Genomic DNA, 62144 nt, shown 5'->3' on the forward strand with positions numbered 1-62144 from the left:
ACAGTGGGCAGACTATACAGTGGGCAGACTATACAGTGGGCAGCCTATACAGTGGGCAGACTATACAGTGGGCAGAACCTACAGTGGGCAGCCTATACAGTGGGCAGACTATACAGTGGGCAGCCAGTGGGCAGCCTATACAGTGGGCAGACTATACAGTGGGCAGCCTATACAGTGGGCAGACTCTACAGTGGGGAGCCTATACAGTGGGCAGCCTATACAGTGGGCAGACTATACAGTGGGCAGCCTATACAGTGGGCAGCCTATACAGTGGGCAGCCTATACAGTGGGCAGACTATACAGTGGGCAGACCCTACAGTGGGCAGAATATACAGTGGGCAGACTATACAGTGGGCAGCCTATACAGTGGGCAGACTATACAGTGGGCAGATTATACAGTGGGCAGCCTATACAGTGGGCAGACTATACAGTGGGGAGCCTATACAGTGGGCAGACTCTACAGTGGGCAGACTCTACAGTGGGCAGCAAAATGTTCTCTCCGTCAACAAGAGGGGTGTCATGAACAGTGCTTCTGCCCATAGAAATAGATGTGCCGTGCGGGGGGGGGGTCCAGGGGTAGAGGGTGACTGGGATCCAGGGGGAAGTGGACTCTGTTGAACACAGCTGCGACATGTCAAGTGCTCCCAAGAGAAAAAATAGAGGGCAAGAAATAGAGGTCAAGAAATAGAGGGTAAGAAAGGAGGGGGCATCAATTGGACAAACCCTCTGAACAACCCCCCTGGGCTTTTATGTTCAAACCTTACAAGTAAATAGGGACGGTGTGTGTGTGTGTGTGTGTGTGTGTGTGTGTGTGTGTGTGTGTGTGTGTGTGTGTGTGTGTGTGTGTGTGTGTGTGTGTGTGTGTGTGTGTGTGTGTGTGTGTGTGTGTTGCGTAATTTTCATAGCTAGAAAGTTCCATGCACTTTAGGCACTCCAAGTTGAGAATTTGCCCAATTTCCATCCATTCCAGCCTGCAGCTCTATTTGCCTATATTGTGACAGAATCACATGGGAGTCACAGCAGGGCCTGTTCCAGGCATGAGACATCAGCGGTCGCTTAGGGGCCCCAGCCACTAGAGGGCCCTAGACCACAATTATGATTTAATATTTTATTAGGAACTCAGTCGGAGTCTCAACGTACTATTCAGTTAGAATAGTAGAATACTTAAGGTGCAATTTCAACATGTGGTATGTATGGGTAAATGTGGTAGTGCATCAGCAGTTTTTCCTCTTGTTATGTCAGTCACTGACAGTCACTCAATTAGTCATGTCAGGTAAAATGTCTTAGATTGGTAGTTAGTCTAGTCAGCTATCTAAACTTGTAGTAATCATGGCCGAACACTGACTGTGCATTCAGGGCATGTTGCCCTGGGGCCCTGACCTCCAGGTGGACCCCATTTGATTGTGTTAGTCATTCTTACGCAGATATCATATTAACATGGCATAAGTCATGACAAAAGGTCTAAAATTGCAGGAAATTAGCTTTAAAACTTCAAACATTTCTCTCCACCCCATGGCAAAATGGCTAGAATTGCAGGAAAATAGCTGTAAAACAGCAAAACATTTATCTCTGCCCTGTGGCAAAATGTTTTGAATTTCAGAAAGCTTGCTTTAAAAATGCAAATGTCCTCTACGCCCCATGGCAAAATGTGTAGAATTACAGGAAATTAACTTGAAAATGTATCTCCGGTATCAAGAGGGGGGTCATTAAAATGTTTTGCCATGAAGTGGGAGGCCCCACCGACCAAATCTCACTCACAGTGTGTAGAGTACTATACTAATATTCTGTCTGTATTCCTCATCATGTCCGTTCTGTCTCCATTCTCACTGTCTAATGGTCTGAATGAAATATTCTACCTTTTAACAGATGTGGGATGTTGTGGCATGCAGTTTCACCGTTAAGGAGTCAACAGACAACCAATCGTGGTCATGAGAAGGCCTGTAATAACTACACATAAGAAAAAGCACTATTTTTCCGGATGACTCGTCTTCACCCTGTTATCATCCCCTCTAAGTGTACCTCCACACCAACGTTTCACATGCTGACTGACAGAGCAGAGGAGGTATTTGTAATGTTATTCTGACTGCGTAATGTTTTCTGTCCTCTCAAACCCCCCCCCCCATTAACAGGATACTCAGGATGAAGTGGGACTGGAAAAGTGGTCTGCAGTGACGGTTCTCTCTCTCTCCCTCTATCTCTCTCTCGCTCTCTCCCTCACCGCTATTTGACATTGCTGAAGGATTTGAAGAGTGGTAACAGGCACAGGAGGTTGGTGGCACCTAAATTGAGGAGGACAGACGGGCTCGTGGTAATGGCTGGAGCAGAATATGTAGAATGGTATCAAATACATCAAACACATGGTTTACAGGTATTTGATGCCTTTCCATTCGCTCCGTTCCAACCATTATTATGAGCCGTCCTCCCCTCACCAGCCTCCACTGTTAACAGGGCCGAACAGGTAGTCTGACTGTGTCTGACTGATATAAACAGTAAGTGATGCAGACAGCAAGAGGTAGAGATTTGGACACACATTTTGAAGTTACTATACATCTGCGAAATAAAAAAGATTCTAGAGTGTTTCCAATAGCACAGTCTCCATCATTGGGAAATGGAAAAAAAATATGGAACTTCACAGACTCTGCCTAGAGCTGGCCGTCTGACCAAACTGAGCAACCGGGCAGGAAGGAACTTGGTCAGGGAGGTAACCAAGAACCCAATGACCACTCTGACAGAACTACAGAGTTCCTTGGCTGAGATGGGAGAACCTGCCAGATGTCTTTACAGCACTTTACCAATCTGGGCTTTATGGGAGAGTGGCCAGACGGAAGCCACTCCGGAGAAAAGAGGCACTTGACAGCACACCTGGAGTTTGCAAAAAGGTATGTGAAAGACAGAGCATAATGCAAAAGATTCTGTGGTCTAATGAGACAAAATGTTTACTCTTTGGCCTGAACGCAAAGCTCTATGTCTGGAGAAAACCAGGCACAGCTCATCACCTGTCTAATACCATCCCTACCGTGAAGCATGGTGGTGGCAGCATCATGCTATGGGGATGCTTTTCAGAGGCCGGGACTGGGAGACTGGTAAGGATAGAGGGAACAATGAATGGAGCCAAATATAGGCAAATCCTTGATGAGAACCTGCTTCAGAGTACAAACGACCTTGGACTGGGGTTGAATATTTACATTGTAACAGGACAATGACCCCAAGCATACAGCCTAAAGCAACGCTGGAATGGCTTCAGAACAAGAATGTGACAGTCCTTGAGTGGCCCAGCTAAAGTCCAGACTTGAATCCCATAACAAATCTGTGGAAGGATTTGGAGATTGCTGTTCACTGCCACTTCCCATCTAATTTAACAGAGCTTGAAAAAATCTACAAGAAAGAGTGGGAGAGAATCTCCAAATCTAGATGTGCAAAGCTGATACAGACATAACCAAAACGACTCAAAGCTGTAATTGCTGCCAAAGGTGCATCTACAAAGTATTGATTCAGGTGTGTGAATACTTGTGTATTTAATTTTCAATAACATGTTTTCACTTTTTCATTATGGGGTATTGTGTGTAAATGGGTGAGAAAAATGTATTCAATTGAAAAAAAGTCGATTTATTCGATTTTGAATTCAGGCTGTAATGCAACAAAATGTGGAATACGTCAAGGTGTATGAATACTTTGTGATGGCGCTGTTATTGCAGAACATGACCAAAAAGGACTTACACTGCCGCCTAGTGGACAAAGATGATAACTGATGGACAAAATTGACAAATCTTGAGATAAAAAGCTTTATTCAGGTCCCATTTATTTTTTATTTTTAAATGTTTCATTCTGTAATCACATATTTATTTGCAATCCAGGATCAGATCAATCTGGCTGTTTTTGAGGCGATTTCTCTGAAAATAATGGGATAGGATTATTTTGCTCCAGATACAACAATATCAAGATCACAGAACACTGGTTTTCAGTGCTTTGAACAGGTCTACACATTTCCATCTAATGGAGGTGTTGTGTTACTATTTCTAAACTATCAAAGGGAAACAGAGATGAGTGAAATACATGAATAAAAGTACCTAAATAATAGTTTTAAAAAAATACTATTTAGCCTACATATCAGTAACTACATGCATTAATTTGACATTTTTCAATATAACAACTGACCAGCTACCTATACTGTGGTAAATGTAACATAATGAACCTTTGGTTTTCAGAAAATGTAACACCTCGTTACCTTAGTAGTTTCCTAGTAAGTTTCCACCCTGAGTTTCTAAATCCATCCTGAATCCACCTGTCCAGTGGGATCAAAATAATGCAGATTTTCACCATCAAAACTCCTTTGAAAAATGAAAAAACTAAATGTAATCCTCAAGGTCAGATTGGATTACCAAACCAAATCCCTATCGGGAGGATCAGAATCGAATTTTTCAGTTTTGAAAAAACTAATTCTAACATTTAATCCTATCTGATCAACTTTAGAAAAACTGGGCCCTAGGGTATGACAGTGTGCCCAGCCTATAACTTGTACTCATCTAACAGTGGTTCCCAACCCTGGTCCTCCAGTACCCCCAACAGTCCAACCCTGGTCCTCCAGTACCCCCAACAGTACAAGCCTGGTCCTCCAGTACCCCCAACAGTCCAACCCTGGTCCTCCAGTACCCCCAACAGTCCAACCCTGGTCCTCCAGTACCCCCAACAGTCCAACCCTGGTCCTCCAGTACCCCCAACAGTCCAACCCTGGTCCTCCAGTACCCCCAACAGTACAACCCTGGTCCTCCAGTTCCCCCAACAGTCCAACCCTGGTCCTCCAGTACCCCCAACAGTACAAGCCTGGTCCTCCAGTACCCCCAACAGTACAAGCCTGGTCCTCCAGTACCCCCAACAGTCCAACCCTGGTCCTCCAGTACCCCCAACAGTCCAACCCTGGTCCTCCAGTACCCCCAACAGTCCAACCCTGGTCCTCCAGTACCCCCAACAGTCCAACCCTGGTCCTCCAGTACCCCCAACAGTCCAACCCTGGTCCTCCAGTACCCCCAACAGTACAAGCCTGGTCCTCCAGTACCCCCAACAGTCCAACCCTGGTCCTCCAGTACCCCCAACAGTCCAACCCTGGTCCTCCAGTACCCCCAACAGTCCAACCCTGGTCCTCCAGTACCCCCAACAGTCCAACCCTGGTCCTCCAGTACCCCCAACAGTACACATTTTTATTGTATCCCTGAACAAGCACACCTGATTCAACTTGTCAACTAATCATCAAGCCCTCAATGATCTGAATGAGGTGTGTTTGTCCAGGACTACAACAACAGTGTGAACTGTTGGGGGTACTGGAGGGGCTGGAGTTGGGCTGTTTGGGGTACTGGAGGACTGGAGTTGGGCTGTTGGGGGTACTGGAGGACTGGAATTGGGCTGTTGGGGGTACTGGAGGACTGGAGTTGGGCTGTTGGGAGTACTGGAGGACTGGAGTTGGACTGTTGGGGGTACTGGAGGACTGGAGTTGGGCTGTTGGGGGTACTAGAGGACTGGAGTTGGGCTGTTGGGGGTACTGGAGGACTGGAGTTGGACTGTTGGGGGTACTGGAGGACTGGAGTTGGGAAACACTGCAGTAAAAGAGCAATGAGATGTCATGGTTATTCTCAAACTGAGTCCATAGTTGTCAACAAGAAACAACCAGTAGCTTGACTAATTGACATATTCCTTCAGCATTGAATGTAGGATGTGCTGTGCTGTCCAGTGCTTGTATTGAGGCACTATGTTAATCTTTTCAGTGGAGTTATTCTTCAGATACTAATATATAAGCAAACACACAGCCAAAGTGGGAACATAACTAGACAGATACAAACCCTCAGCTAGCCTGAACAGACAGCAGACATACAGACCTGGGTTGAGTGAGTCAGATACACAAGCTATGTACTCATTGTAATATGTCATGTGCTCTGACTCCATCAAGTGGTGAAGATGAAACTTTAAACTTCCATAAACGCTATTGGTGATAATCATGGCGAGTATGGACAATTCATTTAAAAAATGTATCTTTCTTCAGATTAGATTTGGATATTCATATTGACTACAGGTCTAACTGTGCAATTCAAAAAGTCATGTAAGTAACGTAACCTTCAAAATGGTGGGAACTTTTATCCACGCATTTTGTGGACCATTCAAGAGTTTGCCGGCATCTAATGTATGCATACTATTGTTAAATACTGTATTGAAACTGAGAGGACTCTGTCATATGGCCATCGACCACCTCAAAGCAGGGATTGGATGTGTCCCAACTCATCCTGCCCCACGGTAGATGAACAGAGGCACCCTGGAACCTGTCAATAGCTGTGTGTGTCTGAATGACTGACATTCCTCTTGTTCTTATGGAACAGCCAGGATGCAGTAGCCTGGTCCCAGATCTGTTGTCTCCTTCTATAGCCTGGTCCCAGATCTGTTGTCTCCTCCTATAGCCTGGTCCCAGATCTGTTGTCTCCTTCTATAGCCTGTTCCCAGATCTGTTGTCTTCTTCTATAACCTGGTCCCAGATCTGTTGTCTCCTCCTACCGGTCCCGACGGCCCCCCTGGTCCCAGATCTGTTGTCTCCTTCTATAACCTGGTCCCAGATCTGTTGTCTCCTTCTATAACCTGGTCCCAGATCTGTTGCCCCCTCCGGTCCCGCGTCCCTCCTATAGCCTGGTCCCAGATCTGTTATCTCCTCCTATAGCCTGGTCCCAGATCTGTTGTCTCCTCCTATAGCCTGGTCCCAGATCTGTTGTCTCCTCCTATAGCCTGGTCCCAGATCTGTTGTCTCCTCCTATAGCCTGGTCCCAGATCTGTTGTCTCCTCCTATAGCCTGGTCCCAGATCTGATTGTGTTTTTGCCAACTCCACTATCATTATCACGCATGACAGTTCCATATGGAGTTGTCCAGTGAGCAGAATCAGACTGGCACCCAGGCTAAGGATGCAGTTGGCAGTCAACGAATCATCACCATGCGTCCAATGGGCAGAGCCCCTCACCATGTGTGGAGCACAGAGGCTGCAGAGTGTAGGCCCCTCTATTGTCTTGAGCAGCCATATACAGTCGACCAGGAACGGCGAGAATGTATCCTTGAACATTGATATTTGTCTATCTCAGCTCTCGCTGAGTCTACATTGTCTCAGTTTGTGCATATGTCTTCTGAATTTATCACAGTATATTTCTATGGCTCTTATGACTAAATGTCTGTGAAATCTACCCCCAGTGTTGTGTTCAGTCTGAGGGGAAAGGTAGAGTATGCAATGGAGTGATTAGATGAAAGGGCACATAATGGCAATGGTGGAGATGTCCTGGAGAGGCATAAACAGGTGGGGAGTGTCAGAGTGCCTCTCTGCAATTCAACAGGCATAACTAATTCATCTTTATCGTTCTGGGCAGACTACACACCCCCCCCTTTTGAAGAAACCCTGTTGCTACTTCATATCGACATTGACTCATCTGCATAATCTCCCTACGGTTATTCAAAATCCTGATTTTCATCCATTACATAATTGCCTCTCTTAACCTCGTCATAATGCAGCTTAATATACAGTGGGGTTTGAAGTGATTGACACCCTTTATAAAGATGAGCAATAATGACTGTATAAAATAAATACATTGAAATACTGAGCTATATTGTATGTTAAAAAAAAATGGGAAATTGCTTAGAGAATATGATTTTGTATAACAAGTATTATTATTTTTTATTTGTTTTACAGGTAGGGGTCAAAATTGACACCCTTAAATATTCTTATAGATAAAGTAGTTAAAAGTGTAATGTTTGGTCCCATATTCATAGCAAGTGTAACAGTGTAGGTTCCGTCCCTCTCTTCGCCCCAACCCAGGCTCGAACCAGGGACCCTCTGCACACATCAACAACTGACACCCCACGAAGCATCGTTACCCATCGCGCCACAAAAGCCACGGCCCTTGCAGAGCAAGGGGAACAACCACTTCAGGTCTCAGAGCGAGTGACGTCACTGATTGAAGCGCTATTAGCGCGCACCGCCGCTAACTAACTAGCCATTTCACATCGGTTACACCAGCAATGACTACATTAAGCTTGTGACTCTACATACTTGTTGGATGCATTTGCAGTTAGTTTTGGTTGTGTTTGAGATTATTTTGGGACCAATAAAAATGAATGGTAAATAATGTATTGTGACATTTTTGAGTCACTTTTATTATAAATAAGATTAGAATATATTTCTAAACACTTTTACATGAATGTGGATGTGTAACCGATGTGAAATGGCTAGTTAGTTAGCGGCGGTGCGCGCTAATAGCGCTTCAATCAGTGACGTCACTCGCTCTGAGACCTGAAGTGGTTGTTCCCCTTGCTCTGCAAGGGCCGTGGCTTTTGTGGCGCGATGGGTAACGATGCTTCGTGGGGTGTCAGTTGTTGATGTGTGCAAGGGTCCCTGGTTCGAGCCCGGGTTGGGGCGAAGAGAGGGACGGAACCTACACTGTTACATATGCTACCATGATTACAGATAATTGTGAATGAATCGTGAATAATGATGAGTGAGAAAGTTACAGAGGGCTAAAGATTCCACCCTCGAGTCATGCTAACATCTCACCAATAACAGGGGACGTTAGACTGTCTTGGGGGTATGACCTTTATCCCTCTGTAACATTCTCACTCTGTAACATTCTCACTCATCATTATTCACGGTTCATTCAGGATCATCTGAAATGACACCATATATTATTTAATAACCACTCATTTTTACTGGCCACAAAATAATATCAAACAAAAACAAAAAACAAACTGCGAATGCACCCAACAAGTTTGTAGAGTCACAAGCTTGATGTAGTCATTGCGTGCTAGGAATATGGGGACTAAATACTAAACTTTTGACTACTTTATTTATAAGAATCTTTAGGAGTGTCAATAATGTTGACCCCTACCTTTTTGAGAAAAACAATGATTACTTGTTAAACAAAATCTATTTCTCTGAGCAATTATTACTATAAAATAATATAATTTCCCCAGTATTTGAATGATTTATTTTATAGTCATTATCTTTATCAAGGGTGTCAATAATTTCAGACGCCACAGTTTTTTTTCTATCAGTGTGGAATCAGCAGTGTTACTCTGGGAAGTGGTGCTGCTGCCCCTCCTACTACGTGGCATGAATATTTAATGTTGTGTCAGGATGTATGGAGGAGGATGAGATGGGCAGATCAATAGCCACCTCCCTTCCCCCTGCCCACACCCTTCTGAAACACGCAAGCAGTATCAGACGCAGCTCTCGACTCGCCAATAGAGAGACACCGGCACGTGCAGCTTCTGGAACCAGCACACCCTGCTCTTAAGGTAAGACATACTCTCCATTACATCTGTACATATATTAAATGTATATCATATTACATATGCTACATCTATTAGCTTATGTGGAAAGTTAGCCCATGAGCCTAATATCAGTGATATGATATCAGTGAATGCCGTCGTTCACCCCCAGTGGGGTGGTCTTCAGGGAAACCGACGTCGTTAACAGATTGGTTGAGCGCACAATCTGTGTCAGTATGCCATATTATCTATTACGGTCCATATGCTACTCATTTACTTGGACAATAAAGCCGGTTACTTGTAGTACCACAGCAGGCTGGCTATTAGACAGCATTACCCAAAAAGACTGAAGACATTTCAGGAGGGGATATTACTAATAGAATGGAATATAACGAGACACTTTCTCTCCCTGGGTGGTGATTGATTACCTCTAACATGATACCTCTAGGAGGAGAAAGGAAGGGCTAGATTCACAGCGAGTGGTAGAAGGGGCAAATAGAGAGAATGAAGGAGGGGTAGAAGGGGGATAGACAGAATGAAGGAGGGGTAGAAGGGGGAGATAGACAGAATGAAGGAGGGGTAGAAGGGGGAGATAGACAGAATGAAGGATGGGTAGAAGGGGGAGATAGACAGAATGAAGGATGGTAGAAGGGGGGATAGAGAGAATGAAGGATGGTAGAAGGGGGTATAGACAGAATGAAGGATGGTAGAAGGGGTATAGACAGAATGAAGAAGGGGTAGAAGGGGGAGATAGACAGAATGAAGGATGGTAGAAGGGGTATAGACAGAATGAAGGATGGTAGAAGGGGTATAGACAGAATGAAGGATGGTAGAAGGGGGATAGAGAGAATGAAGAAGGGGTAGATAGAGAGAATGAAGGAGGGGTAGAAGGGGGATAGACAGAATGAAGGAGGGGTAGAAGGGGGATAGACAGAATGAAGAAGGGGTAGAAGGGGGAGATAGACAGAATGAAGGATGGTAGAAGGGGGAGATAGAGAGAGAAGGATGGTAGAAGTGGGGATGGACAGAATGAAGGATGGTAGAAGGGGAAGATAGAGAGAGAAGTATGGTAAAGGGGAGAACAAAGACCACGCCCAACAGTACATAGAGGATCTGAGGAGCAGACATGAGGGATCACTCAGCCAGGTAGAGAGACCAACACCCGTATCACTCAGCCAGGCAGAGAGACCGACACCCTTATCACTCAGCCAGGCAGAGAGACCAACACCCTTATCACTCAGCCAGGTAGAGAGACCAACACCCGTATCACTCAGCCAGGCAGAGAGACCGACACCCTTATCACTCAGCCAGGCAGAGAGACCGACACCCTTATCACTCAGCCAGGCAGAGAGACCGACACCCTTATCACTCAGCCAGGCAGAGAGACCGACACCCTTATCACTCAGCCAGGCAGAGAGACCGACACCCTTATCACTCAGCCAGGCAGAGAGACCAACACCCTTATCACTCAGCCAGGCAGAGAGACCAACACCCTTATCACTCAGCCAGGCAGAGAGACCAACACCCTTATCACTCAGCCAGGCAGAGAGTCCAACACCCTTATCACTCAGCCAGGCAGAGAGACCAACACCCTTATCACTCAGCCAGGCAGAGAGACCAACACCCTTATCACTCAGCCAGGCAGAGAGACCAACACCCTTATCACTCAGCCAGGCAGAGAGACCAACACCCTTATCACTCAGCCAGGCAGAGAGACCAACACCCTTATCACTCAGCCAGGCAGAGAGACCAACACCCTTATCACTCAGCCAGGCAGAGAGACCAACACCCAACCATGAACCTCTTAGAACCTGCTGCCCTTCACAACCCACCTACATACACATACAGACAGACAGCAGCAGCAGCAATCCCTACCACTCTGAGGACATGAGTCATGTTCCATTCTAAGGTGTGTCCATACTCGTAGCCATTTTGATAGTAACATATTGATACTAACTACTGTCTTATTTACAGCTCTCTTTCTCCACTTACAGCCATCATGTCTGACAAACCCAACATGAGGGAAATCTCCAGCTTTGATAAGACTAAGCTGAAGAAGACAGAGACCAGAGTGAAGAACCCATTGCCAACCAAAGAAAGTGAGTGAATCTTGTTAATCTAGCTGTGTGATGAATGTACCTGAGCCAGGACTCAGCCCTGTGAGACGTGCCATTGGCTGCTAGACAGATCACTCTTCATACTGGCATCTCTCCCTAGCAAAATGACCAGGCAACAACAGAAACATTGGACATTATCTCCCATCCATGTAAGGGCAACTGTGTGTGTGTTCAGGGGGAGGGTATTCTATATAATAGGTTGATTGACAACGGAAATATGTAACAGATTAACCAAAATCGTTAACCACAGATTCCTTGTAAAAGACACTTTGTACTGTACCCTGTCCCAAACAGGGGAGATGTTCTAATTTACATACATTTTACAATGGTGACAGTGGTGATGAGTCAACATTTGTGATTCAACTCAAGAGCTGCAATCTGTGAAAGTGACCTTCTGAGTCTGGGTGTCTCAGCCATCTCACTCAACCATTTTGCCTTAAGGGAGGATGAGAGAAGTTCATTGTATCATTCAATAATGGAAATGTAATGTTTATTATTCATGAATATCAGAGATGGCTGTCTTCATTGCAAAGGGTTCAACATTTGCTTTGTTTCTCTGTTGTAGCAATCGATCAAGAGAGGAAGCGAGAGTCATCGCATTGACCAGAGGAAGAGAAGAGTTTCAGACAAGCTACTTTAATTTGATTATCTGACCTGTCTGCCAAGAACCACCACTATAACAAGACCTAGACTTATCACACTGGTGCTCAACAAAATTGAAAAATACTAGGATGGGCTGTTAGACTCAGAGCCAGAGGAGCAGGAGTTTTTCAAACACTTATGGCTCAATTTGTTTTTTATGTCTCTCTGGCTACATTTACACAGGCAGCCCAATTCAAATCTTATTTTCACCAATCAGATCAGCTCTGAAAAATACGTGTTGCTGCCAGTGTAAACACCATCTTAGTCTGAGTAATAAAAATGACATTGAAAAAAAAATGTTCGTTTTTCTTACATTATCATGTTAACAGGATGTGTCCTCAAATGAAAGTACACTACAGGTCTAAAGATCAAAACCAGTAATATTAACAGTATATTTTCCTCTTCAGATGAAGTCTTCCACATTTCCCAGAACCTCAGAATAGCAGCTGCAGTTCAATAAACATTGATTAGTGGCTAGCCTGGGTGCCAATCAGTTTCTGCTCTCGTGCCAACTTGTTAGGCTTGATAATGGAGTAGGCAAAAGCACAAACAGATCTGGGACCAGGCTATTGGAGACAACAGATCTGGGACCAGGCTGAGACTATAAAATTCCCACAAGTTTTACTGCACCGTAAAAGAACATGAGGTGCATTGGTTTGCTCTAACTGTTGCGGAACGGTTAGTACTGAACGACAAGTTTCCCCAAAATGTTATTGGACAGACTGAGGTACGTTTGCTGGGTGTGGCTTGAAGCAAAAGCAGCAGCTACTCTTCCTGGGGTCCACACAAAACATAATACAGAATGACATAACACAGATGGTTAGACAGCATTTAAAGGGCAGTGGCCATGCTAACCATGTTCCCCACCACATTGTTCAACTGGTCAGTCAGTACCGTACAGTTACAGTTCAATTGAACATTCCAGAACATAAAAATGTACAGAATGCCACCATGTTCAATACAATTGATCTAGTCTGTATAATATAAGTGAGCTGCTTCACAGGCAATTTGTCACTGGATAGTGTAGAACCCCTCAACTCAACTATGGACCCCAACACCAGGTCCACTTCATTTTTTCCATTGTTCCCTCCCAATCAGGGACAGGATTTAGACCTGGTACACCAGTTGTGCAATTAAATCACGTAGAAAAGAAAACTAACAGGTGGGAATTTAGGATTAGAGGTAATTCCCGTTGTATATTGTTTTTTTGTGCTGTAGAGCTGACATGCACCTCCAAGACACTCAATGAATTTTAAACACACTTCATCTGCCATTGCAAAGCACTACTGTCCACGTCGCCTACATGTAAGTTGTGTGTTCGTTTTACAATGTGTACAGCTTCATTTACATGGTGTTTTGACTGATAAGAGCAGACCTTTTGCCAAAAAGATCAAAATTGGGCTGCCTGTGTAAACCCAGCCATAAAATTAAAGCATAATGTTCAAAAATACCTAATTAACTTAAATATGCCAAAACGTGTCAGCAACCTCAGTTGGGAAAGCACAAATACTTTACAAGATGATTGTAAATTTGTGTTAAGTTCAAATGGCTAAGACAGTATCCATAAGTTAAGCATTAAAACAGAGATGGACACAAATTATAAACGAAAATGTTTATTTCTAACAATTTGCCAAAGACATTGGTGGAATGAAATTCCAGAGGGGCTGCAACCCCCTTGCAATATTTTAAGCATCAACTAGATGTATAAATGCCACTTAACACAGGTCAAAATTAAAATGAATCCAAAATATATTGGTTGCTTCCATATACAAGCAGACATTCTCTAGAGACAATCTTAAATGAAATCAGATCAATCCCTTTTACATGATCGCCAATCCTACATCGAATTTCTTGTTGGAAGTCCTGTTGCCACTTGCAGAGTCAGAAAAGAAAGTAATCTAGAAACCAGAAAAAAATTACTCAAAATTGCTTTATTTCAAAAGCTCTGACAGCTTCCGATGCTCATGTAAATCCAGTCGACATGTAAAATACCATACAATACATTAGATTCAAAGGTACCAAAAAGTACAGTAAAAATTACACTTCCATCTCTGGAAATGTGGACAAAAAAAAAAGATAAAATAAAAACGTGGAAAAGTGACATTTGCTTCCCCAGTTCCTCAGATGGTCTGTACAAGTGGAGTTCAAGTCTGTCATCCCAAAGGAAAGAATCAAGTCCTGCACACTGCCGCACCCCAGTCTCAAATCTGGATTACTTGAGTCCTTTAAGAGAGGAGAAAAAGGGAATTGTTGCCACACCACTTATGACACGACCCCACCACCCTGCATCAAAGAGCAAACAGCTAGAGCAACAAGCATGCAAGAAGGGGATGATTAGGAAGCCAATGCTGCTGGTTAGATCGGTCATAGCATAGCATTAAGGGAAACGGCAGACATTTTGTTAAATTTGCTGTGCAGCTTTAAGCAGATAGTCTCCCATCTCCCGCTCTAGAACATTGTTTTGAACATGGTCCACCGCAACACCAACCCTTATTGATCCAGTAGTGTAGTTGTAGGGGTGCATCTCTGATGCAGATTATGCTGGCAAATTTGAGGATTTGTACTTTTAAACAAAGTTTCCTGTCCCCAACAGAACGGTATTTTCTAAATCCAATTGATGAACAGTGGATAATTTCATTCTAATCCACAATAGCCTTCCCCCTGGGCCAGACTAAATCGTGGCAAGGAATTATTGGCATCAATGCCACAAATCTAACAGCTATATATAGGACCACAATGTTACAAGGCACTAAAATGCATACCTGCACTACATGAGATCAGTATGGCTTGTAGCTACCCTGGTGACCTCCACGTCTTGGAGTTTTCCCATAGCTTGTATTGCCCTGGTCTGCAGGAATAGAGAGAGAGGACTGAGTGCTTCTGTGCAAAGACAAGTCATATAAATCAGGTAGGCGCTTGCCAGAGGTCTGTATACTCACTGTAGTCGTAGCCCCCTCCATAGCCGCCTCCGTAGTATCCAGCAGAGTAGTCATAGTTGCCGTAAGCGCCATAGTTTCCATAGGCCTGCTGCCCACCATAACCATAGCCCTGGTTGCCATAGCCCTGGTTGCCATAGCCCTGGTTGCCATAGCCCTGGTTCCAGTAGTTATTATAACCCTGGTTGCCATACTGGTTTTGGCCTGAGGGAAACAAAAGGAGGTTCCAAGTCAGACAAAGACTAAAAATAGTTTCACAAAAAAAAAAATATATATTCATAGTCCAGAGATGCCAATTAGCAATCCAATTTCTCAGCTCCTTCCCTGCCTTGAGTACCACACCCATCTTGCAGCCTTAGACCCGACTGTCTTCCTGCAGGTAGAACCCATTGCACACAGACCTTCTCTATGCCCTGGTCCCTGTTGAGTTAATACTCACCGCCACGGCCCCTGCCTCCTCGGCCTCCTCCGTAGCTGCCACCCCCACGGCCTCCAAACTGCTGCTGCTGGTACACCTCTTTGGGCTGGGCGATTTTGATCTCACACTGGGATGACAAACGTGGATGTTTAATTATACAGATGCTGCAAAGATATCACAGCATGGAGTACAAACATGCCAGGGCTATTTAGACAAGTCACATCTTAAGTTAAAGCATTGGGTTTGGCTTAAAGCTCAGTGACCCCATCTCAGTCAAGAGGACACTGAATGTCAATACAATTCACTTAGATCAGAATTCTGAAATGCAAAGAAGATGTGTTCAAATTGATGAACCGAAGCATTCTAGTAATTTGACACCATGGAAACAGGTCTGAAACTCTTGCATGCAACATGAAAATGTCAGTGAGGATTAGAGCTGGGTGATATGGCCAAAATATTATATCAGGGTATAAAAAAGGTATTTTTAGTTTTGGAATAATAAAAAGTCCTACATTTTCTTTAGTAGTGAGTGATCCTAGGGTGGCAACACATAAGTGATTTCAATGAGTCTCTTCATTCTGATTTTTTTTTTTTAACTGTTCACCTTCAACCAAAACAAATTTCAGCACTTTTATCATTTCTGCATTTCCTGCACTCAATTGCAGTGGTGGAAAAAGTATCCAATTGCCATACTTGAGTAAAAGTAAAGATACGTTAATAGAAAATTACTCAATTAAAGTCACCCAGTAAAATACTACTTGAGTAAAAGCCTAAAAGTATTTGGTTTTGAATATACTTAAGTATCAAAAGTAAATGTAATTGATAAAGTGTACTTCAGTATCAAAAGTATAAATAATAAATTCCTTATATTAAGCAAACCAGACGGCACCATTTCCTTTTTATTTACGGATATCCAGGGGCACACTCCAACATAATTTACAAACAAAGCGTGTGTGTTTAGTGAGTCCTCCAGATCAGAGGCAGTAGATGACCAGGGATGTTCTCTTCACAAGTGTGTAAATTGGACCATTTTCCTGTCCTGCTAAGCATTCAAAATGTAACGAGTACTTTTGGATGTCAGGGAAAATGTATGGAGTAAAAAGTACAGTATTTTTAGGAGGGTAATAAAGTAAATGTTGTCAAAAATAGTAAAGTACAGATATTCCAAAAAGTATTTTTACTTAAGTAGTAATTGAAAGTATTTTTACACCACTGCTCAATTGAGAATTCCCACACTGCCACGTAGGGCTGCACGATATGGGCAAATATTAACCAAATGTTGCAACTGCGATTTGACTTGCGAATTAGAGCAAAACTGTTGGAATCATGGAAATAGAATGACCTTTCTAATTATATAGTTGGAACATAAGTGGGCACTTTGAATACAGTGTTTGAGACGACAACAAATTAAAATGCCAGGGATGAGTTATTATGACAGGGTAGGAACTAAAGTGTTGATAAGTGTTTCCTAGGGGATCCTATAAACATCGGCTACATTGCATGTTCTCTTAGCTACTTGATGTAGCTAACATTCTTGATTTGCATACTCTTGATTTAGAAGATACTGTTGCACAAACATGCTGATTTAGGTCTACACCAGCACTGGTATTATCAGGCTGTATTAGCTAGCCACGTTTGCTCTGACTCCATACATTTATTAGCTAGCATCTCAAGATTTAGGGCAACTTGCTAAGAAAAGACAAACTTGCTGTTTGCTGTTATAAGAAACAAACTAAGTGTCAATATAAATCCACTAGCATTCTATAATAAGAAGCAATGTGAAAAGAGCATTGTCATCAACATGTGCTGCATTGACCATACAGACTGAATGCAAGTGTCTCGTGGTTGAGAAACATCAAATGCACTCCTTGAGTGACAGGGGGCGGGGCTAGGTCTGTGTGGAAAGTGGCATACAGCGGGAAAGAGCAGAGAGAGATGACTCAAGTAGCAAAGTAAACTATACAAATTGACATTACACATGGCATATCACATTTAACAAACCAAACATTCAAATACCGGTATAGAAGGTAAAGTAAAAACCCTAACCGGTCCCTGCATCCATACCGGTATATCATAAAATATGGTATATCGCCCAGCCCTAGAGAGGTTACATTATTTCAAGCCAGGGTGCGTGACAATGTCCCAAAGCATTTCAGCAGGGAATGAAGACCATGCATGAACAAAGTTGCAATTAGACAGGTTAGCATTTCACACAAATAGGATGCTAAGCCAAATTGATATAGGATGCACCCAGCATGCACATCACCAACAGTAAGTAGAAAAATAAAGAAATATACATACAAGACCTTCCTTTCCATCTGTCACTTTAGTTCCACACACATTGTGGAACTTTTTCTCAAGGCATTTTTTAACAGTGGACTCTTCTTTGAACGTGATGAAGATAAAACCCCTCCTTTTTTTGAATTTGGGGTCCACTGGGAGTTCGATGGATTCAATCTAAAAAGGTTTGGAGAAAAAAAAAGAGAGACAAATTAATAACACTGGGAAAATCCGTAGCTACTAAAAACACAGGAGGGTCATGCAGAGGTCATCATTGAACGATAGGAAAGTGACAAACCTCCCCAAAGGTTCCAAAGTATTCTCTGATGGTCTCCTCTGTGGCTTCTGGATTTAGACCACCAACAAAGATCTTCTTGGCTGGTTCCTTCTTCATTGCCATAGCCTTCTTTGGGTCTATCTGTCGTCCATCTAGCCTGTGTTCTTTCTGCTCAAGAACCTTCAAGGTTCCCCAAAAAAATAAAATAATTGTCTACAAAGCCAAACTTCCACAATGTAAGATATCAAAATCATGTCACCTTTCCCATGGAACACACACCTTGTCTACACTTGCTGCTGTTTGGAACAAGATGAACCCAAACCCGCGTGACCTTCCTGTGTTTGAGTCCATCTTGATGGTACAATCTGTCACCTCTCCAAATTTGGAGAAGTAGTCTTTCAGGTCTTTTTTGCTAGTGTCCCAGCTAAGTCCACCAACAAACATTTTGCTGCAGAGAAACACAGATCAGTAAGGATCGAGGACAAAGCTCATGAACTGACAACTGAGCAGCCACTTAAATTTCATTCGAGTTCGGGGGGGGCGCACACATTGTGGCTTACAAACTTGTACAGGCCAATAAAACTGCTAGTTCACACTTCGGTTGTATCACTGCAACTCAAAACACCGATTGCATAAGTGTAACAACGCTAGCCAGTTGAAGCCCATCCCCCCCCCCCCCCCAAATAGGCTGGGCATGGCGCCAAGACTAAACAAAAGATAAAACGTTAGTCGTATTATAACAACTTTAGTTGCTATGTAAAAACCAACCATAAATAAAACTTACCCAGCGTCATCCTCGCCTTTGCTTGCATTTATCTGTCCCCCCTCTGCAGCTCCGTTCTGAGCGTCCACTTCCTCCACAGCAGCCTCTTCCTCACAACTCTGTTTTTCTTGTTCCTCCGCATCGGGCTGTAATGTGGATTCTTCTGCTCCATTCAGTTCTTCGGCTTCGTTTCCATTTTCGGAGGTCTCCATAAATTGTTGTTCAGCGTCGTCAGACATAGTGATCACCTACCACAGAGATAAAATAAACGCTAGCTGTCTGTTGGCTAACATGCATTACATTTGTTGTAGGCCATAAAGCTAACCGGCTTCTCTGGCTAGTTAGCGTGTACCGTTGCTAGCACAACCACTTTCAGCTAACGGTTGGATTTTGTATTCGAATTACTTCATATACACATTCATGCAAACTGTACAAAAACAATTCAAACACCAGCAAAATAAATAAATCCATCTTAACAGATTTATCTAGCAATTAAAGCTAGCTAACTTAGTTGGTTATTCTGTTAAGTGTTCACGGCCTGCCAGTGGTGCCTGACTTGACAAATCTAGTTAGCAATAGCTAACGTTGAGGTAACAATACATTATTTAGCTAGCTTGATGACGGGCGACATTAATCGTTTAATCACTTAACTCAATACGTGAGCTGTAAACAAATACAAATGGCGTTTACCGTTTAAAAATGTAGCAAAGTCCCGGAGGCTGCTTTTCAAGATGGATACTCTCCGACTCGGCGAGCTAACTCGTGGCAATCTTTATACTACCGGAAGAGAGCGCCCCTGTAAGAAGTAATTCAAGATTGGGTATCTAACGTTGTCATCGTGATAAGTGTTTTCCTATTGGCTTCTTTGCAACAACAACAAAAAAGGTGCCACCTACTAACCGCAACTCACACGAGATGTTCCCTCCTGGCAGTAAACCGAAATATTTCTTCCGGGAAGCTCCCAATCCTTCAATACCCACAACATTGACCTTTCGGTAGCAAATGGTCTCTCAGCAACGCTTCCACAGCCGAATTACATTAACATTTTAGTCTCTTATCCAGAGCGACTTACAGTAGTGAATGCATACATTTCATACATTCTTTTTTTCCGTACTGGTCCCCAGTGGGAATCGAACCCACAACCCTAGCGTTGCAAACACCATGCTCTACCAACTGAGCCACACGGGACCAAGGAGAAGCTCACAATAGATCCAACATAGCACTTTGGGGGCCATAAAAACAGCGGTAGCATATTCATTTTCAATTAAAGACCAAAATTTGAATAAACTGAATTTTATTGAACTACTCCGCGACATCGCGTTGAGATTGACCAGTCGAAGCTGACTATAGTTTCCAGACCCTACTGGGTTGACTGTTGATTTATATCGCTAGCTAGCCTGCTTGAGGGAGAAGCAAGCATGGCTGATCTAGGCCGGCAGTCTGCCTGCTGCATCCAAAGCGGCAAAGTAGCCAGTTACCGGCTGCGTCGCAATACTGCAGAAATTCAGCCAGCTCCGATTGACTGACAGATAGCGAGCTAAATACAATGAATGCTATATGTAAACTGACAAACTAGCTAACAAATTAGATTGGATTACAAAAACTACAGTTATACTGGTGATGGACTGTTTCTTCCTCTTTCCCTTCCCACTTTGTCTGTGTAGTTGCATTTTGTCCTGCTAAAGTTACCATGTCCTCCAAGGCAAGGGGTCAGGGCCGGTCCTTGCCTTTCTGCCTCCCTAGGCGAGACCAAAAAATGCAGCCCCTGCAAAGGTAGAATAGTTCCAGTAAGCAAAATCACGTTGAAATGGCGTCTAAAAGACGTATTTTCCAGACGTTGAAATTAGGTCCAATTTAGGTTCTGAATGAAAGGTGAAAAGACATATTTTTCCAGATGTTGAAAAGGCATTAAAGATATTGAAATATACGTATTTTCCGGACGATGAAATCAGGTAAATTTTCGGTTCTGAATGAAAGTTGAAAATTTAATTTAAATGTAATGAATAAACATCTGTGTTTGGCTGCCTAATTTTGTATTTTCCTTTATTTAACTAGGCAAGTCAGCTAAGAACAAATTCTTATTTTCAATGACGGCCTAGCAACAGCAAATTGAAACATTGTAGCCAGCAAAGTAACATTATCAAATACATTTTTAAAGTTAATTTACTTGAATGAACTACTAGATAATTTTCTCTATTTAGTAGCTATTTTTACATTCATGATTTAGCCTATCCCTGTTGATTTACAATACATGTTTGAATTTGTTTATTTGTTGAATAAATGTTTGAATTTATACTGTCAATGCTGTGTTGTAACCCTCTGGCACCGAGTGGGTTGTGATGTGTCATACAGTTTAAGTCGGAAGTTTACATACACTTAGGTTGGAATTATTAAAACCAATTTTACAACCACTTCACAAATTTCTTGTTCACAAACAAAGTCGGTTAGGACATCTACTTTGTGCATGACACAAGTCATTTTTCCAACAATTGTTTACAGATTATTTCACTTATAATTCACTGTATCACAATTCCAGTGGGTCAGAAGTTTACATACACTAAGTTGACTGTGCCTTTAAACAGCATGGAAAAAATCCAGAAAATGATGTCATGGCTTTAGAAGCTTCTGATAGGCTAATTGACTTCATTTGAGTCAATTGGAGGTGTACCTGTAGATGTATTTCAAGACCTACCTTCAAACTCAGTGCCTTTTTGCTTGACATCATGGGAAAATCAAAAGAAATCAGCCAAGATCTCAGCAAAGAAATTGTAGACCTCCACAAGTCTGGTTCATCTTTGGGAGCAATTTCCAAACGCCTGAAGGTACCACGTTCATCTGTACAAACAATAGTTCGCAAGTATAAACACCATGGGACCACGCAGCCGTCATACCGCTCAGGAAGGAGACGCGTTCTGTCTCCTAGAGATGAACGTACTTTGGTGCGAAAAGTGCAAATCAATCCCAGAACAGCAGCAAAGGACCCTGTGAAGATAGTGGAGGAATCAGGTACGACAGTATCTATATCCACAGTTAAACAAGTCCTATATCGACATAACCTGAAAGGCTGCTCAGCAAGGAAGAAGCCACTGCTCCAAAACTGCCATAAAAAAGCCAGACTACAGTTTGCAACTGCACCTGGGGACAAAGATTGTACTTTTTTGGAGAAATCTCCTCTGGTCTGATGAAACAAAAATAGAACTGTTTGGCCATAATGACCATTGTTATGTTTGGAGGAAAAAGGGGGAGGCTTGCAAGCCAAAGAACACCATCCTAACCGTGAAGCACGGGGGTGACAGCATCATGTTGTGGGGGTGCTTTGCTGCAGGAGGGACTGGTGCACTTCACAAAATAGATGGCATCATGAGGCAGGAAAATTATGTGGATATATTGAACATCTCAAGACATCAGTCAGGAAGTTAAAGCTTGGTCGCAAATGGGTCTTCCAAATGCACAATGACCCCAAGCATACTTCCAAAGTTGTGGCAAAATAGCTTACAGACAACAAATTCAAGGTGTTGGAGTGGCCCGTACGAAGCCCTGACCTCAATCCTATAGAAATTTTGTGGGCAGAACTGAAAAAGCGTGTGCGAGCAAGGAGCCCTACAAACCTGACTCAGTTACACCAGCTCTGTCAGAAGGAACGGGCCATAATTCACCCAACTTATTGTGGGAAGCTAGTGGAAGGCTACCTGAAACATTTGATCCAAGTTAAACCATTTAAAGGCAATGCTACCAAATACTAATTGAGTGTATGTAAACTTCTGACCCACTGGGAATGTGATGAAATAAATAAAATATTAAATAAATCATTCTCTCTACCATTATTGACATTTCACATTCTTAAAATAGTGGTATCCTAACTGACCTAAGACAGGGAATGTTTACTAGGATTAAATGTCAGGAATTGTGAAAAACTGAGTTTAAATGTATTTGGCTAAGGTGTTTGTAAACTTCTGATTTCAACTGTATGTGGACAGCTCTTCCCCTGTGAGATCAACTGTAAGTTGCTATCCGGGCACCAGGTGGCATCATTTAATAGTTTATCGTTTTAATCCACCCTAAACTTCAAGTACTGGTAGTAAAATGTTTTTTTTTTTATATCATTATGGTTGGTTAGGAGTGGAACAGTACCATTATGAGGAACAGGTGGGATAGCAGCGTCTTGAATGTTGGTAGAAATAGATGACCTCTTAACAGCTCCGCTTATTAGTCAGGTGATGGAGGGTACCAAGCTCATTAATAGCTAGAGCCCAGAACTCAGGGATATTAAAACCCCATTGTCTCCACACAGCCAGTAATGCCAGCATACTGTCAGGACAGACAATACATGTACCTAATATCTGCTCAGAACACAAGCAGCCTTCCTAATGGTAGACTACATTCACATCCTGCAAGATTAATAGGCATATTCAGAAGTTTCTCTGTTAAACTCTCAAATTATTGTAATGTATTTAATTCCTGCTCAGTTTCAACTGAACTGTTCTGCAGCCATGTGTTGCTGTCTGAATAACTGCATTGATTGTTTTCCTGATGAAACATTGCCATTTCAAGTGAATATGATTAGACTGAAAGTGTGCAACATGGGCTCAAAGAGCACTGGGCAAGACAAGACTTTAAAAACACACATATTTACACTTAACAAAAATATAATTGCAACATGTAAAGTGTTGGTCCCATGTTTCATGAGCTGAAATAAAAAATCCATGACATTTTCCACATGCACAAAAAGCTTATTTGTCTCAAATTGTGTGCACACATTTGTTTACATCCCTGTTAATGAGCATTTCTCCTTTGCCAAGATAACCCATCCACCTGACAGGTGTGGCATACCAAGAAGCTGATTAAACGAAATGATCATTGCACAGGTGCACCTTGTGCTGGGGAAAACTGAGTATTTCTCTCTGTAATAAAGCCCTTTTGTTGGGAAAAACTAATTCTGATTGGCTGGGCCTAGCTTCCAAGTGAGTGGGCCTATGCCCTCCAAGGCCCACCCATGGCTGCACCCCTGCCCAGTCATGTGAAATGCATAGATTACTGCCTAATTCATTTATTTCAATTTACCGATTTCCTTATATGTAACTCAGTAAAATATTTTCAATTGTTGCATGTTGCTTTTCTATTTTTGTTCAGTGTACATATACTCAACAGCAACTAAACTCCACATTTCTTTGCCACATGGTCATTATTCTAATAATTTTGCAGTTATTTTAATAGGTGGATTGACCAAGCTAGAAAAAAGTGAGAATTGGCAGGGGATTCCCTTGCACACTGTGAGGTGGAGTGGAGAAGCCTCCATCTCAAACCAAGGACCTCCTGCTACAGCCCAGCCCCAGGCCCCCTACCATCCTCATTAGTAAGAAGCAGCTGGCTGCTGGGTGGGAGAGGGAAGCTTGGGCCTGGGGAGGTGGAGAGGTCAATCTGGAACGTCCTAACAAAATGGATAGGTTGACAGATTCATCCGCTGGTCTTAAATGTTTCTTTTCAATTGTTGCTGGTTTGTTCCCCAGAAAATTCAGTTGTTCAGGGGCAGGTATGGTTTAGGACACTACAAGGACTATTATTATTTTTTAGATAAAAAAAAAAGTAACCTTTATTTAACTAGGCAAGTCAGTTAAGAACAAATTCTTACTTAAAATGACGGCCTAGGAACAGTGGGTTAACTGCCTTGTTCAAGGGGCAGAACAACAAATTTTTTACCTTGTCAGCTCGGGGATTCAATCTAGCAACATTTCAGTAACTGGCCCAACGCTCTAAGCACTAGGCAAACTGCCCCCCCAATTAAGGTTGTGTGAGATAAAAACATTGATGTGGTCAGACAAAAAGACAGTAATTATAAAATGGTGTACATTTTTTGTAATAAAAGGCACATCATTTAACAACAGTTCTGTGTACGATGGACCACAACTCATTTTCTTTGGATCAGTGTGCAGCTTTGGAATCTTTCTATATGAACTTTTTTTTGACCAGTTCCATTATTTTCTCATATAGAGTGGTCTGGGGTACTACAGACAGTCACCCCAACTCTCAGTTTGGTCACATACCAAACAACATCTAATCTAACATATCTTCCTCTGGCCCGAGTGTCCTCCAAGGATCCCAGTTTCACCTCAGCAATCTGTGGAGCCTGCTATGGCACTAAACTGAGTAGGAGGATCTACTGGATCACACACCCCTGAAACACACAGAGAGAGGTACAGTAAGATAGAGACCCAGGGAAACAGTATTAGACATGAAAAAGTTTTCTGCCTGGAACACAAAGGCAACTACTAGACGGTTTCATGCATGTGAAACAATTGCTTTGCAGATGACTGATGTGAGTAATACAGGTCGGAAATTAGAGAGAGAGAGAGATGACAGAAAAGCTTATCAGGAAGGAAGGAACCAACTCTTATCTCCTGAGGTGGTGGGTCTTCTATCACGACTCATAAACACAGGCCCACAGACTGAAGAGGATTGTGAGGTATCTGAGATACTACACTTACAAGATAGTAAACTTAAAACACAATGTTGTCTTTGTATGTGGAGGGAGCCTTGCCCTCTCACTGTCTGTTTCCCTTTTAACCTAATCAAGGACCTGTACTGATTGTGTGTGTGCGTGTGTGTTGTCTATCCGGGTGTGAGGAAGAGCAGTTTCTGAGAGGAAGCGTGTTGGGATGGTTCAGAGGAGTTATGAAGGGGACAAAGAGAGCCTCTGTCCTAGCATGGCCTTGTGTAAGCATCACGATCATGTGTCATGACTCTGTTCGGCACCAACGCTAGCGAACACAACGACCAAACACACTCCAAGAGCTCTTAGTCCACTGCCAGCCTTAAACCCGCATGTGCACAAGAATGCACACGTACACACACGCACACACTTATTTGGCTTTGCATCATACTTCTAGAACATTAAAAAGGTAGGATGTAGAACTGTATGGCATATAACAACCCAAATAGTATCAAATCTAACCTTGGCGCCAAGAATCAAATCTCACGTGCCAGTAACAAGACATTTATTTAATCGTATCACAAGAGACTAACTCAAACCTAACCCTCACAGTTCTGGCATGTTTAGTCGAAAAACATACAAGCAGAACATACATCAACCATATACCCATATGAAACCATATGTCAACCATATGCCCATATGAAACCATACATCAACCATATACCCATATGAAACCATACATCAACCATATACCCATATGAAACCATACATCAACCATATACCCATATGAAACCATACATCAACCATATACCCATATGAAACCATACATCAACCATATACCCATATGAAACCATACGTCAACCATATACCCATATGAAACCATACGTCAACCATATACCCATATGAAACCATACGTCAACCATATACCCATATGAAACCATACATCAACCATATACCCATATGAAACCATACATCAACCATATACCCATATGAAACCATACATCAACCATATACCCATATGAAACCATACGTCAACCATATACCCATATGAAACCATACGTCAACCATATACCCATATGAAACCATACATCAACCATATACCCATATGAAACCATACGTCAACCATATACCCATATGAAACCATACGTTACTATAGTACCTGCAGTGAGTAGCTCTGCGTTCTTCCTGTCCTTTGTGACGTAGAGGGCTGTCATGAGGAAGAAGAGCCCACCCAGGACCCCAACGAAAGGGCACAGCAGGAAACTGTACTCCAGACTACGGAAACTCCACGTATGAGAGTCAGGCTGGTATGTACGCAGAGCGTCTGAGATCTACAGACCGATAGGGGCAAGAAAAGAGGCAGTCGTCACTGGGGTCTGACTCAATTCCATATTAAATTTTGTCAAATCAATGATAATTTAATGAGAACATTTTTTTTAAATTGAAATTGACCTCAACCTTGATGGTCACTGGTTACTGACGCACGCAGGTTAGCGTTTTTTGTCATGAATGTTGTTCTGGAGGCAGACCTCCTGAGTGGTCACTAGCTGGCATAGCCACAAAGTCATCAAATCTGATTTTAGACCTAACCCTAACCACACTGCTAACCCTACTGACTAACCCTTACCTTAAATTAAGACCAAAAAGCTCATTTTTGTTTTCATGATTTCTTACAATATAGCCAATTTTGACTTTGCAGCTGGCCCATCTCGCAAAAATCGCTCAGTTCTGCCTCAAGGACAAGACCTATCCCAATAAATGTCAATCTGCGACATACACACCATACTGTAGGCCTAAGAGTTTGGATTCAACCATGAATGACAGTCTTACAGCTCCTAGCAGGTAAGGGCTTCCGGCATCTCCTAGGAGATGACAGACCATGATTTGCAGAGCTTCAGCTGTAGCTCTCCTGGTTGGCACCACCACATACTGAGAAGAGAAGGAATACATCCAGGTGAACTCATTGAACTCATTGACTTATAAATACACTGCACGGTGTGTGGATTAGAGGTGTGTTATAAAGATGTGTGTGTCACAACATTTATATATATATATATATGGCTTTGTCACATAAGTAGAATCAGGAACTAGCTTGCTCAAGTCCATTCTTTGGATGCAGGGTTGGAAAGTTATAAAGACTTTGTCACACAGGAAAATATGCCTAACCCACTGAAACTGTTTGGTTAATGCGATTTGCCATCTGAAGAGTCAAAAGATATCAGTGAATCAAACTCACCAGTAGGATATCAGCTAGAACGGCCCAGTTCAGTGACAATAGAGTCTCCCCAATGCCGATGAACACCTGAGCAGAATGAGACATTTACAGGTATCCAAAACAACATCTGGTCAGCGTAACATTTGTTCAAAAGCATTTTAGCAGCTCCTAGTGAGAGCAGGACCTCAATCAAATTAATTTCTAAAGTATTTTGTCCATCAGCACTTGTCACAAAGGGATTTTTACAGTAACCTGGCAACCCCAAAGAGTAAGCAGAAAAAGCTAAAGAGCTGATGTCATACATAAGTGGCAGGGATGCTTGTAGACGCCAGTACGATGGCGAAGAAGAAGCAGGGGGCGGAGCTGAGCATGCCCACAGCACAGATGAGGGGGTCTGCGTTGGGCACCCTGTCCCTCAGTCTCCTGGAGATGGTGCTGCCCAACGAAACACCCAAAATACCCGTCACCACCGTCACCACCCCAAAGATGTAACTGGACAGAAAGATTTAAAAAAAAAAACAGTTGAAACATGTAACTAAAGTGTTATTGTTTTAAGGAATTCAAGCAAAGAGAATGAAAAGGTCAGAGTTCAGGCAAAAAAACAAAAAAAAGGCTTTCATTAATTTGTTCATTAATTTCTTTGTTCATACCTGTCGGAGGTGTCACAGGGTTCAGTGTTGCAGGGTGGCTGGATGCCCTGAGTGACCCGAGCTCGGCTCAGGAAGGTGGGTGTCCAGAAGGCCAGAGCTCCAGTCAGAAAAGCCATGGCAGTAACTCCCAGAGACGACCACACAAAACTCTTACTGCATGGAGAAATAAACAGATATATTAAACAAACAGCATTCACTAAGTTGGTGAGTTATATTTTGAAGAATGTTTCACAGCTTTGTCATTCTATTTTTTTATTAAAAAATAATTTTATATATTTGACATGTTATGACAATTCCATAAAATCCTGAAAGTTACCAAAATTCCAGTAGTTTACTGGTAAACTTTGAAAATTACCAGTAATATACCCTTCCCTTGTAACCCTACTGCATGGGGCTAGGGGCCTCCCACCCACTTTTTTGTTTTTATATAAAAGAACTCAGTCGGGGTCTTAACTTAGTTAGACAAAGGTGCAATTTTGAAATGTGGTAGTGCATCAGCAGTTTTTCCTCTTGTTGTGTCAGTCACTGACAGTCACTCAATTAGCCCATGTCAGCTAAAATGTTTTAGATTGCGAGGCAAGTTAGTCTAGCCAGCTATCTAAACCTGGTAGTAATCCTGGCTGAATTACCGACTGGGCAGGCAGGCCCCGGACCTCCTGAGGGCCCCCAATTGATTTTGTTAGTCCCTCTCATCATATTAACATGGCATAAATCATGGCAAAATGTGTATTATTGCAGGAAATAATCTTAAAACTGCAAAATGTGAAAATACACTACACAACTAAAAGTATGTGGACACCTGCTTGTCAAACATCTCATTCCAAAATCATGGGCATTAATATGGAGTTGGTTCCCCCTTTGCTGCTATAACAGCCTCCACTCTTCTGGGAAGGCTTTCTGCAGAGACTTGATTCCATTCAGCCACAAAAGCATTAGTGAGGTCGGGCACTGATGTTAGGCGTTTAGGCCTGACTTGCAGTCGGCATTCCAATTCATCCCAAATGTGTTAGATGGGGTTGAGGTCAGGGCTCTGTGCAGGCCAGTCAAGTTCTTCCACACCGATCTCAACAAACCATTTCTGTATGTACCTCGTTTTATGCACGGGTGCATTGTCATGCTGAAACAGGAAAGGGCCTTGCTCAAACTGTTGCCACAAAGTTGGAAGTACAGAATTGTCTAGAATGTCATTGTATGCTGTAGCATTAAGATTTCCCTCCACTGGAACTAAGGGGCTTAACCCGAACCATGAAAAACAGCCCCAGACCATTATTCCTCCTCCACCGAACTTTACAGTTGGCACTATGTATTCGGGCAAATAGCATTCTCTTGGCATCCGCCAAACATAGATTCACCCGTCAGAATGCCAGATGGTGAAGCATGATTCATCACACCAGCGAACGCATTTCCACTGCTCCAGAGTCCAATCGTTGCGAGCTTTATATCCCTCCAGCCGTAGCTTGGCATTGTGCATGGTGATCTTAGGCTTGTGTGTGGCTGCTCGGCCATGGAAACCCACAATTGGCCCATTGTCATCCGGGTTAGGGTTTGGCCGGGGTAGGCTATCATTGTAAATAAGAATTTGTTCTTAACTGACTTGCCTAGTTAATAAAAAATACAAACCATTTAAATGAAGCTCCCAACGAACAGTTCTTGTGTTGATGCTGCATCCAGAGGCCGTTTGAAACTCGATAGTGAGTGTTGCAACCGAGGACGGACTATTTTTACACGCAACACGCTTCAGCGGTCCCGTTCTGTGAGCTTGTTTGGCCTACCACTTTGCGGCTAAGCCGTTGTTTCTCCTAGACATTTCCACTTCACAATAACAGCACTAACAGTTGACCAGGGCAGCTCTAGCTGGGCAGAAATTTTACGAACTGACTTGTTGGAAAGGTGGCATCCTATAAAAGGTACAAAGTTGAAATCACAGAGCTCAGTAAGGCCATTCTGCTGCCAATATTTGTCTATGAAGATTGCATAACTGTGTGCTCGATTTTATACACCTGTCAGCAACGGGTGTGGCTGAAATAGCTGAATCCACTAATTTGAAGGGGTGTCCACAAACTTTTGTATATATAGTGTAGCTGTAAAATTGCTATTTTCTCTCTCCACCACCAAGAGAGGGGTCAATAAATGTTTGGCCCACGAGGTGGGTAGGCCCCGAAAAGGCTACTACCGGCCCTGAGTCGGAGACACAGTATTCAATCAAGGAGACAAGATGCATTATGTGTTCTCATTTTGTCCCACTTCTTCAGAAGGTACTTGACGTCCTCCAGGTACGAGGTGTGCTCTATGGTACTTCCTCCATGGGCGTCAGAGGCCCCTCGTGGGGGGTTGGGGCACAACACAGCCAGCAGGAGCAGACCCAGGGAACCCAGGATGGGATTGAGCTGAGACAGACAGATGGACAGACAGAGATACCAACAGACAGACAGGGAGAACGGCAGACAAATATGAGTCATCAAACCAGAGAGAATATCTACTGCTCTTGCTCTCTGTCGCCAGGCAACAGGACTCAGGAGGGATGACATGATTTCATCTGCTTCTTCAGATAGAACTACTACTGTCCGATCTCAAATGACATTATTTCATGACAGACCCTGCTTGTGAACAGGAAGCTGCAAGAACACATCAGGGGTCTAAACATTATGCTGATTCTGTGGCAAAAAGTTTTGTCTGTTACAAAACGTCTTGCAACAGAAACCGTTCACTCCAAATGGAAAACGCAAACAAAAGTTTTTATTGGACAAATTAAGGTATTTGTTGATCCCGCCCCGTTTCATTCCATTTGGTTCTAACACGGTAAATGGTTTTCGGAATGAATATACACCTGATGAAATACTGAGAAGATAATGTGCCACAGTGTGTGTGGATTAGAGGTGTGTTGTAAAGATGTGTGTCACAACATGGGGACTGGAGGTGTGCTGCTTCATTTCAATAGAATAGGTTGTGTTTCTGGGACTTACCCGTAAGGCCCAACGCCAGTCTCCAGTGGCACTGGCAACAGAGGATCCTATTATGTATCCCAGACCACTGAAAAACACAAACAGGAAGACATTGACATTGGAATGTGAACTAGCCTAATGGCCAAAAGGAATGCTCGTACCCAACGTTCTGTTTGGTTGCAGAGAGACTTATTTTAGACTTGGTTTGCTTTCTTTCTCCAGTGTGATTCCCCTTGCCTGTGACTTGATTACGAGATTTCTGCTATTTTGCAAAAACCACTAGAGCAAGATACAGTGCACACTTCACATGCATGAGTCTAAATGCTCCCCTATTCCACGTGGATCTGGTCAAAAGTTGTAGTGCACTAAATAGGAATAGGGTGCTATAGTAGTGCACTATATAGGGAATAGGATGCTATAGTAGTGCACTAAATAGGGAATAGGGTGCTGTACTAGTGTACTATATAGGGAATAGGGTGCTATAGTAGTGCACTAAATAGGGAATAGGGTGCTATAGTAGTGCACTATATAGGGAATAGGGTGCTATAGTAGTGCACTAAATAGGGAATAGGGTGCCATTTCAGCCACACACCATTAGTAGTGTGTTGAGGACACCGTGAGGATTATTAAGCTACGGTGTGGAATCTGACCTTCCAACAGGGATGAAGATGTAGAAGGCAGAGATCATGACGGTCCTCTTGGCTCCAGAGAACAGGTCTCCTATGATGGTAGGGGCGATGGTGGAGTAGCTGGCCTCTCCTGTCCCCACCAGGGCTCTCAACAGCACCAGCAACCAGAAATACTGACAATGCAACAACATTGAAACTTTACCAGTCCAGGGGAGAATGACCGCCCCCTCTCAGTGAAGCCATGAAATGAAAAGACCGACCGGGGTTCTGCGCACTGTTTTTCAGAATGCAGGATCCCCCATTATAGTGAATGGGAAAATGGTAATCTTGGTGGGTAATATTTCTGTAAATATATTTTTTCATGGTGCCAATACTTGCTTCTACTACACCAGATGTAAAGACGGGTCTGAAATGATTTACACCCTTGATAAAGATGAGCAAATAATGACTGTATAAAATAGCTAATTTTATAGTCATTATTACTAATCTTTATCAAGCGTATCAATCATTTCAAACCCAACTGTGAGTCCTTGCACCGATCATTTTAAAATCGTACGCAGAAGAAGTTATAACGATCATATAAGCAGCCTGCAGTATCCCGGTCGGCCATCAACTTTGAGATCCACAATGAGAGGGAGCAGAACTGAGCTAGCCAGCAAAGTCACATCTTGGACTAGCTCTAACTGCGCATGTTACAAACAAAAGAGTAAAACAAGCCTATATTTGGGGTTCTGATGGGGTTAGACAGTTGAACAAACCTCATGAGGCATTTATACATTATATTCTTTAAGAATCAATGGCTATACAGTTGAAGTTGGAAGTTTACAGACACTTTGGTTGGAGTCATTAAAACTCGTTTTTTCAACCACTCCACAAAACAAAGTTGGTTAGGACATCTACTTTGTGCATGACACAAGTAATTTTGCCAACAGTTGTTTACAGACAGATTATTTCACTTATAATTCACTGTATCACAATACCACTGGGTCAGAAGTTTACATACACTAAGTTGACTGTCATTGGAAAATCAAAAGAAATCAGCCAAGACCTCAGTAAAAAATTGTAGACCTCCACAAGTCTGGTTCATCCTTGGGAACAATTTCCAAACGCCTGAAGGTACCACATTCATCTGTACAAACAATAGTACGCAAGTATAAACACCATGGGACCACGCAGCTGGCATACCGCTCAGGAAGGAGATGCGTTCTGTCTCCTAGAGATGAACGTACTTTGGTGCGAAAAGTGCAAATCAATCCCAGAACAACAGCAGAGGACCTTGTGAAGATGCTGGAGGAAACGGGTACAAAAGCATCTATATCCACAGTAAAACAAGGCCTATATTGACATAACCTGAAAGGCTGCTCAGCAAGAAAGAAGCCACTGCTCCAAAACCACCATAAAAAAGCCAGACTACGGTTTGCATCTGCACATGGGGACAAAAATCTTACTTTTTTGAGAAATGTCCTCTGGTCTGATGAAACAAAAATACAACTGTTTGGCCATAATGACCATCGTTATGTTTGGAGGAAAAAGGGGGAGGCTTGCAAGCCGAAGAACTCCATCCCAACCGTGAAGCACGGGGGTGGCAGCATCATGTTGTGGGGGTACTTCGCTGCATGAGGGACTGGTGCACTTCAAAAAATAGATGGCATCATGAGGCAGGAAAATTATGTGGATATTTTGAAGCAACATCTCAAGACATCAGTCAGGAAGTTAAAGCTTGGTCGCAAATGGGTCTTCCAAATGGACAATGACCCCAAGCGTACTTCCAAAGTTGTGGCAAAATGGCTTAAGGACAACAAAGTCAAGGTATTGGAGTGGCAAAGCCCTTACCTCAATTCTATAGAAAATTTGTGGGCAGAACTGAAAAAGCGTGTGCGAGCAAGGAGGCCTACAAACCTGACTCAGTTACACCAGCTCTGTCAGGAGGAATGGGCTAAAATTCATCCAACTTATTGTGGGAAGCTTGTGGAAGGCTACCCGAAACGTTTGATCCAAGTTAAACAATTTAAAGGCAATGCTACCAAATACCAAAAAGTTGAGTGTATGTAAACTTCTGACCCACTGGGAATGTGATGAAAGAAATAAAAGCTGAAAAAAGTCATTCTCTCTACTATTACTCTGACATTTCACATTCTTAAAATAAAGTGGTGATCCTAACTGACCTAAGACAGGGAATTTTTACTAGGATTAAATGTCAGGAATTGTGAAAAACAGAGTTGAAATGTTTTTGGCTAAGGTGTATGTAAACTTCCGACTTCAACTGTATATCATGAATTAAAAAGTCAAAAAAGTTAGGTAGCAATCACAGATTGCATGTTGAGCCTGACTGATCTACAAATCACCTTGCATCATAAATAACTACTGAATATTATTTGTAGATCATTCAGTCACAATTTACCCATGATACACCACGATTTTGATGCTCTCGAACATGGCCAATGTTTTACTTACTGATTTTGTAACAAAAGAGCTGCTCAGGGTCATCACCACCCACACACTCAGCCCGCCAATCATGATGTACTTCCTGTTGTAGCGGTCGCCAAGGTACCCAAAGATTGGAGCCAAAATAATGAAACTGCAGATGAAAACTGTAAACGCATTAACAATTTAAGTGTGTTTACAGTTTGCAATATCATGAGACAGGATTATTCATTTTGTCTGAGTGAGAAATAGAAACCTAAGTATTGGTGGAAGTAGGAGCCTTATTGTTGTCCATTAGTTTACTCCAATTAGGGTTAAGGGGGAAATAATAAAGAAGGAAAATACACAGTACTAGTCAAAAGTTTGGACACACCTACTCATTCAAGGGTTTTTCTTGTTTTACTATTTTCTATATTGTAGAATAACAGTGAAGACATCAAAACTATGAAATAACACATATGGAATCATGTAGTAACCAAAGAAGTGTTAAACAAGTCAAAACATTTTTATATTTGAAATTCTTCAAAGTAGCCACCCTTTGCACACTCTTGGCATTCTCTCAACCAGCTTCATGAGGTAATCACCTGGAATGCATTTCAATTAACAGGTGTGACTTCTTAAAAATGTGTGGAATTTCTTTCCTTCTTAATGCGTTTGAGCCAATCAGTTGTGTTGTGACAAGGTAGGGGTGGTATACAGAAGATAGCCCTATTTGGTAAAATACCAAGTCCATATTATGGCAAGAACAGCTCAAATAAGCAAAGAGAAACGACAGTCCATCATTACTTTAAGACATGAAGGTCAGTCAATATGGACCATTTCAAGAATTTTGAAAGTGCAGTCACAAAAAACATAAAGCGCTATGATGAAACTGGCTCTCATGAGGACCGTCACAGGAAAGGAAGACCCAGAGTTACCTCTGCTGCAGATAATTAGTTCATTAGAGTTACTAGCATCAGAAATTGCAGCCCAAATAAATGCTTAACAGAGTTCAAGTAACAGACACATCTCAACATGGGGCTCCCAAGTGGCGCAGTGGTCTAAGGCACCGCATCTCAGTGCTAGAGACATCACTACAGAGCCTGGTTCGATTCCAGGCTGTATCACAACCGGCCGTGATTGGGAGTCCCATAGGGCGGCGCACAATAGGCCCAGTGTCGTCTGGTTTAGGGTTTGGCCGGGGTAGGCCGTCATTGTAAATAAGAATTTGTTCTTAACTGACTTGCCTAATTAAATAAAGGTTACATAAAAAATAAAACATCAACTGTTCAGGGGAGATAGTGTGAATCAGGCCCTCATGGTCAAATTGCTGCAAAGAAACCACTACTAAAGGACACCAATAAGAAGAAGAGACTTGCTTAGGCCAAGAAACACAAGCAATGGACATTAGACTGGTAGAAATCTGTCCTTTGGTCTGAATTTGAGATTTTTGTTTCCAACCGCCGTGTCTTTGTGAGACGCAGAGTAGGTGAACGGATGATCTCCACATGTGTGGCTCCCACCATGAGGCATGGAGGAGGCGGTGTGATGGTGCTTTGCTGGTGACACGGTCTGTGATTTATTTAGAATTCAAGGCACACTTAACTAGCATGGCTACCACAACATTCTGCAGCGATATACCATCCCACCTGGTTGGCGCTTAGTGGGACTATCATTTGTTTTTCAACAGGACAATGACCCAACACCCCTCCAGGCTGTGTAAGGGCTATTTGACCAAGAAGGAGAGTGATGGAGTGCTGCATCAGATGACCTGGCCTCCGCAATCACCCGACCTCAACCCAATTGAGATGGTTTGGGATGAGTTGGACCGCAGAGTGAAGGAAAAGCAGCCAACTAGTGCTCAGCATATGTGGGAACTCCTTCAAGACTGTTGAAAAGCATTCCAGGTGAAGCTGGTTGAAAGAATGCCAAGAGTGTGCAAAGCTGTCATCAAGGCCAAGGGTGGCTACTTTGAAGAATCTCAAATATTAAATATAGTTTGATTTAACACTTTTTTGGTTACTACATGATTCAATGTGTTAATTCATAGTTTTTATGTCTTCACAATTATTTTACAATGTAGAAAATAGTAAAAAGAAAAACCCTTGAATGAGTAGATGTCCAAACTTTTGACTTGTACTGTATGTACAGAAAAAATGATCCCAACTACTACATTGATAGAAGCCACAATATTACAGTTTATCTACCCCCTAAAACATTTTTTTATTAAAATGATGTATCACAGTATGTAACATCATGAGACTGGATGATTCATTTTGTTGGAGTGAGGAACTGAGTGGGTAGTAAAGCATACTACTATCTCCTCATAAAGTCATTCAAAACAAAATACCTGCCATCATGACACTGCAGTTTTTTTTTACCAATAACTGCAGCCACAATGCAAGGGAAATGTTTATGTTGATAATGCAATACACCACGGTCCGGAAAGCACCGTTAAAACTTTGACAAATACTGCTGCACTATGCTTCTGACTGAGAAGCCTAGGGGTGAAAACAAAAGGGTCTCTGAGATAGTCTAATGTTGTTGCCTAAATCAGCTTGTATTTGGTTAAGTCTACCTCGGTGCTGCATCTCCACAATGCCTTCATTATATGGCCCAGTCAGTGTTAGAGTAAGAGGTGCTCTGTTTTCCGACACTCGTCCTGGTCCACAGGACCAGATGGTCATTAGGATTCAGTCGGAGCAGATAAAGTATGAATATCGCCAAAATACTTGATCTCAGTGAAGAACGCTGGACAATATGTTACATGTAAAACAGACCCAGAACTAAATGGACATGATTAGGAGATATGGTAAAAACACACATGTACAGACCCTTCAGAACGTATTCACACCCCATGACTCATTCCACATTTTGTTGTGTTACAGCCTGAATTCAAAATGGATTAAATATATTTTCTTTCTATCACCCATCTACACATAATACACCATAAAGTGAAAACATGTTTTTAGACATTATTGCTAATTTATTGAAAATTAAATACAGAAATATCTAATTTACATAAGTATTCACACCCCTGAGTCAATAATTTGTAGAAGCACCTTTACAGCTGTGAGTCTTTTTGGGTAAGTCTCTAAGAGATTTCCAACACCTGAGCTATGTTCGAATACCCATACTAACATACTGTATACTACATACTATTAGTTCATTTTAGTATAGCACTTCAACGTTCTAACGGAAGTTGATGTCGTTGCTATGCAACTTCTTGGTAGCGTGTTAGCATAACAAATTACTAGCTAGACATCTTATGACTTCATTAACAATGTCCATTGAGAACGCACAACGACTATACCACTTAGCTAAGCAAAGAAAGACATGAAAAATCAAGTTAATAAACGTTGGGTAGTTTAGCGTATAGCATATAGGTATCTAGCTAACATAAGAGTACATACAAGCAACTGCTGTAATGATATACTATGCAGTTCATAAAGCTAGCATAGCTAACAAATTGTCAGCCAATGTAACATGGAACGTACAGTAACATATTTGAAAAGTCATTACTTTTTTATTACATTGCGCAACATTTTCTTAACATTTGTCATAATTAGTTAAAGCAATACATTTGTATCCACTCTCGTCGGACTTCGACTGCATATTTTCCGCCATTTTCTATAAATCTGAAAAAGTTGTGAAGCCACGCCAATCTTCTGGAGAATTGCATTATGGGCCCTAAAAGCACAGAAATAGTGTCCACTGCTTGTATATTTCAAATGTTGGCAAATGAAGTACAACATCTGGGAACTTTTGGCATACTAACTAGAGTTGAAGTCGGAAGTTTACATACACCTTAGCCAAATACATTTAAACTCAGTTTTTCACAATTCTTGACATTTAATCGCAGTAAAAATTCCCTGTCTTAGGTCAGTTAGGATCACCACTTTAAGAAATGTCAGAAAAATAGTAGAGAGAATGATTTATTTCAGCTTTTATTTCCATCATCACATTCCCAGTGGGTCAGAAGTTTACATACACTCAATTAGTATTTGGTAACATTGCCTTTAAATTGTTTAACTTGGGTAACATGTTTTGGGTAGCCTTCCACAAGCTTCCCACAATAAGTTGGATGAATTTTGGCCCATTCCTCCTGACAGAGCTGGTGTAACTGAGTCAGGTTTGTAAGCCTCTTTGCTCGCACACGCTTTTTCAGTTCTGCCCACAAATTTTCTACGGGATTGAGGTCATGTGATGGCCACTCCAATACCTTGACTTTGTTGTCCTTAAACCATTTTGCCACAACTTTAGAAGTATGCTTGGGGTCATTGTCCATTTGGAAGACCCATTTGCGACCAAGCTTTAACTTCCTAACTGATGTCTTGAGATGTTGCTTCAATATATCCACATAATTTTCCTGCCTCATGATGCCATCTATTTTGTGAAGTGCACCAGTCCCTCCTGCAGCGAAGCACCCCCACAACATGATGCTGCCACCCCCGTGCTTCACGGTTGGGATGGTGTTCTTCGGCTTGCAAGCCTCCCCCTTTTTCCTCCAAACATAATGATGGTCATTATGGCCAAACAGATCTATTTTTGTTTCATCAGACCAGAGGACATTTCTCCAAAAAGTACGATCTTTGTCCCCATGTGCAGATGCAAACGGTAGTCTGGCTTTTTTAATGGCGGTTTTGGAGCAGTGGCTTCTTCCATGCTGAGCGGCCTTTCAGGTTATGTTTATATAGGACTCATTTTACTGTGGCTATTGATGCTTTTGTACCCGTTTCCTCCATCATCTTCATAAGGTCCTTTGCTGTTGTTCTGAGATTGATTTGCACTTTTTGCACCAAAGTACATTAATCTCTAGGAGACAGAACACATCTCCTTCCTGAGCGGTATGCCAGCTCCGTGGTCCCATGGTGTTTATACTTGTGTACCATTGTTTGTATACAGTTGTGGCCAAAAGTTTTGAGAATGACACAAATATTAACTTTCACAAACTCTGCTGCCTCAGTTTGTATGATGGCAATTTGCATATACTCCAGAATGTTATGAAGAGGGATCAGATGAACTGCAATTAACTGCAAAGCCCCTCTTTGCCATGCAAATTAACTGAATCCCCAAAAAACATTTCCACTGCATTTCAGCCCTGCCACAAAAGGACGAGCTGACATCATGTCTGTCATGATGTCTGCCTTGCCTTTTGTTGGCAGTCTTGGACTGTTGCTTATTAAAAACGTGTTTTCACGGACCTTGGTCTCCTGCGCCTGACTTCACCCCTCCTGCTGCTTTGAGTATCCTGACAATGTCATTGATTCTCTCGTTAACACAGGTGTGAGTGTTGACGAGAACAAGGCTGGAGATCACTCTGTCATGCTGATTGAGTTCGAATAACAGACTGGAAGCTTCAAAAGGAGGGTGGTGCTTGGAATCATAGTTCTTCCTCTGTCAACCATGGTTACCTGCAAGGAAACATGTGCCGTCATCATTGCTTTGCACAAAAAGTGCTTCACAGGCAAGGATATTGCTGCCAGTAAGATTGCACCTAAATCAACCATTTATTGGATCATCAAGAACTTCAAGGAGAGCGGTTCAATTGTTGTGAAGAAGATTTCAGGGCACCCAGCAAGCGCCAGGACCGTCTCCTAATGTTGATTCAGCTGCAGGATCGGGGCACCACCAGTACAGAGCTTACTCAGGAATGGCAGCAGGCAGGTGTGAGTGCATCTGCACGCACAGTGAGGCGAAGGCTTTTGGAGGGTGGCTGGTGTCAAGAAGGGCAGCAAAGAAGCCACTTCTCTCCAGGAAAAAAATCAGGAACAGACTGATATTCTGCAAAAGGTACAGAGATTGGACTGCTGAGGACTGGGGTAAACTAATTTTCTCTGATGAATCCCCTTTCCGATTGTTTGGGGCATCCGGAAAAAAGCTTGTCCGGAGAAGACAAGGTGAGCGCTACCATCAGTCCTGTGTCATGCCAACAGTAAAGCATCCTGAGACCATTCATGTGTGGGGTTGCTTCTCAGCCAAGGGAGTGGGCTCACTCACAATTTTGCCTAAGAACACAGCCATGAATAAAGAATGGTACCAACACATCCTCCGAGAGCAACTTCTCCCAACCATCCAGGAACAGTTTGGTGACGAACAATGCCTGTTCCAGCATGATGGAGCACCTTGCCATAAGGCAAAAGTCATAACTAAGTGGCTCGGGGCACAAAACATCGATATTTTGGGTCCATGGCCAGGAAACTCCCCAAACCTTAATCCCATTGAGAACTTGTGGTCAATCCTCGAGGCGGGTGGACAAACAAAAACCCACAACTTCTGACAAACTCCAAGCATTGATTATGCAAGAATGGGCTGCCATCAGTCAGGATGTGGCCCAGAAGTTAATTGACAGCATGCCAGGGCGGATTGCAGAGGTCTTGAAAAAGAAAGGTCAACACTGCAAATATTGACTCTTTACATCAACTTCATGTAATTGTCAATAAAAGCCTTTGACACTTATGAAATGCTTGTAATTATACTTCAGTATTCCATAGTAACATCTGACAAAAATATCTAAAGACACTGAGGCAGCAGATTTTGTGAAAGTTAATATTTGTGTCATTCTCAAAACTTTTGGCCACGACTGTAGATGAACGTGGTACCTTCAGCCGTTTGGAAATTGCTCCCAATGATGAACCAGACTTGTGGAGGTCTACAATTTTTTTCCTGAGGTCTTGGCTGATTCATTTTGATTTTCCAATGATGTCAAGCAAAGAGGTACTGAGTTTGAAGGTAGGCCTTGAAATACATCCACAGGTACACCTCCAATTGACTCAAATTATGTCAATTAGCCTATCAGAAGCTTCTAAAGCCATGACATCATTTTCTGGAATTTTCCTAGCTGTTTAAAGGCACAGTCAACTTAGTGTATGTAAACTTCTGACCCACTGGAATTGTGATACAGTGAATTATAAGTGAAATAAACCGTCTGTAAACAATTGTTGGAAAAATTACTTGTGTCATGCACAAAGTAGATGTCCTAACCGACTTACCAAAACTATAATTTGTTAACAAGAAATTTGTGGAGTGGTTGCAAAACTAGTTTTAATGACTCCAACCTAAGTGTATGTAAACTTCCGACTTCAACTGTATATCCATGCTATGACCAATAAGCATACTACGTAGTCAATTTACATAGAAAATAGTACAGTTAGTGCGAGTATTCGAACACAACTGTCATGACGTTGGCCTGTGGGTAAGGTTTATGACCCCCCCATAAATACCTTTCTCCCTTCCCTCTCTCGCTGACTCTACTGAAGGACTCTTGAATAGCATTTGTTAAACATAGAGAGTCTGGGAACATCAAACAAGTGGGGGGAAAGGAACCATATTTCGGTTATAGAACCAGTTGAAAATATGCATTGGTACTTAATGAATATGATGTCATTTCGGTTGTCATTATGACTGATGACAGGACGACATAAACTGTATCTGGGAAAGTCTACACATTCTAGTTATCAGATTCACATGGAATTGTAGTGCAAATTAAATGTTTGAATATGAAACTATTTGTGATAAGATTAAATGTAATTTTAGCTTCCAAATGAGAGAATTGGGTTTTCATAAGGTTAGAGCCCTGCTCAAATCAGTGGTCCACCCCTGTGAAGAGACATGGGATATAAACTATGAAACACACCCTTCTCTCCCTCCACTATATAAGCCCTTGACGAAAATGTAACCTCCTGTTCCGAGGATGTTAGGACGACGGTCCATACGTTAAAAAGGACTAACATGTCAACTACAGAACTAAGCCAACCTCAGCTTGAGCTTTGGTTGTGAATGGTATGAACTTTGAACTCTTATTCACTAAAGAAGTGAGACATCCTAGCCGTTGAGTTAGCAACTACAGCTGTAAACGTGGGCTAGGAAAGGACGGACGACGTATCCAGTCTAACACACAACAAAGATACTACAACGTATCCAATTTACCACCAGAGACATTCTTCCGATGCCAGGTAGATCTCTGTTGGCCAACACGGCCAGCATCTACGACCAACCTACCGAAGCGCAGCTCAGAGTAAATATTTATTGCATTTTCCTTTTCCAAATGGGTGGAAATTTAGAATGCATAAGATACTGTATTTACGAAACCTTAGCTTCTCCCTTTGTTCCTCAGTCTTCCCGCTCTTTCATTCAAGCCCAACCCCCTCTCTTTGTGTAACAAGCCATCATACAGGTTCCGTCCACCAGGGACATTTTCTGTATGACATAATCTGCATTCTGTGTATATGTAATTCTGTGTGATTAGTTAGGTATTTAGTAAATAAATAATTAAACCCAAGTTTGTATTGCTGATTCAACTTGTTAGCCAGGGTTCGTGAAGATAACCAAGAATTTACAACTTTCAGATGACAATGAAATAAGGTGACGAGTAATATTGACTGCTATTGATGTAAAATACCACTAGGTCTTTCAGAGTTTATTCGGAAGATAACAGCTCTATAAACACTCTTTGGTGGTGCCCCGACTTTCTCGTTAATTACATTTACATGATTAGCTCAATCAGGTAATATTAATTATAGAGAAAGGATTTTATAGAATAGCATGTCATATCACTTAATCCGGCATAGCCAAAGACATCACACAACTCCCTTCAAGCTCTGTCCAATTGGTTAATTATCATTGCTAGAGAACCATTTTAAGGTCTTTCGATATATTTTCAAGTTAATTGAAGTCAAAACTGTAACTCGGCCACTCAGGAACATTCACGGTCTTCTTGGTAAGCAACTCCAGTGTAGATTTGGCCTTAGGTAATTGTACTGCTGAAAGATGAAAGATGAATTAATCTCCTAGTGTCTGGTGGAAAGCAGACTGAACCAGGTTTTCCTCTAGGATTCCGCATATTTGTTATCCTGAAAAACTCCCTAGTCCTTTACGATTACAAGCATACCCATAACATGATGCAGCCACCACTACGCTTGAAAATAGCGAGAGTAGTACTCAGTAATGTGTTGAGTATTGGATTTGCCCCAAACATAACACTTTGTATTCAGGTCAAAAAGTTAATTGCTTTGCCACATTTTTTAAGTTTTACTTTAGTGCCTTGTTGAAAATAGGATGTTCTTTTTTGGAATATTTTTATTCTGCACAGGCTTCCTTCTTTTCACTCTGTCAATTAGGTTAATATTGTGGAGTAACTACAATGTTGTCGATCCATCCTCAGTTTACTCCCATCACAGCCATTAAACTCTGTAACTGTTTTAAAGTCACCATTGGCCTCATGATAAAATCCCTGAGCGGTTTCCTTTCTCCCTGGCAACTGAGTTAGGAAGGACACCTGTATCTTTGTAGTGACTGGGTGTATTGATACACCATCCAAAGTGTAATTAATAATTTCACCATGTTCAAAGGGATATACAATGTCTGCTTCTTTTTTTTTACCCATCTACCAATAGGTGCCCTACTTTGCAAGGCATTGGAAAACCTCCCTGGCCTTTGTGGATAAATATGGGTTTGAAATTCATCGCTTAATAATTGTATGTCTGGGGTACAGAAATTATGTTATTAAAAAAATCATGTTAAAGACTATTATTGCACACTTACAGTGGCTTGCGAATGTATTCACCCCCCTTGGAATTTTTCCTATTTTGTTGCTTTACAACCTGGAATTAAAAATAGATTTTTGGGGGGTTTGTATCATTTAATTTACACAACATGCCTACCACTTTGAAGATGCAAAATATATGTTTTGTGTGAAACGAACAATTGGAGCGTGCATAACTATTCACCCCCCCCAGTTCAAAACTTTGTAGAGCCACATTTTGCAGCAATTACAGCTGCAAGTCTCTTGGGGTATGTCTCTATAAGCTTGGCACATCTAGCACCTGGGGGAAAAAAAAATCCATTCATCAAGGCAAAACTGCTCCAGCTCCATCAAGTTGGATGGGTTCCGCTGGTGTACAGCAATCTTTAAGTCATACCACATATTCTCAATTGGATTGAGGTCTGGGCTTTGACTAGGCCATTCCAAGACATTTAAATGTTTCCCCTTAAACCCCTCGAGTGTTGCTTCAGCAGTATTCTTAGGGTCATTGTCCTGCTGGAAAGTGAACCTCCGTTCCATTCTCAAATCTCTGGAAGACTAAAACAGGTTTCCCTCAATAATTTCCCTGTTTTTAGCGCCATCCATCATTCCTTCAATTCTGACCAGTTTCCCAGTCCCTGCTGATGAAAAACATCCCCACAGCAGGATGCTGCCACCACCATGCTTCACTGTGGGGATGGTGTTCCTGGGGTGATGTGAGGTGTTGGGTTTGCGCCAGACATAGTGTTTTCCTTGATGGCCAATAAGCTCAATTTTAGTCTCATCTGACCAGAGTACTTTCTTCCATATGTTTGGGTAGTCTCCCACATGCCTTTTGGCAAACACCACATGTGTTTGTTTATTTTTTTCTGGCCACTCTTCCGTAAAGCCCAGCTCTGTGGAGTGTACGGCTTAAGGTGGTCCTATGGACAGATACTCCAATCTCCGCTGTGGAGCTTTGCAGCTCCTTCAGGGTTATCTTTGGTCTCTTTGTTGACTCTCTGATTCATGTCCTCCTTGCCTGGTCCGTGAGTTTTGGTGGGTGGCCCTCTCTTGGCAGGTTTGTTGTGGTTCCGTATTCTTTCCATTTTTTAATAATAGATTTAATGTTCAAAGTTTCTGATATTTTTTTATAACCCAACCCAGATCTGTACTTCTCCACAACTTTGTCCCTGACCTGTTTGGAGAGCTCCTTGGTCTTCATGGTGCCGCTGCTTGGTGGTGCCCCTTGCTTAGTGGTGTTGCAGACTCTGGGGCCTTTCAGAACAGGTGTATATATACTGAGATCATGTGAAAGATAATGTGTGTAAGTAATCTTCCCATTTCACATCACCAATTTGGACTATTTTGTGTATGTCCACATGAAGTCCAAATAAAAATCTATTTAAATTACAGGTTGAAATGCAACAACAACAAAAAAATGCAAAGGGGGATGATTACTTTTGCAAGGCACTGTATTATGAGTCCATGCAACTTATTATGTGAGTTGTTACGTACATTTTTACTCTAGAACTTATTTATGCTTGCCATAACAAAGGGGTGGAATATTTATTGACTCAAGACATTTCAGTTTTTCATTTTTAATTAATTTGTAAAAATGTACACTTTGATATGATAGGGTATTTTGTGTAGGCCAGTAACCAAAACATCTCAATGTAATCCATTTTAAATTCAAGTTGTAACACAACAACATGTGGAGAAAGTCAAGTCGTGTGAATAGTTTCTGAAGGCACTGTAAAATCAGATAATCTGAGTTGGTATCAATGCATATTGCACAGGAAGTGAAGTAATCGTTGATCTATTTTCTTCCTGTCTTCCTGTAATGTGAGGGTATCTGTAGTCTGCACCCTCAGCATAATGCGGTTGTGGTTGTAAACACATTAACAGAAAAGGGTGTGAAGTGAATGTAAATTTGAATCATCATATACCTGTCTGTAGTAGTCCAGATGTGCTGTCAGTTATATCAAAGAACTTCTGGATACTGAGAAGGACCCCTGTGAGAAAAAAAGAGAAACAGTATTGCATTAGTTAGTACAAAAGGGACCCTCCAATACTTATCAGCATCATAAATGCCCAGTGGCGACCCGTCATTCAGGTCGGGTGAGGCAGCTCCAAAATGCAGGTGTTTCAGCCTAGCTCAGTGCTTTTTGTGATGGTGGAGCAGCCAGCGGAAAATAAGGAGCTTAGGTGTTGGTAATGTTCTCTAATAATTTGGTCTATTTACCCCTCTTAATTTCACCTACTGTTCTGACTTGGTGGTGCACATGTAGCCTATAACCTGTTTTAGAGAAATGTAATCATTTAATTTTTTAAGAGCTTTCATTGTCTGCGTATAAGCCCCCTTTATTTATCCTACGGTTCTGACTTGGTGTACAGGGAGAACACTGTAAGAACGGACCATTTTCTGAATTCTGTTGCTGTACATTTCAAAAGCACTAAACAAATAGTTATATTGACTACGTCTGTCCTAGCTCGCTCATTAATGTCTTAATCGAAATTACAGATGGCCTCTTATCCGCTTGTCGTCCCCTTATGCCAGAGTTTGTACATCTCAATTGTCATTAGAAACCACATTTGTTCAGCCATATCAGCTATGTTTTTTTAAAAGGCAGTAAATGAGGCTGAATTAACTGTTTCACTGCCAGACAAGGCTCCGCTGACAGCCAGGTGTAGCAGTAGTAAGATGTTGGGACTGCTGTTGGGACAGCTTTATGTAGGCCCTAACAGTTTGTGGGCACCGTTTGTCACCATTGTAGTGCAATTAATGTTCAGTGTTGTGTTGTGTTGTGTAGTGGCTTTGCTGGCATGCATCCCACTTTATTACATTTTTTTGCCCCACCAAGATTTACATGCTAAAATCGCCACTGGAAATGCCAATGTATTATCTAAAACAAAACAAACTGCAAATGCATCCAACAAGTTTATAGAGTCACAAGCTTGATGTAGGTTAGTGGCAGGAAACTTAGCAGTTATGAGCGTTTTGGTCAGTAAGTGAAAGGTTGCTGGCTCGAATCCCTGATGTGCCGTTGTGCAAGCGCTTGACTGAAAAGTGGCCAGTGCCACCACAAAAAGGGGATTTTGCAAGCTTGACTGAAGGTGTTAGCTATTTTCAAGGGAAGTGCTGAAAGACTCTCACCTGCGATTGTGTATCGGTCCATGTAATTGATTAAGTTGACATAACAGAGCACAGCTACTGTTATATAGGAGCGTCGTGGAGAGAGGACTGTTGTCTCCACTGTGGATGGTTCATCAGTAGGAAGGCTGTCAGCTATGGAACCGTAGCGTGTGGAAGTTTCATTGGAAACTGAACTCAGACGAGTCTTCTCTCCATCCGGCAGAGACATCACTGACCCATTCGTCTCCATGGCTCCCAACCCTGAGATCTGAACAAGGAAGGTAACATATGAAGAGGGTGACACAATCTGAGGGGTGGGGCAAACTGTATCAACTCCCAAATTCATATATGGAGCTATAGATACAACTACATGTATTGCAGATTGCACCTTTAAGTTTGACATACAGCCTCTGACTAAGAGTGACATGCTCCTCAGAGTTCCGGTGATGAGAAAGGCTATTGTTTTATGACATTTATTCATAGATACCACTGGTAAAAAAATCAAGAGTGTGTATGTGACGTCTACAGGTTTGAGTCTAGCTAATCTCAGTTAACCCAGGCCGAATGTCCCCTCCCCTCTGAAAATACGAAAGATGCTAACACCTGCGACATCATGATTTGTCCAAATAACCAGTGAAGGAAAAACCCAAACAGCGGAACTAATGCTGCTCATTAGCACACACATCCCATTCCTTCCTGACAAATTCTACGGTACCAGTTATGTTTAAGTAGATCTGTCCACGAGGAATTAGTCTACCATACTCTGGCCCTCAAATATACATTTAAGATGAAATCTCAGTCATAACTGAGTTACTGGAAATAGAGTGAGAAAGTAAACAACAACATCTAGGAAACTGATTCAGGGGGGCATGGCTTCTCATTATGCCCTGATTACTTTACAATTTGTATGATATGCAATATGTTATGAATTGCAATTCATACAATATGTTACGATAGCAATTTGTTGTCGCTAACGTTAGTTAGGTTGCTAACGCTAATGTTAGCTAGCTCTAGGGGTTAGGGGTTAAGGTTAGGAGTTAGGTTAAAGGGTTAAGGTAAGGGTTAGCCAACATGCTAAGTAGTTGCAAAGTAGCTAAAAAGTTGTGAGTACTGAGTAGCTGTGAAATTGCTAAATAGCTAAAGTGCTAAATATGTCCGTGATGAGATTCGAATTCGCCAGCTTTGGGTTGCTAGATGTTCGTCTGACCAACCACCCTACTTTTAGTTTTTTCCTTAAGTAACCTTCTGTGTTATGTAACCATACAATTAAGCAATAAGGCCCAAGTGGGTGTGGTGTATGACAAATATACCACGGCTAAGGGCTGTTCTTATGCATGATGCAAAGCGGAATGCCTGGATACAGCCCTTAGCCGTGGTATATTGGCCTTATGTAAACAAACCCCCGAGGTACCTTATTGCTATTATAAACTACTTACCAAAGTAATTCGAAGGGTAAAAATATACCTGATATACCACGGCTTTTAGCCAATCAGCATTCAGGGCTCGTACCACCCAGTTTATAATACATAACATATCATACTAATTTGAGTATACCGGAATTACGTTTACTATGTTATGTGTAGTCTATGGAACCAGTCTGATACACTCTAACCAACCACCCTAAAGTAACCTTCCATGAACGTTTACTATGTTACGTCTAGTCTATGAGACCAGGCTGCAGTCTCTGGTCAGCCTTTAAGAGGGCAGTGCACAGACCTTTCAGGGAGCAGGTGCTCAAAATGAAAGACGCTCTATATCTCTCTGCTGCGCATATCAGCCAACCAGACCGTATATTGATGAAGATGTATGGTAAATCAAGTGAAATCAAATGTTATGCTGTTGTGGCAGTACTGTTGATATTTAAAGTAGGTTGCTAGCTACACACACTCGACCGGTGAACGCATCTCTCAAGCCATGCATGTTTGGATAACGGCGCAATCTCCATACATGGCAGACTTGTACAGGGCAGATCAACCAGTGCAACCAACGGACGGGGTGGCGAACTTGACAATGACTTGTGGGCAATGGGTTCCAAACAACAATTACAAAAAATGTATGCAAAAAAGATATACTTTTGGGGGGAAATTCCACCACCACCCACCCAAAAGGGCACTTTGGAGACTGGAAGGACAAAGAGGCATGTGCTCTGGCGAAGCCAGTTGACTCACCCTGCTTGTAGAGAAACGCCAATGCCATCCTCCTCTCTTTCATGTTGACAAAACGGTCTATCACTCTGTCATACTGTACATGCTTTTATTCTTTGTTGTCCAAGGCTACTTGGCATGTTTGCTCGCTAGCCTAACTTCCATTCATGGGCAATGTTAGCTAGTTAACATAAGCTTTCTACATCAAGCTTCTGTACATATCTTCTCAGGCCAGGGGCACAACAATGTATGAATTAATGGTTGGATCAGAATCATGTTATAATCACTAACCAGTACGGAGAATGAAGTAAAACCACAAGTCCAAATCCCTATCTCCACCCATGGCTAATTTAGGAAAGGGACAATTTTAGCAAGCCAGCCACCGGAGGACAACAACACAACGAGATGTAACAATTCAAGTTGTTTCTGTCAATGACGTATGCTCTGAAAGCGATTTGATAGGAGAGACGCCAAATAAAAACGGATTTCCCTTGACATATTTTTATTTTCGCCAGGACCATTTACAGTTGAGTGAGCTCAGTTCAGCTCAATGCTGACTGGCACATTTTTATACTTTTTTTGTTGTTGCCAAGGGAAGCCAAATTCTCACCGGCTTTCCTTGTATTCAATGCTACGGGCAGCAACAATGTCATACTTGTTTGGCAGAGACAGTATCAGATAGATGGCTTACATGTAGAGAGAAAGAGGGGCGCTGTTTAGCTCGCTATGATGCTTTCTTCTATGAGATACTTTACCCTGCCTTCATGTACATATCTACCACAAATACCTTATTATTATCTATCCTGATGCCTAGTCACTTTACCCTGCCTTCATGTACATATCTACCACAAATACCTTATTATTATCTATCCTGATGTCTAGTCACTTTACCCTGCCTTCATGTACATATCTACCTCAAATACCTTATTATTATCTATCCTGATGCCTAGTCACTTTACCCTGCCTTCATGTACATATCTACCTCAAATACCTTATTATTATCTATCCTGATGCCTAGTCACTTTACCCTGCCTTCATGGACAGTACATATCTACCTCAAATACCTTATTATTATCTATCCTGATGTCTAGTCACTTTACCCTGCCTTCATGTACATATCTACCTCAAATACCTTATTATTATCTATCCTGATGTCTAGTCACTTTACCCTGCCTTCATGTACATATCTACCTCAAATACCTTATTATTATCTATCCTGATGCCTAGTCACTTTACCCTGCCTTCATGTACATATCTACCACAAATACCTTATTATTATCTATCCTGATGCCTGGTCACTTTACCCTGCCTTCGTGTACATATCTACCTCAAATACCTTATTATTATTTATCCTGATGCCTAGTCACTTTTTTTTATTTTATTTATTTATTTCACCTTTATTTAACCAGTTAGGCAAGTTGAGAACAAGTTCTCATTTACAATTGCGACCTGGCCAAGATAAAGCAAAGCAGTTCGACAACATACAAAAACACAGAGTTACACATGGAGTAAAACAACATACAATCAATGGTGCAGTAGAAAAAATAAATAAATAAGACTATATACAATGTGAGCAAATGATGTGAGATAAGGGAGGTAAATACAAAAAAATGCCATGGTGGCAAAGTAAATAAAGTATAGCAAGAAAAACACTTTACCCTGCCTTCATGTACATATCTACCTCAAATACCTTATTATTATTTATCCTGATGCCTAGTCACTTTACCCTGCCTTCATGTACATATCTACCTCAAATACCTTATTATATTATCTATCCTGATGTCTAGTCACTTGACCCTGCCTTCATCCTCAAATACATCTTGTTATTAGTCACATGTGCCGAATACAACAGCTGTAGACCTTACAGTGAAATGCTTACTTACAAGCCCCTAACCAACAATGCAATTTATGAATGAATAAAATAAATAAATGCGAATAAGAAATTAAAGTAACAATTAATTAAAGAGCAGCAGTAAAATAACAATAGCGAGACTATATACAGTAGGGTACCGGTACAGAGTCAATGTGCGGGGACACCGGTTAGTCGAGGTAATCGAGGTAATATGTACATGTAGGTAGAGTTATTAAAGTGACTATGCATAGATAATAAACAGAGAGTAGCAGCGGTGTAAAAGAGGGGAGGGGGATGGGATGGGGGGGCAATGCAAATAGTCTGGGTAGCCATTTGATTAGATGTTCAGAAGTCTTATGGCTTGGGGGTAGAAGCTGTTTAGAAGCCTCTTGGACCTAGACTTGGTGCTCCGGTACCGCTTGCCGTGCAGTAGCAGAGAGAACAGTCTATGACTGACATCGCCTGGTATAGAGGTCCTGGATGGCAGGAAACTTTGCCCCAGTGATGTACTGGGCGGTACGCACTACCCTATGTCGTGCCTTGTGGTCAGTTGCCACACCAGGCAGTGATGCAACCAGCCAGGATGCTCTCGATGGTGCAGCTGGAGAACCTTTTGAGGATCTGAGGACCCATGCCAAATCTTTTCAGTCTCCTGAGGGGGAATAGGTTTTGTCATGCCCTCTTCACGATTGTCTTGGTGTTCTTGGACCATGTTAGTTTGTTGGTGATGTGGACACCAAGGAACTTGAAGCTCTCAACCTGCTCCACTACAGCCCCGTTGATGAGAATGGGGGTGTGCTCGGTCCTCTTTTTCTTGTAGTCCACAATCATCTCCTTTCTCTTGATCACGTTGAGGGAGAGGTTGTTGTCCTTGCACCACACAGCCAGGTCTCTGACCTCTTCCCTGTAGGCTGTCTCATCATTGCCGGTGATCAGGCCTACCACTGTTGTGTCATCGGCAAACTTAATGATGGTGTTGGAGTCATGCCTGGCCGTGCAGTCATGAGTGAACAGGGAGTACAGGAGGGGACTGAGCACGCACCCCTGAGGGGCCCGTGTTGAGGATCAGCATGGCGGATGTGTTGTTACCTACCCTTACCATCTGGGGGGCGGCCTGTCAGGAAGTCCAGGATCCAGTTGCAGAGGGAGGTGTTTAGTCCCAGGCCCTTAGCATATTGATGAGCTTTGAGGGCACTATGGTGTTGAATGCTGAGCTGGAGTCAAAGAATAGCATTCTCACATAGGTGTTCCTTTTGTCCAGGTGGGAAAGGGCAGTGTGGAGTGCAATAGAGATGGCATCATCTGTAGATCTGTTAGGGCAGTATGCAAATTGGAGTGGGTCTAAGGTTTCTGGGATAATGGTGTTGATGTAGTCATTACCTTCCTTTCGAAGAACTTCATGGCTACAGATGTGAGTGCTACGGGTCGGTAGTCATTTAGGCAGGTTACCTTAGTGTTTTTGGGCACAGGGACTATGGTGGTCTACTTAATAAAACATGTTGGTATTACAGACTCGGACCGAGAGAGGTTGAAAATGTCAGTGAAGACACTTGGGTTGGCGCCCCCCCCCCCCTTGGGTTGTGCCATGGCGGAGATCGTTGTGGGCTATACTCGGCCTTGTCTTAGGACGGTAAGTTGGTGGTTGGAGACATCCCTCTAGTGGTGTGGGGGCTGTGCTTTGGCAAAGTGGGTGGGGTTATATCCTGCCTGTTTGGCCCTGTCCGGGGGTATCATCGGATGGGGCCACAGTGTCTTCTGATCCCTCCTGTCTCAGCCTCCAGTATTTATGCTGCAGTAGTTTATGTGTCGGGGGGCTAGGGTCAGTCTGTTACATCTGGAGTATTTCTCTTGTCTTATCCGGTGTCCTGTGTGTATTTAAATATGCTCTCTCTAATTCTCTCTTTCTCTCTTTCTGTCTTTCTCTCGGAGGACCTGAGCCCTAGGACCATGCCTCAGGACTACCTGGTATGATGACTCCTTGCTGTCCCCAGTCCACCTGGCCGTGCTGCTGCTCCAGTTTCAACTGTTCTGCCTGCGGCTATGGAACCCTGACCTGTTCACCGGACGTGCTTGTTGCACCCTCGACAACTACTATGATTATTATTATTTGACCATGCTGGTCATTTATGAACATTTTAACATTTTAACATCTTGACTATGTTCTGTTATAATATCCACCCTGCACAGCCAGAAGAGGACTGGCCACCCCTCATAGCCTGGTTCCTCTCTAGGTTTCTTCCTAGGTTTTTGGCCTTTCTAGGGAGTTTTTCCTAGGGAGTTTTTCCTAGCCACCGTGCTTCTTTCACATGCTTTGCTTTCTGTTTGGGGTTTTAGGCTGGGTTTCTGTACAGCACTTTGAGAATATCAGCTGATGTACGAAGGGCTATATAAAAATTAATTTGATTTGATTTTGACTTGCCAGTTGGTCAGTGCATGCTCTGAGTACACATCCTGGTAATCTGTCTGGCCCTGCGGCCTTGTGAATGTTGACCTGTTTAAAGGTCTTACCCACATCGGCTGCGGAGAGCGTGATCACACAGTCTTCCAGAACAGCTGGTGCTCTCATGCATGTTTCAGTGTTATTTGCCTCGAAGCGAGCATAGAAGTAGTTTAGCTCATCTGGTAGGCTTGCGTCACTGGGCAGCTCTCAGTTGTGCTTCTCTTTGTAGTCTGTAATGGTTTGCAAGCCCTGCCACATCCGACGAGCGTCAGAGCCGGTGTAGTATGACTCGATCTTAGTCCTGTATTGATGCTTTGCCTGTTTGATGGTTCGTCGGCGGGCATAGCGGGATTTCTTATAAGCTTCCGGGTTAGAGTCCCGCTCCTTGAAAGCAGCAGCTCTAGCCTTTAGCTCAGTGCGGATGTTGCCTGTAATCCATGGCTTCTGGTTGGGGTATGTACGTACGGTCACTATGGGGATGACGTCATCGATGCACTTATTGATGAAGCCAATGACTGATGTGGTGTACTCCTCAATGCCATCGGACGAACATATTCCAGTCTGTGCTAGCAAAACAGTCCTGTAGCTTACCATTTGCTTCAACTGATCACTTTTTTATTGATTGAGTCACTGGTGCTTCCTGCTTTCATTTTCGCTTGTAAGCAGGAATCAGGAGGACAGAATTATGGTCAGATTTGCCAAATGGAGGGCGACGGAGAGGTTTGTATGCGTCTCTGTCTGTGGAGTAAAGATGGTCCAGAGTTTTTTTCCCCTCTGGTTGCACATTTAACATGCTGATAGAAATTTGGTAAGACCGATTTACGTTTCCTTGCATTAAAGTCCCCAGTCAGTAGGAGTGCCACCTCCGGGTGAGCGCTTTCCTGTTTGCTGGATACTTTTTCCACAACTTTTTCCATCTACTACTGGTACTCCCTGTGTTGCTCCATTCTTGTATATTTTATTTCTCTTGTGTTACTATTTTTATTTTTATTATTCTTTTTTAACTCAGCATCGTTAGGAAGGGCTTAGACCCGTTGTATTTGGCTCATGTGACAAATAAAATGTTTCACCGCCCCAAAAAACGTCATTGGACACTTTTAGTCAATGCCAAAATATGTTCATCTTGTTTGAGGAAACACTGCAAATCACCCTTGTGATACAGACCAATCAGAATAGTGGGAACTTATTTTAAAACGCTGTAAACCGGATAAATGTGGTTGTTAGATGAAGAGGAAGGAAGAAAAGTTTAGCAATCGTCTACAGTGTGTCTCAACATACAATAGTATTTGGCTGCTTCAAGGTTCTACAGATACACCAGCCTCCGCAACCTGGCTTTCTGGCAAAGAAGCAACCATAATTGCATCACTATGTCATTCAGGACACAAGGTGTGTTGTTAAACAGGCAATTTATGTTGTAACAATGGTGGCCAGAGTTCAAAACTGTTTATGTTTAACTTTCCTCTGTTTGTTATAGACTTTTCTAGGATGATAACCTCTGAATATAGTAGGAGATCTGATTGATGGGATGTCCTCTGTGTTTCAAGCTATTGATTTAGAGCATGTAAAGAGAAGGCTCTGTTAGGCCTAATGGTAGGATGTACTTAGAACTCGATTCAATCAAAAATGGTACTCAAAATAATCTGGGGCAAGATATCATTATTTGAATCTTGTTGTCCTCGACGTATCAGCTATTTCAACACCTCAGCGATTTGCAAATGAAATACATTGCCATTTTACTAATATTGACATAGTTCACTAATATCCTACTGTGTGTTACATATGCAATGTAATCACACATTTTTATGCTTTTTAAAATGATAGCTGCAGTGGTCGTTTACGTCAACAGTAGCAGTAAAGTCTGAGAGAATCTGTCAGGTCAATCGCAACAATACAGTAATTATGTGTGCAGCTTCTTCTTCCCAGAGCAACATACTACAATACAATGGCATTGTTCAGACATAAACACACCAACAACTGTATCCAATTGTCATACTTGAGTAAAAGTAAAGATACCTTAATAGAAAATGACTCAAGTAAAAGTGAATGTCACCCAGTAAAATACTACTTGAGTAAAAGTCTAAAAGTATTTTGTTTTAAATATACTTAATTATCAACAGTAAATGTAATTGCTCCAATATACTTAAATATCAAAAGTAACATTTCAAGTATAAATCATTTCAAATTCCTTATACTAATAAGCAAACCAGACGGCACACTTTTCTTGTGTTTGTTTTTTACGGATAGCCAGTGGCACACTCCAACACGTAGCATTTGTGTTTAGTGAGTCCACCAGATCAGAGAAAGTAAGGATGACCAGGGATATTCTCTTGATAACTGCATGAATTGGACCATTTTCCTGTCCTGCTAAGCATTCAAAATGTAACGACTACTACTGGGCGTCTGTGAAAATGTGTGGAGTAAAAAGTACATTATTTTTCTTTAGGAATATAGTGAAGTAAAAGTAAAAGTTGTAGAAAAATATAAATAGTAAACTACAAATACCCTAAATAACTACTTAAGTAGTACTTTAAAGTATTTTTACTTAAGTACTTTACACCACTGCAACTGGGTATGTTTTTTTAAACATGATATAGCCTACACACACGGACATGGGTTCTGTAGTTAGAATATAACTTACTTTTGAGTTTGCTTGACATGACAAGTCAAAAACGCAGTTGTAGAACTCAGTGTAATGGCAACGTCAACAGTAGGCTACTTTAACCCAAACGAACAGACTGAATTAAAAATAAATCAAATATATCTTACATTTTGGTTAATGAAGTCTTGAAATCTTGAACATGTTGTTTCTAGTGATGATGGGAAGTCACAGTGTGTGTCTCCAAAGCTGAGACAGAGACATAGAGCATGCAGGAAATCCTCCTCAGGCTCAAATGGTAATATGCTGCTGGGATATTAAGTTAACAGTTAGCAGAGGGGCCAGCCCCCTCTGGGTTGGGCATATGCAATCACACAGTTCTTCACTGTGATGCAATGTTGAAAATAAGCCAATGGCCACTTTGGAAACTAACACATTGCTATCTCTTACTGCACTCTACATACAATACTAAATGTTTGGATCCAACAGCTCAAAAAATGATCTATTACCATGAGCCAAATACAAGGTCATTTTGAAGTACAAAAAAAGCCTGTTGTCATTCAACTGGCTTATAATGCTTTAGGCTACTTCAGAATATAAATCGAGTGGACTAGTTGTGCATTCAAAATGTTAGGATTTCAAAGCCCTCAAAATACAGAATGGACTTGGAGCAAACACTAAGTGACACCAGAATTTGGGATACCTCTTCACAGCCCAGATATCCTAACTAATTTAACTTTATATATCCTGCAAAGCAGTTGCCAGGACAACATAACAGGCCATTATGCAACTTTGAAATGAAATAACACAGAGAGACAGTGCTGCTGTTTGTCTGTAGCCTTTGGGCACAACCGTGAAGTTGTCAAAATTATATTGTATGTTGTTCACAACAATAAGCATGGATAATATGTGATGCCTCCTCTAAATTTCCATTTGGCAGTCAGTTAAATGTCTTGCACTCAAACAATATCCTTCATTGCCTTCTACTATAAAAAAATGATATATATTACCTTACCAAAAAGACTATTAGAACCACCCATGTCTCTGCCACCTACAAAATCTTGTTCATTATTTGTCTGTCTTCTTAACACTTTTGGCTGTAGAGGAGTAAAGAAACAAAAAGTAGAAACATGATCTGTTCTGGAGAACGTAGCTGTCTGTTTAACACCAGTATATCATGTCCCCTCAAGAGGCTTTTTCTAATCATACCTACAGTACAGTCAAATGTGACAATGTATCATGAACTTACCCAAGCTTGTTTAGGAGATATGATCACTGACCTGCATCTTCTCCTCCATCTACTGGTGAAAATAGATGCATTACATTTCTGAGTACTCCTATCCTGGGCTCTGTGGACAGACATACATAAGAGGGATAAGAAAATGCTTGTATTAATGCACCTTTATGAAGAGGACTGGCCAGCCATCAGAGCATGGTTCCTCTCTAGGTTTTCCTTCTCTGGAGTTTTTCCCTAGCCAATTGCTCCTGCATTGTTTGTTCTTTAGGGTTTTAGGCTGGGTATCTGTAAAGCACTTTGTGACAACTGCTGATATAAAAAAAAAAGGCTCTATAAAATACATTTGATTGATTGGCTTGAAAAGTAAAACAGTGAATTCTCACTTACAAAATTCCTAAAATCCTTGATAATCAAGGTGAAATAAAGACGTGTAACATCTAAATAAACCAAAATTACTACATGCCCATTTAGAGAAACAGTATAATCAAAACTGACCAAAGTTAATTAAATGATTCCGGTTTACTAGTTTGAAACAGGTTTAGGCCTACAGTAAAACATATTGACTAAGTTGTTGGTCCCGTGTGGTTCAGTTGGTAGAGTATGGTGTTTGCAATGCCAGGGTTGTGGGTTCAATTCCCATGGGGGACCAGTACGGATAAAAAATGTATGAAATGTATGCATTCACTACTGTAAGTCACTCTGGATAAGAGTGTCTGCTAAAATGACTCAAATGTAAAATGTTGTACACAAATATCCTAGTTGTCACTTTCTAAAGTGCTACAGTGTTTCCACAGAGCCTATAGTCGCTGACTGATATAAAAAAAAGTTGCTGAAAATGTGTTAGGAGGGCACTCTCAATAAACTGCTTAGTCCTAAAAGCCGTCAAACACGACATTAATATTTACATTTGAAAGTTATTATTGCAGATTAATCAGTGTGCTCATTGGAATGGAATCCATGGTTGTGGTCCTGATATATGGAGGATCAAACCTGCCATATTTATAAATAAATACATGCACCCATAAATACATGAATAAATAAATGCACATATAAATATATCATTCATTATTTCAATAATAAATCCCATTTTCATTCATTTATATTATTTCTTCATTTATTTATTTATGTATTTATTCCTCTAATATGATAATGAGGGGGTGTCAAGCAAACGTACATGGGTGGTATCGAACACACCATTCCTTTCCTGCAGTGCAATGACCAAATCGCCCTCTAGTGGCCTCATGGGTGGAATGTTATTCATATTTTTCATAATTTCAAAATTAGTCAGCGAAAAAAAAATAAAACATCTGGTGTTTCTATATCAAACGTTTTGTTATATTTTAGTCTTCTGTTTTTGCTTTGTCATTATGGGGTATTGTGTGTATATTGATGAGGGGGGGGGGGGGAAACTATTTAAACAATTTTAGAATAAGGCTGTAACATTGCAAAATGTGGAAAAAGTCAAGTGGTCTGAATACTTTCCGAATGTACTGTATGTCTTAACGATGAATGTGGTACAAGAGTTGATGTTATTAGATGGGTTACATCCTGCCTGGAGCTCACACTGGCTTCTAACTCTATTGCATATATGTGTGAATGTAATGTAATGAATGATTCTACTGTTGGAAGTGATCATTTCCCAATTTTGTGTACCATGAACTTTTATGTTACTATTCCAGATTTTTATTTAACCTTTATTTAACTAGGCTAGTCAGTTAAGAACAAATTCTTATTTAAAATGATGGCCTAGGAACAGTGGGTAAGCTGCCTTGTTCAGGGGAAGAACGACAGATTTTTACCTTGTCAGCTCGGGGATTCGATCTAGCAACCTTTCGGTTACTAGACCAACGCTCTAACCACTAGGCTACCTGTCGCCGCTACACTCAAACCCTACACTCTAACCACTAGGCTACCTGCCGCCCCCAGATAGAGTACCATTCAGAAGATGGTGATTTCATAAAGCAGACTGGGAAAAGTTTGGTGATCATTACTTAAAGTCTGTTGGACAGTTTGTCTTTAGAGAGGCCGGGTTGATGTATGTGCAGCCTTCTGTGATCTCTGATTTTGAGTGCTGTGAATGTATATGTGCCAGTGAGTGAAGTGGGTGAGAAAAGGAAGGTAGTTCCTTGGTGGACTGAAGAGTGCACTGCGGCTATACGAGAACTAAATAGGGTTTACAGAGTGTTGCGTGCAAATATGACTCCTGAGAATCTAGTTGATTTTCAAAGGAAGAGAGCTTTAGTACGTAGGGTCATTAAGTCTGTCAAGAGAAATGCATGGAGACAGTTCTGCTCTACAATAAGCAAGGGTACTGAGCTGGGTGATGTATGCTAAATGTTGAAGAAGAGCACTGGAAGATGCTCGACTTCCAGTTTTGGTTATGGGTCAAAAAATGTCCGGGATCTGATAAAGAAAAAACTGACTTGTTGGGGGTGACACACTGAACTCTATCTGAGAAGTAGTTGGTGAAACAGGCGAGGCAGTCATTTGAGAAACCAAGGCTATTGAGTCTGCCGATAAGAATGCGGTGATTGACAGAGTCGAAAGCCTTGGCCAGGTCAATGAGGATGGCTGCACAGTACTGTCTTTTATCGATGGCAGTTATGATATCGTTTAGGATCTTGAGCGTGGCTGAGGTGCACCCATGACCAGCTCAGAAAGCAGATTGCATAGTGGAGAAGGTACGGTGGGATTCGAAATGGTCAGTGATCTGTTTGTTAACTTGACTTTCGAAGATTTTAGAAATGCAGGGCAGGATGGATATAGGTCTATAAACGTTTGGGTCTAGAGTGTCTCCCCCTTTGAAGAGGGGGATGACCGCGGCAGCTTTCCAATCTTTGGGGATCTCAGACGATACGAAAGAGAGGTATAACAGGCTAGTAATAGGGGTTGCAACAATTTCAGTGAGTAATTTTAGAAAGAGAGGGTCCAGATTGTCTAGCCCAGCTGATTTGTAGGGATCCAGATTTTGCACCTCTTTCAGAACATCAGCTGTCTGGATTTGGGTGAAGGAGAAGCGGGGGGGGGGGGGGGCTTGGGCAAGTTGCTGCAGGGGGTGCAGAGCTGTTGGCCGGGGTAGGGGTAGCCAGGTGGAAAGCATGGCCAGCCGTAGAAAAATGCTTACTGAAATTATCGATTATCGTAGATAAATCGGTGGTGACAGTGTTTCCTAGCCTCAGTGCAGTGGGCAGCTGGGAGGAGGTGCTCTTATTCTCCATGGACTTTACAGTGTCCCAACATTTTTGGAATTAGTGCAACAGGATGCAAATTTCTGTTTGAAAAAGCTAGCCATAGCTTTCCTAACTGATTGTGTATATTGGTTCCTGACTTCCCTGAAAAGTTGCATATCGCGGGGGCTATTCGATGCGAATGCAGAACGCCACCGGATGTTTTTGTGCTGGTCAAGGGCAGTCAAATTTGGGCTGAACCAAGGGCTATATCTGTTCTTAGTTTACATTTTTTGAATGGGGCATGCTTATTTAAGATGGTGAGGAAAGCCCTTTTAAAGAGCAACCAGGTATCCTCTACTGACAGGATGAGGTAAATATCCTTCCAGGATACCCGGGCCAGGTCGATTAGAAAGGCCTACTCGCTGAAGTGTTTTAGTGAGCATTTGACAGTGATGAGGGGTGGTCGTTTGACCGCGGACCCATTACGGACGCAGGCAATGAGGCAGTGATCGCTGAGATCCTGGTTGAAGACGGCAGAGGTGCATTTAGAGGGCAAGTTGGTCAGGATGATATCTAAGAGGGTGCCCATGGTTTTAGATTTTGGGTTGTACCTGGTAGGTTACTTGATAATTTGTGTGAGATTGAGGTCATCTAGCTTAGATTGTAGGACAGCCGGGGTGTTAAACATGTCCCAGTTTAGGTCACCTAACAGAACAAACTCTGAAGAAGTGTCCAGGGCACAACTGGGGGCCGAGGGGGGTCAATAACAAGCGGCAACGGTGAGAGACTTGTTTCTGGAAAGGTGGATTTTTAAAAAGTAGAAGCTCGAATTGTTTGGGCACAGATCGGGATAGTATGACAGAACTCTGCAGGCTATCTCTGCAGTAGATTGCAACTCTGCCCCCTTTGGCAGTTCTATCTTGTCAGAAAATGTTGTAGTTAGGGATGGAAATTTCAGTACTTTGGTGGTCTTCCTAAGCCAGGATTCAGACACGGCTAGGACATCCGGGTTGGCGGAGTGTGCTAAAGCAGTGAATAAGACAAACTTAGGGAGGAGGCTTCTAATGTTAAGATGCATGAAACCAATGCTTTTACGGTTACAGAAGTCAACAAATGAGAGCGCCTGAGGAGTGGGAGTGATGCTGGGGGCTGCAGGGCCTGGGTTAACCTCCACATCACCAGAGGAACAAAGGAGGAGTAGGATAAGAGTATGGCTAAAGGCTAAAAGAACTGGTCGTCTGGTGCATTCTGAACAGAGAGTAAAAGGAGCAGGTTTCTGGGCGCGGAAGAGTAGATTCAAGGCATAATGTACAGACAAGGTTATGGTAGGATGTGAGTACAGTGGAGGTAAACCTAGGCTTTGAGTGACGATGAGAGGTTTTGTCTCTAGAGGCACCAGTTAAGCCAGGTGAGGCCCCCGGATGTGTGGGGGGGTGGGACAAAAGGGCTATGTAAGGCATATTTGGCAGGGGGCTCTACAGTTAAATAAGACAATAATCACTAACCAAAACAGCAATAGACAAGGCATATTGACATTAGGGAGAAGCATGTGTAGCCGAGTGATCATAGGGTCCAATGAGTAGCAATAGGTGAGTCGGGGAGCCGATTCAGTAGTCGCTACTATGCTAGGTGAGCTAGAGACACGGCGATTCAGACAGCTAGTGGGCCGGGGCTAGCAGATGGGCCTTCGGCAATGTCGCAATGGAAGAGCCTGTTGAAACCACCTCGGGCGATTACGTCGGCAGACACGTCGTGATGGATTGGCGGGGCTCTGTGTCGGCAGTAAAGCAGTAAAGGGTCCAGGCCAATTGGCAAAAGAGGTATTGTAGCCCAAGAATTAGCTGGTGGACCTCTTCGGCTAGCCGGGAGATGGGCCTAGCTCGAGGCTAGCTCAAGGTTAACTGGTGCTTGCTTTGGGACAGAGACGTTCGCCATTCGGATTGCAGCTAGCTAGCTGCGATGATCCGGTGTAAAGGTTCAGAGCTTGCAGTAGGAATCCGGAGATGTGGTAGAGAAAAAGCAGTCCGATATGCTCTGGGTTGATATCGCGCTGTGCAGATTGGCAGGTATTGACCAAGCTGAGGCTGG

At 42.2% G+C, this 62144-nt stretch overlaps 2 protein-coding genes and 1 long non-coding RNA gene across 7 annotated transcripts; 1 reads left to right on the forward strand and 2 right to left on the reverse strand.

The window, feature by feature from the left end:
* The first annotated feature begins 9168 nt into the window (after positions 1-9168).
* LOC106603927 (thymosin beta-11) lies at positions 9169-12336 on the forward strand. Of its 2 annotated transcripts, none has more exons than XR_006769679.1 (3): positions 9169-9307; positions 11275-11379; positions 11963-12336. It is a non-coding gene; the product is annotated as a thymosin beta-11 (long non-coding RNA). The 2 variants fall into 2 exon arrangements; XR_001328534.3 differs by having other exon boundaries at positions 9183-9307; positions 11255-11379.
* Positions 12337-13636: 1300 nt separating this feature from the next.
* LOC106603926 (heterogeneous nuclear ribonucleoprotein A/B) lies at positions 13637-19655 on the reverse strand. Of its 2 annotated transcripts, XM_014198178.3 has the most exons (9): positions 19404-19655; positions 18735-18961; positions 18230-18398; positions 17972-18130; positions 17695-17850; positions 15415-15520; positions 14979-15179; positions 14802-14887; positions 13637-14262 (listed from the first exon to the last, which is right to left on the reverse strand). In XM_014198178.3, the coding sequence occupies exons 2-8, from the start codon at positions 18950-18952 to the stop codon at positions 14817-14819; spliced, it is 1080 nt and encodes a 359-aa protein (XP_014053653.1). In that variant the 5' UTR covers positions 18953-18961; positions 19404-19655; the 3' UTR covers positions 13637-14262; positions 14802-14816. The 2 variants fall into 2 exon arrangements, with proteins under 2 accessions (XP_014053653.1, XP_014053654.1); XM_014198179.2 differs by lacking the exon at positions 14802-14887.
* A 4896-nt stretch (positions 19656-24551) lies between these two features.
* On the reverse strand, positions 24552-55989 carry spns3 (SPNS lysolipid transporter 3, sphingosine-1-phosphate (putative)). 3 transcript variants are annotated; one of them, XM_014198181.3, is made up of 13 exons: positions 55820-55989; positions 46639-46885; positions 45431-45496; positions 34031-34167; positions 31598-31749; positions 30969-31035; positions 30250-30392; positions 28006-28158; positions 27658-27847; positions 27377-27442; positions 26971-27069; positions 26300-26471; positions 24552-24885 (listed from the first exon to the last, which is right to left on the reverse strand). In XM_014198181.3, the coding sequence occupies exons 2-13, from the start codon at positions 46865-46867 to the stop codon at positions 24821-24823; spliced, it is 1539 nt and encodes a 512-aa protein (XP_014053656.1). In that variant the 5' UTR covers positions 46868-46885; positions 55820-55989; the 3' UTR covers positions 24552-24820. The 3 variants fall into 3 exon arrangements, with proteins under 3 accessions (XP_014053656.1, XP_045573347.1, XP_045573348.1); XM_045717391.1 differs by lacking the exon at positions 55820-55989 and adding an exon at positions 55692-55710; XM_045717392.2 differs by lacking the exon at positions 55820-55989 and having other exon boundaries at positions 34031-34154; positions 46639-46835.
* Between the last annotated feature and the right edge of the window lie 6155 nt (positions 55990-62144).

Source organism: Salmo salar, chromosome 04 (assembly GCF_965601325.2).
Source record: "Salmo salar chromosome 04, fSalSal1, whole genome shotgun sequence".
NCBI lineage: Eukaryota > Metazoa > Chordata > Actinopteri > Salmoniformes > Salmonidae > Salmo > Salmo salar.

What these genes read in the sequence shown, in the direction of transcription:
- LOC106603926 (XM_014198178.3), bottom strand. Translation starts at nt 18,952, where the DNA reads ATGTCTGACGACGCTGAACAACAATTTATGGAGACCTCCGAAAATGGA. An exon ending in ACTTTGGAACCTTTGGGGAG is followed by an intron (nt 17,851 to 17,971) that starts GTTTGTCACTTT and finishes AAACCTTTTTAG; the next exon opens with ATTGAATCCATCGAACTCCC. An exon ending in TGGAGGGGGCTACGACTACA is followed by an intron (nt 14,888 to 14,978) that starts GTGAGTATACAG and finishes CTATTCCTGCAG; the next exon opens with ACCAGGGCAATACAAGCTAT.
- spns3 (XM_014198181.3), bottom strand. Translation starts at nt 46,867, where the DNA reads ATGGAGACGAATGGGTCAGTGATGTCTCTGCCGGATGGAGAGAAGACT. An exon ending in GGACCGATACACAATCGCAG is followed by an intron (nt 45,497 to 46,638) that starts GTGAGAGTCTTT and finishes TTTTTCTCACAG; the next exon opens with GGGTCCTTCTCAGTATCCAG. An exon ending in GCCCTTACCTGCTAGGAGCT is followed by an intron (nt 26,472 to 26,970) that starts GTAAGACTGTCA and finishes ATCGGTCTGTAG; the next exon opens with ATCTCAGACGCTCTGCGTAC.